The 50465-nt window shown below is 44.6% G+C and overlaps 1 protein-coding gene across 4 annotated transcripts; it reads right to left on the bottom strand.

Annotated features, from left to right (window-relative positions):
- Positions 1 to 28082: 28082 nt before the first annotated feature.
- LOC106562531 (E3 ubiquitin-protein ligase TRIM47) lies at positions 28083 to 45113 on the bottom strand. Of its 4 annotated transcripts, none has more exons than XM_082957886.1 (8): positions 44987 to 45113; positions 44401 to 44470; positions 42436 to 42530; positions 42077 to 42136; positions 41453 to 41939; positions 40923 to 41313; positions 33340 to 34940; positions 28083 to 30553 (listed from the first exon to the last, which is right to left on the bottom strand). In XM_082957886.1, exons 3-6 carry the CDS (start codon positions 42471 to 42473, stop codon positions 41110 to 41112), a joined length of 789 nt encoding a protein of 262 aa, XP_082814012.1. In that variant the 5' UTR covers positions 42474 to 42530; positions 44401 to 44470; positions 44987 to 45113; the 3' UTR covers positions 28083 to 30553; positions 33340 to 34940; positions 40923 to 41109. The 4 variants fall into 4 exon arrangements, with proteins under 4 accessions (XP_082814012.1, XP_082814013.1, XP_082814011.1 ...); XM_082957887.1 differs by having other exon boundaries at positions 28083 to 30188; XM_014127465.3 differs by having other exon boundaries at positions 29996 to 30188; positions 34585 to 34940.
- Positions 45114 to 50465: the final 5352 nt, after the last annotated feature.

The raw sequence follows: 50465 nt of genomic DNA, 5'->3' as shown, positions 1-50465 counted from the left end.
AGGTGGACTGGGGACAGCAAGGAGTCATCATACCAGGTAGTCCTGAGGCATGGTCCTAGGGCTCAGGTCCTCCGAGAGAAAGACAGAAAGAGAGAAAGAGAGAATTAGAGAGAGCATATTTAAATACACACAGGACACCGGATAAGACAAGAGAAATACTCCAGATGTAACAGACTGACCCTAGCCCCCCGACACATAAACTACTGCAGCATAAATACTGGAGGCTGAGACAGGAGGGATCAGAAGACACTGTGGCCCCATCCGATGATACCCCCGGACAGGGCCAAACAGGCAGGATATAACCCCACCCACTTTGCCAAAGCACAGCCTCCACACCACTAGAGGGATGTCTCCAACCACCAACTTACCGTCCTAAGACAAGGCCGAGTATAGCCCACAACGATCTCCGCCATGGCACAACCCAAGGGGGGGGCGCCAACCCAGACAGGAAGACCACGTCAGTGACTCAACCCACTCAAGTGACGCACCCCTCCCATGGACGGCATGGAAGAACACCAGTAGGCCAGTGACTCAGCCCCTGTAAAAGGGTTAGAGGCAGAGAATCCCAGTGGAAAGAGGGGAACCGGCAAGGCAGAGACAGCAAGGGCGGTTCGTTGCTCCAGCCTTTCCGTTCACCTTCACACTCCTGGGCCAGACTATACTTAATCATAGGACCTACTGAAGAGATAAGTCTTCAGTAAAGACTTAAAGGTTGAGACTGAGTCTGCGTCTCTCACATTGGTAGGCAGACCATTCCATAAAAATGGAGCTCAATAGGAGAAAGCCCTACCTCCAGCCGTTTGCTTAGAAATTCTAGGGACAATTAGGAGGCCTGCGTCTTGTGACCGTAGCGTACGTGTAGGTATGTACGGCAGGACCAAATCGGAAAGACAGGTAGGAGCAAGCCCATGTAATGCTTTGTAGGTTAGCAGTAAAACCTTGAAATCAGCCCTTGCCTTAACAGGAAGCCAGTGTAGGGAGGCTAGCACTGAAGTAATATGATCAAATTTTTTGGTTCTAGTCAGTATTTAGCACTAACTGAAGTTTATTTAGTGCTTTATCCGGGTAGCCGGAAAGTAGAGCAAAGTCTTGGCCCATTGATGTGTCACTGTTCTTAGGCAGACAGCCGGGAGCCAGAGACTCTGCTCTCTCCTGTTTTACACTACACATTAAATCAAATATAAAATAAGTCATTACATTACATATTTTTGGTACGTCTTCTTATCATGTTTATCCCTCAGACTCCCCCACTCTCTGACTCATCTCCTGCTCATGACTTCAGGGTCTCCCTCAGGCTCCATACAGTCTAATGTCTGATTTAGACTCTGGACTGCTCAGACAGATCTCACTGAGAAAACCTAGCCAGTAAACATAAACAGTTATGTCTATATATACAGTACAATATAAAGCTCTATCTATAAGTAGTTTCATACAGCATTGTATCTTAGTAATCATGCATTATGTCACCCTTTATAAAGCACAGTTGTATTTTATCGACAAAATGTTATGTCACGTTTGGTAATGGATCCTATAGTGAGCTGTTATTTCACCCTTTATAGAGTATGACATAATCAATCAATCAATCAAATTGATTTATAAAGCCCTTTTTACATCAGCTGATATCTCAAAGTGCTGTACAGAAACCCAGCCTAAATCCTCAAACAGCAAGAAATGCAGATCCTAAGCACGGTGGCTAGGAAAAACTCCCTAGAAAGGCCAGAACCTAGGAAGAAACCTAGAGAGGAACCAGGTTGTGAGGGGTGGCCAGTCCTCTTCTGGCTGTGCCGGGTGGAGATTATAACAGTACATGGCCAAGATGTTCAAACGTTCATAGATGACCAGCAGGGTCAAATAATAATAATCACAGTGGTTGTAGAGGGTGCTACAGAGGGTGCAACAGGTCAACACCTCAGGAGTAAATGTCAGTTGGCTTTTCATAGCCGAGCATTCAGAGTTCGAGACAGCAGGTGCGGTAGAGAGAGAGAGAGTCGAAAACAGCTTAAGATGACTTGTGAATCATCTATGTAGTGCTTAAATACTTTATGTATGTTATATAAAGCCTTTATAAGTTGTAGTTAGTTTAAAGAGGAACCCTGCCTTCTTACCTGATCACACAAATCATCTGTTGTAGCGATGTGAACAACTGTAGGCCTTGTGTTAATTTTTCCAACCTCTCTGCAAAAGAGAACCCAATGTCAAACAGGAAGAGGATGTATGCGGAAGCTGGCTAGTTGCTTAAAGTAAAACATTTAATTAAAACTTTCAAGAATTATATTTTTTATATTTCTTTACTTCTACAGATATATCATTGCCATTTTGAACTATTTGTAAGTGGTGTTACATGTAACCCCCTTAGAAATATGTGTTTCCCCATACAATGCAGGCCTAGTGAGAGACCTATACCGAAACCTCCTTACTCTCCTGAAAACTACAGAATACAGCCAAAATGAAAACTTACTTGCCCCGGTCTGCTAACTGCTAGCTTGCCTGCCCCGGTCTGCTAACTGCTAGCCCCGGTCTGCTAACTGATTGCTTGCTAACCCGGTCTGCTAACTGCTAGCTTGCCAGCCCCGGTCTGCTAACTGCTAGCTTGTTTAGCCCCGGCCTACTAACTGTTAGCTTGTTAGCATCGGCCTGCTAACTGTCTGTCCCCAGTCAGCCCAACCACTCACTGGATCCATATGTTCACCTGGCTACGCATGCCTCTCTGTAATATCAATATGCCTCATCCATTACTGTCCTGGTTAGTGATTACTGTCTTATTACACTGTAGAGCCTCTAGCCCTGCTCAATATGCCTTAACCAACCATGTTGTTCCACCTCCTACATATGCGATGACATCACCTGGTTTAAAGGTCTCTCGAGACTATATCTCTCTCATCATTACTCAATGCCTAGGTTTACCTCCATTGTACTCACATCCTACCTTACCTTTGTCTGTACACTATGCCTTGAATCGATGCTATCGTACCCAGAAACCTGCTCCTTTTACTCTCTGTTCCGAACGTGCTAGACGGCCAGTTCGTATAGCCTTTAGCCGTACCCTTATCCTACTTCTCCTCTGTTCCTCTGGTGATGTAGAGGTTAATCCAGGTCCTGCAGAGCCTACCTCCACTCCCACTCCCCAGGTGCTCTCATTTGTTGACTTCTGTAACCATAAAAGCCTTGGTTTCATGCATGTTAACATTAGAAGCCTACTCCTTGAATTTGTTTTACTCACTGCTTTAGCACACTCTGCCAACCCGGATGTCTTAGCCGTGTCTGAATCCTGGCTTAGGAAAACCACCAAAAACCCTGAAATCTCCATCGCTAACTATGACATAGAACTGCCAAAGGGGGCGGTGTTGCAATCTACTGCAAAGATAGCCTGCAGAGTTCTGTATTACTATCCAAGTCTGTACCCAAACAATTTGAGCTTCTACTTCTAAAAATTCACCTTTCCAGAAACAAGTCTCTCACTGTTGCAGCTTGCTATAGACCTCCCTCTGCCCCTAGCTGTGCCCTCGATACCATATGTGAATTGATTGCCCCCCACTAGGTGACCTAAACTGGGACATGCTTAACACCCCGGCCATCCTACAATCTAAGCTTGATGCCCTCAATCTCACACAAATTATCAATGAACCTACCAGGTACAACCCCAAATCCGTAAACACGGGCACCCTCATAGATGTCATCCTAACTAACTCGCCCTCCAAATACACCTCTGCTGTTTTCAATCAAGATCTCAGCGATCACTGCCTCATTGACTGCATTCGTAATGGGTCTGCGACCAAACAACCACCCCTCATCACTGTCAAACACTCCCTAAAACACTTCTGTGAGCAGGCCTTTCTAATCGACCCGGCCGGGGTATCCTGGAATGACATTGACCTCATCCCGTCAGTAGATGATGCCTGGCTATTCTTTAAAAGTGCCTTCCTCACCATCTTAAATAAGCATGCCCCATTCAAAAAATGAAGAACTAGGAACAGATATAGTCCTTGGTTCACTCCAGACCTGTCTGCCCTTGACCAGCACAAAACATCCTGTGGCGTTCTGCATTAGCATCGAATAGCCCCTGTGATATGCAACTTTTCAGGGAAGTTAGGAACAAATATACACAAGCAGTTAGGAAAGCTAAGGCTAGCTTTTTCAAACAGAAATTTGCATCCTGTAGTACTAACTCAAAAAAGTTCTGGGACACTGTAAATTCCATGGAGAACAAGAGCACCCCCTCCCAGCTGCCCAATGCTCTGAGGCTAGGAAACACTGTTACCACCGATAAATCCACTATAATTGAGAATTTCAATAAGCATTTCTCTGCGGCTGGCCATGCTTTCCACCTAGCTAACCCTACCCCGGTCAACTGCCCGGCACCCTCTACAGCAACCCGCCAAAGCCCCCACCATTTCTCCTTCACCCAAATCCAGATAGCTGATGTTCTGAAAGAGCTGCAAAATCTGGACCCCTACAAATCAGCCGGGCTAGACAATCTGGACCCTCTCTTTCTAAAATTATCTGCCAAAATTGTTGCAACCCCTATTACCAGCCTGTTCAACCTCTCTTTCGTATCATCTGAGATTCCCAAAGATTGGAAAGCTGCCGCGGTCATCCCCCTCTTCAAAGGGGGTGACACTCTAGACCCAAACTGCTACAGACCTATATCTATCCTACTCTGTCTTTCTAAGGTCTTCGAAAGCCAAGTTAACTTGTTATGGATAGGGGGCAGTATTTTCACAGCCGGATAAAACATTTACCCGATTTAATCTGATTATTACTCCTGCCCAGAAACTAGAATATGCATATAATTATTAGCTTTGGATAGAAAACACTCCAAAGTTTCTAAAACTGTTTGAATTGTGTCTGTGAGTATAACAGAACTCATTTGGCAGGCCAAAACCTGAGAAGATTCCAAATAGGAAGCGCCCTCTCTGACCATTTCTTGGCCTTCTTGATCATCTCTATCCAAAACAGGGGATCTCTGCTGTAACGTGACATTTTCTAACGCTCCCATAGGCTCTCAGAATGCGCCAGAATGTTGAATGATGACTTTGCAGGCCATGGCTGAAAAACAGTAGCGCATTTGGTAAGCGGTCAATCTGAGAACAATGAGACTGGCGCACGCGTGCACGAGACGACTCCATGTTTTCATTTTCAGTCTTTGAACGAAAACAACGACTCCTGGTCGGAATATTATCGCCTTTTTACGAGAAAAATCGCATAAAAATAGATTTTAAACAGCGTTTGACATGCTTCGAATTTAATTTCACGAAACGCGCCGGGCGCGTCACCCTTCGTTACCCTTCGCATAGTGTCTTGAACGCACAACAAAACGCCGCTATTTGGATATAACTATGGATTATTTTGAACCAAACCAACATTTGTTATTGAAGTAGAAGTCCTGGGAGTGCATTCTGACGAAGAACACCAAAGGTAATCCAATTTTTCTTATAGTAAATCTGAGTTTGGTGAGTACCAAACTTGGTGGGTGTCAAAATAGCTAGCCCGTGATGGCGAGCTATCTACTCAGAATATTGCAAAATGTGCTTTCACCGAAAAGCTATTTTAAAATCGGACACCGCGATTGCATAAAGTAGTTCTGTATCTATAATTCTTAAAATAATAGTTTTGTTTTTTGTGAACGTTTATCGTGAGTAATTTAGTAAATTCACGGAAGTGTTCGGTGGGAATGCTAGTTCTGAACGTCACATGCTAATGTAAAAAGCTGGTTTTTGATATAAATATGAACTTGATTGAACAAAACATGCATCTATTGTATAACATAATGTCCTAGGAGTGTCATCTGATGAAGATCAGCAAAGGTTAGTGCTGCATTTAGCTGTGGTTTTGTTTTTTGTGACATTATATGCTAGCTTGAAAAATGGGTGTCTGATTATTTCTGGCTGGGTACTCTGCTGACATAATCTAATGTTTTGCTTTCGCTGTAAAGCCTTTTTGAAATCAGACAGTGTGGTTAGATAAATGAGAGTCTTGTCTTTAACATGGTGTAAAATAGTCATATGTTTGAAAAATGGAAGTTTACGGATTTTCGAGGAGTTTGCATTTCGCGCCACGCCTATCATTGGATATTGGAGCAGGTGTTCCGCTAGCGGAACGTCTAGATGTAAGAGGTTTTAACAAACAGATTACCAACCATTTCGAATCCCACCGTACCTTCTCCGCTATGCAATCTGGTTTCAGAGCTGGTCATTGTAGTACATTGTAGTACAATGCCTCAGCCACGCTCAAGGTCCTAAACGACATCATAACCGCCATCGATAAGAGACATTATTGTGCAGCCTTATTCATCGACCTGGCCAAGGCTTTCGACTCTGTCAATCACCACATTCTTATTGGCAAACTCGACAGCCTTGGTTTCTCAAATGATTGCCTCGCCTGGTTTACCAACTACTTCTCTGATAGAGTTCAGTGTGTCAGATCAGAGGGCCTGTTGTCCGGACCTCTGGCAGTCTCTATGGGGTTGCCACAGGGTTCAATTCTCGGGCCGACTCTCTTCTCTGTATACATCAATGATGTTGCTCTTGCTGCTGGTGATTCTCTGATCCACCTCTATGCAGACGACACCATTCTGTATACTTCTGGCCCTTCTTTGGACACTGTGTTAACAAACCTCCAGACGAGCTTCAATGCCATACAACTCTCCTTCCGTGGCCTCCAACTGCTCTTAAACGCAAGTAAAACTAAATGCATGCTATTCAATCGATCACTGCCCGCACCTGCTCGCCCGTCCAGCATCACTATTCTGGACGGCTCTGACTTAGAATACATGGACAACTACAAATAGCTAGGTGTCTGGTTAGACTGTAAACTCTCCTTCCAGACTCACTTTAAGCATCTCCAATCCAAAATTAAATCTAGAATCGGCTTCCTATTTCGCAACAAAGCATCCTTCACTCATGCTGCCAAACATACCCTCGTAAAACTGACCATCCTACCGATCCTCGACTTCAGTGATGTCATTTAGAAAATAGCCTCAAACACTCTACTCAACAAATTGGATGCAGTCTATCACAGTGCCATCCGTTTTGTCACCAAAGCCCCATACACTACCCACCATTGTGACCTGTACGCTCTCGTTGGTTGGCCCTCGCTTCATACTTGTCGCCAAACCCACTGGCTACAGGTTATCTACAAGTCTCTGCTAGGAAAAGCCCCGCCTTATCTCAGCTCACTGGTCACCATAGCAGCACCCACTTGTAGCACGCGCTCCAGCAGATATATCTCACTGGTCACCCCCAAAGCCAATTCCTCCTTTGGTCGTCTTTCCTTCCAGTTCTCTGCTGCCAATGACTGAAACGAACTGCTAAAATCTCTGAAGCTGGAAACCCATATCTCCCTCACTAGCTTTAAGCACCAGCTGTCAGAGCAGCTCACAGATCACTGCACCTGTACATAGCCCATCTGTAAACAGCCCATCTATCTACCTACCTCATCCCCATACTGTATTTATTTATTTATCTTGCTCCTTTGCACCCCAGTATCCCTACTTGCACATTCATCTTCTGCACATCTACCATTCCAGTGTTTAATTGCTATATTGTAATTACTCCGCCACTATGGCCTATTTATTGCCTTAACTCCCTTATCCTAACTCATTTGCACTCACTGTTTATAGACTTTTTGTTCTACTGTATTATTGACTGTATGTTTTGTTTATTCCATGTGTAACTGTGTTGTTGTATGTGTCGAATTGCTATGCTTTATCTTGGCCAGGTTGCAGTTGCAAATGAGAACTTGTTGTCAACTAGCCAACCTGGTTAAATAAAGGTGAAATAAAAAATACAAAAATGAAATGCGATTATTGCATCTGACTTGCCAATCTTTGCAAACAATTGGAACTGGAGTATCGAACTGTGCGTCCTCTAAAATTGTGTGTTTAGTAACTTTTACTTTCAGTTTCAGTTTGACAGCTAAAGAGATGTCAGGTTTGAGGACCAAACTGCATTCTGAAAACTGCTCTACTGCTGTGTAGACCTATTGTAGTACAATGCCACCATCTAGTGGCTAAACGCTGAACCATATTTACAAGTTTGAGATGTTAGTTTTGAGAAGAAATTACATGAAGCATTGACAAACCATTTGATTATTATAAATGACATAATATTGAGGTATTGAAATATAAATTATTATATTACATTTTACGCATATCTCAAATTCCCACAAAGCTTCAGTCCGCACACTTGACTTTTCTGATAAAAACGGCTGTCTTCTACAGACCAGCAGGTGACACTAATATACAGTGTTGAACACTTTAACTCTGCTCTGTGTCTGATCTGGTACTGTGTATCTCTCTCCAGACCTGATATCACACAGACTTCTCCATTATCTCTGGTCTCCATGATTCTCCACTCCTCCTCATGGAGAAAGGTCTGACAGGTCTGTCCTCCACTCTGAACCTGTCAGTCTGTCCGGTCTTTGACGGAGGAAAGCTCAGTCACGCTGCAATGTAAACTTTATTTAACTAGGCAAGTCACAGCAATGCTGTGTGTCTGTTACCTGAACAGGGTCAGGTTTTGACACAGGTTCATAGTCAGAGTCCACTGACCTGCCTCCCTGGTAGAGATGGATGGAGGCTCCAGGAGTGGAATCCTCTAGAATGGAGGCTGCTATGAACTTGAATTTGTTGTTGGCCTTCATAAAATCCTGAAAATATTTAGTTATGTTTGGGACACTCCTTTTGTTTATAGACGTGAACCAGAGCTGAGGGTGCTGGTAGGGTTGGTCAGGCCTGGTCTGTGTGTCTGTCTGGAGGGAGGGAGTAAAGATAGTCCAGGGAGGAGACATACAGGTCTCACCTAGAGAGGTGAGAGTGAAACACATCACAGTGTCTGTCTCTGGATCACTGACTTCATCCAGCTGGTCTGTAGACACAATAATATGTCTGAATTTAGAGTCAAAAGTTTTAAGGAACTTCAGCTCCCCCTGTTTGTCATCCAGCCATTGCTCGGTTGCTACCGCTCTGAACAGATCATGGCCTTTCAGAACCTTCTCCGTTTCTCCTCCTCCTTCTCTCTTGACCTCACAGACACCAGAACTCTACCCAGAGTTGATTGGTAATGCTGGAGAAGATCCCTGAACTGGAATAATTTATCCTTCAGATTAGCTTCAGCTTTATCCTCCATCTCCTCACACCTTCTCTCTCTATCCTCGACTGCGGGTCTTCACTGATCTCTCTCACACAGGCTGCTGCAGGGTGCAGGTTCTTTAGAGGACAGAGCCAAACTGTCAGAGGAACAGCCTTCTCTCCACTGTGCCCCAGCAGCTTAGAGAAGGTTTTATTGAGATCTGTGATCTCTCTGTCAAATCTGACATCTCGCTTTTTGTCAAGATCTTCATAATATGTGCAAAGGAGACCAGGGAGATAGTATCCCCAAGGATCAAGCAGTTTAGTGCTCCATCTTCAGCTGTGCAGAGTGGGATCATTTTCATCACTGAGCTAAAGATTTTGCTCTTGTTCGAAGCAAATTTATCTTAAAGACTAGGAAGGTCTGAGTTCCATATGTCACAGCCATGACCATGTGTGTAGCTGTTTGCTGTTGAATCACTTCAGTACGAGTCACCTTCTCTAACAGGGAGGGAGTCAACTGATCCTGATCTGTAGGTCCTCCTAACTCCACCAGTCAAGACAGAAAGCTGGCTCTGATCGGCTGATCCAGTCCCAGAACTCTGAACCTCTCCTGCAGGGAGTCTGTCTCTATTATCTTAGTCTCAGTAGACGGGATCATCAGGGATATTTTACCTTTTATCATAGAGCCATAAGGAGTCTGAAGGGAAGAGGACATGTAATATTTTAATGGCACTTCAACCACCTTTCAATGGCATATACATTATCTCCAGCACGATAACAGTGTCTATGTGAAAACTGTGATTTTACACATATCAGTTCCAATGATAAGTCAGAAAAGTCCTAAGAAAATGATCACTATCTGTGGTCATTTTGTAAGAAATGCAGTAATTAAAAAAATGTATATGAGCTTCACTGTGATGCGGAGAGGCTCCAAACTCCCTTCCTCTCCTTTTAATGTTTTTTAGAAAATGAACTGTTTTTAAAACAAAATGTTACATTTCTTATATTTTTGAGGACAGAACAGATATTTTCATTTTCACATAATTATGTATTCACTGTATGATATTATGTAGACACTGGTACGGCGCTGGAGATACTGAATATCATGCATTCAAACATGTCAGATCTGCTCCCACTATGCCCTCTGGTGTCCATCCGGTGTTGTCCTAACCTGCAGTTCTCCCCCTGTATACACTCCCACTACGCCCTCTGGTGTCCATCCGGTGTTGTCCTAACCTGCAGTTCTCCCCCTGTATACACTCTCTCTCACTCTCTCTCTCTCTCTCTTGGTGTGATTGTGTGGTTGGAGACAGGTGTGCTGGAGTCAGAGCAGATCCCTACCAGCTGCAAATCGTCCCATAAATCAAGGCCTCTACATATACTCATTCCTGCCACCTCCACTCTGCCAGATTGTAATCTCTGCTCAGTCAGTTGTTATCCTAGCCTTTTGTCAGTTCTCAAGATCCTGTTGCCCTGCTGTGCTTGTTTCCCTGCCTTACACTGTTTTGTCCTCTTGTTGCTATACCTCTCTGGCTCATGTCTCCAATACCACATCTCACCACCAACCACCTTGCTCTGGACTTCACTCACCACCACCACCTTGGATTCCCCTCAGGACCTGTTTAACCTGTTCAACTCAGTCATCTACAACCTCACTCTACACTTCGGGTTTTTCTGCAACTCATCTGAGCCACTCCGGTTCTGCACTCCATATCTCTCTGTGTACAATAAACATTTTGGTTCATTCATCACTGCTTCTGCATCTGAGTCCGTTCTTGGGTACCCCTGTATTCGCTCTGCGTAACAAAACACACTTAAATGGACTTAAATGTGCAAATATCAAATAAATGCTGAGCTACCTAGTGTGAAGGACTCTGAGACAGTCATACAGCATTCCAGGGTGAATGGGCTGACCCAGAGCTGGCACCTCAACCCAGCCTGAGCATAGAACGCCGTTTGGGTCTTTGCATGTCAAAAAGATACACATCAAATAACACTATTTGACGCGTCAAATAACAATATGTAAACTATATGCAAATGTTGGCCAATCACAAATAAGGCCCATGTGAAGCCAGCTATATAAAAATATCTCATTCATCATCACCAACAAACGACTAAGTCATGTCGAACCTTGAAAACATGAGACCGCTTTTTAAGTTTTGCCAGCCAAGTGCAACCACCTTTACAACCACCCCAGGAGGATCGTGTGGTTTAAAGGTAGGATTAATTCTGGTAGGTTAGGTAATACCTGGCAAAAGTCATCCTTAACCGGCACAACTACCCTAGTAACGTATTTGGGTCCATTTGGGTCTTTGCGTGTCAAAAACATACACGTCAAATAACATTTGATGCGTCAAATAACACTGTCAAATAAGCTTCTTGACCAATCAGGACGTGAATATGACTCCACGTCACATTAACACGTTCATAATTTTTTTACGTCATTATTACACATTAATAACACTCTCACTCGTATTTCATATGTCACAACGATTCACCGATACGTATGCTATGAGTCATAGATTTTGTCACTGATGATCCACATTTGCATAAAGGTCGTTTGGACTCCTCCCAATTCTCAGGTACTGATGAAAGACGTTCACTCAACTTTCTGTTCTTCTGAGGTAAAATTAGCTAGCTAGTTAACAATGGCTGCCCAGTTTCTCGAAAATTGTAAATCTACCTACCTCTGATTGAACCAGACTGCTGCTCACGAACAGAAGAGATGGACTTCAACCATCAATAGCCAGGTAACGTTAACTTAATGTTAGCTAACTATCAAATGTAAGTGTTGAGAAGGAGTGGTGTAAAAGCTGCAAAAACAAGAAGCTAGATAATAAACTCAGCAAAAAAAGAAACGTCCTCTCAATGTCATGTGTAAATATTTGTATGAACATAACAAGATTCAACAACTGAGACATAAATTGAACAAGTTCCACAGACATGTGACTAACATAAATGGATTAATGTGTCCCTGAACAAAGGGGGGGTCAAAATCAAAAGTAACAGTCAGTATCTGGTGTGGCCATCAGCTGCATTAAGTACTGCAGTGCATCTCCTCCTCATGGACTGCACCAGATGTGCCAGTTCTTCCTGTGAGATGTTACCCCACTCTTCCACCAGGGCACCTACAAGTTCCTGGACATTTCTGAGGGGAATGGCCCTAGCCCTCACCCTCCGATCCAACAGGTCCCAGACGTGCTCAATGGGATTGAGATCCGGGCTCTTCGCTGGCCATGGCAGAACACCGACATTCCTGTCTTGCAGGAAATCACGCACAGAACGAGCAGTATGGCTGGTGGCATTGTCATGCTGGAGGGTCATGTCAGGATGAGCCTGCAGGAAGGGTACCACATGAGGGAGGAGGATGTCTTCCCTGTAACGCAGAGCGTTGAGATTGCCTGCAATGACAACAAGCTCAGTCCGATGATGCTGTGACACACCGCCCCAGACCATGACGGACCCTCCACCTCCAAATCGACCCCGCTCCAGAGTACAGGCCTCGATGTAACGCTCATTCCTTCAACAATCTACGCGAATTCGACTATCACCCCTGGTGAGACAAAACCGCGACTAGTCAGTGAAGAGCACTTTTTGCCAGTCTTGTCTGGTCCAGCGATGGTGGGTTTGTACCCATAGGGGACGCTGTTGCCGGTGATGTCTGGTGAGGACCTGCCTTACAACAGGCCTACAAGCCCTCAGTCCAGCCTCTCTCAGCCTATTGGGGACAGTCTGAGCACTGATGGAGGGATTGTGCGTTTCTGGTGTAACTCTGGCAGTTGTTGTTGCCATCCTGTACCTGTCCCGCAGGTGTGATGTTCGGATGTACTGATCCTGTGCAGGTGTTGTTACACGTGGTCTGCCACTGCGAGGACGATCAGCTGTCCGTCCTGTCTCCCTGTAGCGCTGTCTTAGGCATCTCACAGTACAGACATTGCAATTTATTGCCCTGGCCACATCTGCAGTTCTCATGCCTCCTTGCAGCATGCCTAAGGCACGTTCACACAGATGAGCAGGGACCCTGGGCATCTTTCTTTTGGTGTTTTTCAGAGTCAGTAGAAAGGCCTCTTTAGTGTCCTAAGTTTTCATAACTGTGATCTTATTTGTCTACCGTCTGTAAGCTGTTAGTGTCTTAACGACCGTTCCACAGGTGCATGTTCATTAATTGTTTATGGTTCATTGAACAAGCATGGGAAACAGTGTTTAAACCAGTGACGCCAACTTAGCAATTTTGTTGCTAGATTTAGCAACTTTTCAGACTACCCTGGCAACTTTTTTTTCAAACAGCACCTAGCAACAAATTTAGCTACTTTTAAAAATGTATTTAGAACTTTTAGCAACTTTTGAAAAGTGACTCAAACGCTAAAATGCAAGCATTTTCCCTCTAAATGACACAAAACGATTTTCTCTGTCACACTCAGTCACAACATACGTGCCTGGCTGCAAAAGTGCATTGTGAGTGACGTCAGCAGCAGGCGCTCGGCTCGTGCACAGGCCGCAGCAGGCCAGCAGCAATTTCGGTAAATTGCAAATCATTGTTGGCTGACTGCAGCAGCAGTAGTACGGGTTCGATGAGCCAAACCCAATGAATATAGTTGGTCACATCAATCAACATCTCTCAATCAAAAATGTACAGCCAGAAGTACAGAAAATAGTTGGAGTCTGTACCTGAAAAAATGTCAAATCTTATTTTTTTGCGAAATGGCCAGTCAATTTGAGTAACGTTATTGCGTATTCTACGTAGTGAAGCAGTTTTACGTTATCACGAAATGACATCACAACGTCAATTAGCAACTTTTAGCAATTAATCAACCTGCCTTTTTTATTTATTTATTTCACCTTTATTTTACCAGGTAGGCAAGTTGAGAACAAGTTCTCATTTACAATTGCGACTTGGCCAAGATAAAGCAAAGCAGTTCGACACATACAACAACACAGAGTTACACATGGAGTAAAACAAATATACAGTCAATAATACAGTAGAAAAATAAGTCTATGTACGATGTGAGCAAATGAGGTGAGATAAGGGAGGTAAAGGCAAAAAAGGCCATGGTGACAAAGTAAATACAATATAGCAAGTAAAACACTGGAATGGTAGATTTGTAGTGGAAGAAAGTGCAAAGTAGAAATAGAAATAATGGGGTGCAAAGGAGCAAAATAAATAAATAAATACAGTAGGGGAAGAGGTAGTTGTTTGGGCTAAATTATAGATGGGCTATGTACAGGTGCAGTGATCTGTGAGCTGCTCTGACAGCTGGTGCTTAAAGCTAGTGAGGGAGATGAGTGTTTCCAGTTTCAGAGATGTTTGTAGTTCGTTCCAGTCATTGGCAGCAGAGAACTGGAAGGAGAGACGGCCAAAGGAGGAATTGGCTTTAGCAATTTACCCTGAAAATCAGTTGGCAACACTGGTTTAAACCCTTTCCAATGAAGATCTGATAAGTTATTTGGATTTTTACGAATTATCTTTGAAAGATAGGGTCCTGAAAAAGGGATGTTTCTTTTTTTGTTGAGTTTATAACGCTACCAACGTTGTTAGCTAGCTAGATCTGCCATTGACAGTAAACTGAACTCAAGATAGCTAGCTAACGTTAATCGTCCATAATCTAGTTATGGAATCTATAAAACCTTAACTAGTTAACAGCAGTAACGCTAGCTAGCTATGTCTGTAGCTATTTTGTATCTAACGTTAGTTAAAGCTGCATCGCTTGTCAATGCACGATTGTCATCATATTTCGCAGGCTCTGGGAGTTGGCACAGTTTAGACAAGAGACCATGTAGGGGTTGTTAGTTACATAAAAATAAAATGTTACTGGACCAATCGGGTCTGCTTTTCAGGCTACAACAGACAAAGGACATCCAACAACGGGAACTTTACCAAGATGGCAAGTTGTTACATTTGTATAATTTTCTTGTACGGTATGGTGGCAAAGGCTGAGATTGTATCATTTTACTTGGCCTGTGGCCTATCTAATGCTGTTCCTAAATTCTGTATGGTGCTCTTATAGTATTTTAACCTAAAGGTTTATAGGAGTGTATGTTGTAATTAATGATCTATTGTATATTTTATTTTAGTATCCTATCAAGCCCCTTTGGAGGGAAGGCAGTATCATATCACCAAGGAGCAGCTTGAGTTCCTCATAGATTGTCATATGACCATCATTTGTGTTCTTTTTGTATTTAGTAATTTTCAGCTTTTCAGGTCCTACTTACTCACTGTTGTCAGACGCTCAGCTGGATGAGAGGATCAAAGAGCTGATAGGGCAGAATGAAGAACTTGGTGCAGAGTCTGTGAGGGCACACTTAAGAGAAGGTGTTTGAGTCCAGCGGGAGAGGGTCAGACAGAGTCTGATCCATGTCAACCCCAGGGAGCTGCGAGGAGAGCCTTGCAGCAGCGGCTACACCGGAGGCAGTACAGAGTTACACCCTGATACTCCCCTTCTGGGACGAGGGATTGGATGCTATATCTTCAGCGCCACTTGTTCCTTTGAATCAGTTAATAACATATATTTTTTTAAATAACTCTTATATATATTTTATAATACTAACTAAACTGTTCCAGAGGTAACATTCCCCCTCTAGAGATCCTGCGTGCCGCAGCAGTCTAAGGTACTGCTTCACTGTATCACAACTGATTGGGAGTCCCAAAGGGCGGCGCACAATTTGCCCAGCATCGTCCGGGTTAGTGGAGGGTTTGGCTGGAGTCATTGTAAATAAGAATTTGTTTTTAACTGACTTGCCTAGTTTAATAAAAAACACTGTATGATTTGGTCTCTAGAAAGGTACAACAGACATATTCAACCCTTAACAGAGAGTGTCAAGGTGTATGGCCCCTCGGTGGGTTCAGAGATATATCTATGTGTTGAGGGAACTAGACAACTTGTGCTGTAGCTGAACTGGAGCGGACCTTGACCAGAGTTGAAGCGATAAGAGGAGACCTTCCCAAAAGTTAAGGACTTCTCCATTCAACATATTCACCACCTATCCATTTACATTTGATTTTGAATGACCTTATCACGCTTTGTTGATTTCCCTGTTGAGTGGTGGATTTATATACTATTCATAATGTTTTGTTGTTGCCATTACTGTATTCCTCCTTTTGGAAACCCCTTCCACCCTCCTTCACACCCTGTTTGATTTGGTCTCTAGAAAGGTATGACAGATCTTCAACTCTAAACGGATGGGGCCCAGAGTTTAGACACAGGTGACCTTAACAAACGTTAAGTACTTCTCCATTTTTAAGATATACGGCCTATGGTTGAGGTCAATTGTATTTTGCTCTATTTTTGCTTTAGCACAACAGTCCCATCTGCTGACACAATATTTGTCTTCCACTCAGTACAACACAACCCTGGAGAGGCCTACTGCAAGCACTGGATTAGAGCCTTCAGAGCGTGCCTGCCGTGGGAGGACAACAGAGCATTCTGAATAGACATTATTAAAACAAAACTTTACCTTTTGTAATGCCCAATCGTGACTTTTATAAATTGTTAAAACAATTGAATTGTGTGTAACTTCCTATAGTTACATTTTTTTTTATGAAGATAAGAATTCTGCTGGGCCGGTGGTTCGGCCCGTTTCACTTTATATCATTGTGATTAACAGCAACCTACTGGATTACAGTTAGTAACAACATTGTTGACACATTGTGACAGCTCAAATTATGTGGTTGAAGATGGACTAGTGCAGGGCTCTCAACCCTGTTCCTGGAGAGCTACCATCTTGTAGGTTCCCAGAAGTGGAGCTGTCACTTATCATTGCATGTAGTTCTAATTAAATGATAATGGCTGAAGTTAATTTGTTCTTAAATGTAGGACATCAAATTATCAGATTTGGATGAGTTGGCTGCAATATGGCAGTAGTACTTCAGTCAATATCAGCAAAGGATTTTGGTTATTAGTGAAGTGTTTCTAAAAAACTAAACCATAAAACACAAAGACAAACAATATGGACTGTATCATTTAATATTAAGTGAACAATAACATCCAATATGGAAATACAGTGCATTTGGAAAGTATTCAGACCCCTTGACTTTTTCCACATTTTGTTAGAGCCTTATTCTAAAATGTATTAAATTAATAAAAATGTTGCCTCATACCCAATAAGACTCGATGGTGTAAGCGCTGCCAATGGTGCTTCAGCAAAGTACTGAGTAAAGTGTCTGAATACTTATGTAATATTTCCTCTTTTTTATACATTTGCAAAAATGTCAACCTGTTTTTGCTTTGTCATTATGGGGTATTGTGTGTAGATTGAGGGGGGGAAATTATTGTATCCATTTTAGAATAAGGCTAATGTAATAAAATGTGGAAAGAGTCAAGGTGTCTGAATAAACTGTACTAACAATACATAGATGTAAGTAGATAAATGCTTAAATGTTGATGTGCAGTTACATTTTCAAACACTCAATTGTAGTTTAGTGCTACTAGATACAATTATGTATCGTAAAAATATGTTTTTATGCAACACTGAAATGTGGGGAATTCCCTAAAGGCATTGTAGGTGCTATGAAGATGGAGCCTTAGTGCCACAGCACACGTGTTTGCCTCTGGGTACTTTTTCTTCTGCTGCCCAGCGAGACTCCCTCACCCTGTGTGGAGGAATTCGATGGTCGGGGTGTCCTCAAACTCCAGGGGTGGCACCACTGTTGCCCCAGTGGCAAACTCCAACACCATCGCCACTGTTAGAGGACATTCTCCATCTGAGGAGTATACAGTAAAACATTTAAAAATACACATTTAAATCACAAAATTTAATAATATGCAGTTACCGATAAACAAAAATGGAACTACTATCTACTTTGTACCCCGGCCAGCCAGTTGAACCAGTGGCAGATGGTGTCGTTCTCCAAACACCGCCAGGTATGGAATAGGTTACATTAAACAGGTCTCTCAGGTCCCTGGCAGTGGGAGGCTTTATGGAGTCTACAAAAAGTGATCGGAAGCTGTCCGGGTGGTTCCCCAATGCCTCGAGCAGCCCAAGAGAGTTGAGACCATATTTGAACCTGTTATGGTTTAGAGACAGTATGTATATTTAAAATAAGTGTTAAGGACAATATAGTGATGTGTATTGATTTAGGGGGGTGGACTGATTAAAAATACTTATGTTAGAGGAGGTAATGACAAGTACTTCACAGATTTATGACAGGGTTGACATACTGCTCCAAGGCCACCTGCATTTTTTATATTTTATTTCACCTTTATTTAACCAGGTAGGCCGGTTGAGAACAAGTTCTCATTTACAATTGCGACCTGGCCAAGATAAAGCAAAGCAGTGTGACAAAAACAACAGAGTTACACGTAGGATAAACAAAAGTACAGTCAATAACACAATAGAAAAATCTATATACAGTGTGTGCAAATGGAATAAGGAGGTACGGCAATAAATGGGCCATAGTAGCGAAGCAATTACAATTTTGCAAATGAACACCGAAGTAATATATGTGCAGATGAAGATGTGCAAGTAGAAATACTGGTGTGGAAAAGAGCAAAAAAGTAAATAAAAACAATATGGGGATGAGGTAGGAAGTTGGGTGGGCTCTTTACAGATGGGCTATGTACAGCTGCAGCGATTGGTAAGCTGATGCTTAAAGTTAGTGAGGGAGATTTAAGTCTCCAACTTCATCAATTTTTGCAATTCGTTCCAGTCATTGGCAGCAGAGAACTGGAAGGAGAGGCGGCCAAGGTAGGTGTTGGCTTTGGGGACGACCAGTGAGATATACCTGCTGGAGCGCGTGCTACGGGTGGGTGTTGTTATGGTGACCAGTGAGCTGAGACAAGGCGGAGCTTTACCTATCAAAGACTTATAGATTATAGGCGATGAATGTGTAGCGAGGGACAGCCGATGTGAGCATACAGGTTGCAGTGGTGTGTGGTATATGGGGCTTTGGTAACAAAACTGATGGCACTGTGATAGACTGCATCCAGTTTGCTGAGTAGAGTGTTGGAGGCTATTTTGTAAATTACATCGCCGAAGTCGAGGATCGGTAGGATAGTCAGTTTTACGAGGGTATGTTTGGCAGCGTGAGTGAAGGAGGCTTTGCTGTGAGATAGGGAAGCCGATTCTAGATTTAATTTTGGATTGGAGATGCTTAATATGAGTCTGGAAGGAGAGTTTACAGTCTAGCCAGACACCTAGGTATTTGCAGTTGTCCACATATTCTAAGTCAGAACTATCCAGAGTAGTGATGCTAAGCAGGCAGGAGTGGGCAGCGATCGGTTGAAGAGCATGTATTTAGCTTTACTAGCGTTTAAGAGCAGTTGGAGGCCACGGAAGGAATGTTGTATGGCATTGAAGCTCGTTTGGAGGTTTGTTAACACAGTGTCCAAATAAGTGCCAGATGTATACAGAATTGTGTCATATGCGTAGAGGTGGATCAAGGAATCACCAGTAGCAAGAGCGACATTATTGATATATATACAGAGAAAAGAGTCGGCCCGAGAATTGAACCCTGTGGTACCCCCATAGAGACTGCCAGAGGTCCGGACAAGAGGCCCTCCAATTTGACACACTGAACTCTATCTGAGAAGTAGTTGGTGAACCAGGCGAGGCAGTCATTTGAGAAACCAACGCTGTTGAGTCTGCCGATAAGAATACGGTGATTGACAGAGTCGAAAGCCTTGGCCAGGTCGATGAAGACGGCTGCACAGTACTGTCTTTTATCGACGGCGGTTATGATATTGTTTAGTACCTTGAGCGTGGCTGAGGTGCACCCATGACCAGCTCGGAATCCGGATTGCACAGCGGAGAATGTACGGTGGGATTCGAAATGGTCAGTGATCTGTTTGTTAACTTGGCTTTCGAAGACTTTAGAAAGGCAGGGCAGGATGGATATAGGTCTGTAACAGTTTTGGTCTAGAGTGTCTCCCACTTTGAAGAGGGGGATGACTGCGGCAGCCTTCCAATCTTTAGGAATATCGGACGATACGAAAGAGAGGTTGAACAGACTCGTAATAGGGGTTGCAACAATGGCGGTGGATCATTTTAGAAAGAGAGGGTCCAGATTGAATGGGCAGAGAGGGTCAGTTAACCACACACAGGGCCTGAGTTCGAGGCTGGGGCTGACAGATAAACAAAACAAACAAAATGGAGTACCGTGATTAATGAACAGTGCCAGCAGGCATCAGCTATGTAGCCAGGTGATCATAGGGTCCAGTGAACAGCAATAGATGAAACAGGGAAGTCGTTACTATGCTAGCAAGCGGGAGACACGGCGTTCATAAAGTTAGCAGGCCGGGGCTAGCAGAAGCGTCTTCATCGACGTCTGACAAAGGCCGGTTGAGGGCACATCGGATGGAATTACGTCGGCAGACCAGTCGTGATGGATCTGCGGAGCTCCGTGTCGACAAAGGGTCCAGGCCATTTGGCAAAAGAGGTAATGTAGCTGGAGTAATATCGTTTGCTAGCCGGGAGATGCGCCTGGCTCAATGCTAACTGGTGCTTGCTTCGGGACAAGGGTGTTAGCCACTATAGCCACTCGTTAGCAGCTAGCATGTTGTGATGATCCGATGCAAAGGTCCAGAGCTTACGGCAGGAATCCGGCGATGTAGTAGCTTCTAGTCGTGTTAGTGAAGAGTCCGGGAGGCATCAGCTGTGTAGCCGAGTGATCATAGGGTCCACTGAGCAGGCCGGGAGATGGGCCTGGTTCAAAGGCTAGCGTCGGGGCTGGGACACTTGGTAGCAGCTAGCTAGCTGCGAGGATCTGGAATAATGGTCCAGTAATCTGGAGTAATGGTGGAGAAAAGCAGTCCTGATATGCTCAGGGTTGATATCGCGCTGTGCAGACTGGCGTTGTGCAGACTGGCGGGTATTGTCCAGGGTAAAAGCGGCTGGTGTCTGAGCTAGATGTAAAAGCCGCTAGCAGTGGCTAACAATGACTAAATAGCTAGTAGCTAATTAGCTGGTTAGCATCTGATGGCTAGCTTCTGATGGCGGTTCTAGCTATAAGGTCTAGAAATAGCGGATCCGTATCACATTGGGTGAGACGGGTTGCCGGAAGGTATATTTAATTTAAAACTGGAAAAAGAGATTTCAATATTTACAAAAAAAGACTAAAAAAAGACTACATTTACATGGGACAACGACAAACACGTCTGCACTGCTACGCCATCTTGGATCGCCATCATGCTCCCTTGGACAAATTGTTGAGCCACCAATTCAACCACACCATCCCTGTCCTCCATTGTCTTGACAATGATCCTTTTCAGCCCCAGTAGGCTCAGCCAGTCTACCGATTCCTCCAATTTGTTCTTCACCTCTGATAGGTCCTCTGCTTTATTGATCTAGAATAAAAAAATATTTATGACAGGCAATCACACATTTTATACACAGCAAAAAAAGGATCCATCATTTCCTGTTGCTGTTAGGGAGGACATCAAACTTACATTTTCCAAATGTGCTCTCAGAGTAGTGTGGCTCACCTCTTCCAGACTGGGTGGAGGAGCAGGCTTCCCACACACTGCTGCGAAGAATCGCTCAGAGAAGAAGTGTGGGCCAACCCCTTCATGGACCACACACACATGGATATTTTCCTAATGGTTCCATACAGGCCCTCATGTGATGCTAAAATGACAATTTCAAATGTGTGCCAGCTTTATTATCCCTATGATATATCGCCCTGGACAAAGCACCTGAAAAAGCCTCTTCACTAATTGTTTTGGCTTAAATTTTGTATTTTACATGAAAATCAGACCTTAATATGGGTAAAAAGAAGGCTTACCATGAACATCAAGAGACAGCCGTTTCGCTCCTTCCGGACCCTGGAAGATGGCCGAGTCCCTGATGTCCCTCATGAGGGGCCTCTAGTACTCCCTGGAGGGACCCCATTGGTCAACTGCCCCCTCCGCCTTGGACTCAACGTCCACAAAGGCAAAGTCCATCTTAGCCCCTGCATTAAAGTTGTTGAAATGCATACAGGCTACTGTTCAGGACGTTGCCCGGTGGACATTTATCATGTTGGCGATGGGGCAGTTGTCCTGGTCCACTCGGCTCCAGAGCGTACGTAAAATGGCACTTATGTCCGTTCTAGAGCGGGGAGGGGGGAAAGCTCATTCAAAATATATGACAAATCGAATAAGGATTGATCCTAAGGGAAAATACTCTGACATTAAGGTTTTAAATACTACATTTTGTTTATAAACAAAAACTCACTTAGTCTCTGGATCCGATGATGGACATGAAAGAGGTGAAGGTGAGGGAGAAGGAGAAAGTCAGTTAGAAGGTGGGGGGTGAAAAGAAGAAAAGAGTGAGGACATTAAGGGTGAGGGGTGATGAGAAGGAAAGTTTGGTGATGAAGAAGGTGAATGGAGAGGAGGCTGGCGAGAGGTGAGGAGGGGACAGGCGAGAGGTGAGGAGAGAGCACAGGTGAGAGGTGAGGAGAGAGCACAGGCGATAGGATTGCCTATAAATGGACAGAAACAACCACACACAAAGGTTATAACTATCAAGTAGTTCAAATGTAGTCCGATACAAACATAAAATATATTATTATTATGTATTGTCATGCTAGTCACCTGCACATCCTCCACTGACAACCACAACACATACAATGCTGTGGACTCCCTAATGTCATGGTCCTCCAATGACCCGTTAATCGTGCTCTTCAGGGTTGTGAAGCCTGCTGCTGCCTGGAGGATAAAAACCTCACTCGAGGCATCATCCTGTCCCACAAAATCAAACAACATCTATATAACAAAAGACAAACATTAACAATTGTAATTCAGCCTGAAATGTACATTTATTGTACTGAGTTTATCAACAAGTAAATTAATGACTTACCTGAATGGATTCAGAGAGCCGGAATCTCCTAATCCGCTCCCTCCCATCGGGTATTTGATCTTAAAGGGCACTCCATCAGGCTGCTCTGGATGAGAGACCACCCTCTGTCTTCTCTCCTCTATTGACTACAATATTCATTACTGTCAGTGTTAAGTTATAAATATATGTATACCACAGCATTGTTGAATTCTAGAAATACGTTTAACCATTTATTTAGCAATGAATAATGCAAGCCGTGGCGATATACAGTAGGCTCTGCTCATTCAGGGTACCTCAATGCCCAAGCAAAGCGTCAATATAAAATAGCCTACAGGCAGTGAGTGCGGTAAGCTATACCAATGCCCCCGGCAGGAACACAGAACCTAACAGGTGGAGGCTGGGGTGGTGGTGGGAGCAAGAAGCCAGTGCATAGTAGCAATAGCAGCAAGCAGCAGCAGGATTTCTGCTGATAAATGTGTGCTTTAGTATTATTTTCTTTGGTAACTGTAGTATAAGCAGAATAAACACCTCCTTTCTGTACATTACCTTGGAAAAATGAACTCCGCAAAGGGACTCGGCTCCGCCTTGTCCCGCTGCGTCGTCCATTATTTCCAAGGTAATGTACAGAACGTCTGCATTTTTCCCTTACATAATATACAGATGATATCAACTTGGTGAAATCCCTTACCTTCCTCTGCCTGCTCTCCCACTCCTCAAAAGATGACATTTTATGTCCTGTTGCAAAAATAAGTATTGATTGAATCTGTTTTGTGTATGAAAAAGTAAGTGTTTCCTGTTGGAATGCCGATATGTGATTTACTAAGCTATATTATATACATACTTTCTCCTGGTCTGCAGCCAGAGAGAGATGGTAGGCCTCGTATTGGAGACGCCGTATCTCCCACATTTCCACTAGAGACTGAAATCAATACAGGTACAGTAATAAATAAAGCCATTCTGATTGTTAAGTTACAATGACAATCCTATAACTAATATTATACTTTATCATTTGATGCTAAAAGTGGAAAAGGTAATTTAATGTTCCAAACCTCTAGTGTCACTGAAGCTTGTGGTGAGGCCACAGGGAGGCCTATCTCCATAGGCGGAGTTTCTGTCGCCGAGGTTCTGTCTTCCCTTAGTTTCCTTTAACATAAAAATACAAGAAATCACTAGTTGCACAATTACTTTATAACTTTTGTATACAGAGGGAAATCCAGTTTATTTTAAAATTAATTCATTCCAGTTTCTTTTTAAATTAATTCATTACCTCTGGCATTTATCACATGACATAATAAAGCTCAATCTACCTTCCCCTTCCTAACACATAAGATATCAAATACCTTCAATCTTAAATAAAGGGCAGACCTCCCTAGCCCAGCTGATTTGATTGCAGCTGGACAGTAGGGGAACTGTTTTGTCCTCCTGTCTGTCTTAAAGGCCTCTACATTTGGATTCATCTGGGGGAATGTTTCCCCCAAAACCTTCAAGAACCTGCTCTCCTCCTGACCATAGGGCACTTTGATCTGCCTCACAGGATACGGAGATATGGAAACATTATTTAAATCTAACAAAAAGTATCCTAATATAAAACAGGGAAACAGTCCATGATCTTTAAATCAGTAAAATAACCTTTAATAAGTCTATGTTTAATCACAAGATGGATTCACACCTAGCTTACTTACAAAGCAAGCATTGTGCACCCCACTGTGTCCTCATGTACTGCATGGATATAGGGAAAATGTACATATCCTGTTCAGCTGCTGGATGGTTGGGTCAGCGATCAGACAAACCCTCATAGTTATCAGCCTGCTTCTCCCGGGTTGTCGCCTTTGGATTCCAGAATTATTCCGTCTCCTGAACGATTGAAATCTGACATGGGCAAACGTTATAAAAGTTACAATAATGACGCCGCCCATACTCGTACACCCCACGGTAGCTGCTGCTATCGTTAGCTAACTGACGTTAGTTTGTTCAGTCCAATGACGCTTCATGTTCAAGCGATATTTGAAGAAAAAGTCAACGAAATCATAACATAATAGCAATAGAAAGACCTAGTTTACTCGAATGGACATACTGTAAAATAACAAACGATAACATAGCTAAGTTAGCTAGATAGGCTAATAATAGAAAAGGGAGCGTTACGTGTTAACGGTACTAGGGTAGTTGTGCCGGTTAATGATGACTTTTGCCAGGTATTACCTAACCTACCAGAATTAATCCTACCTTTAAACCACACGATCCTCCTGGGGTGGTTGTAAAGGTGGTTGCACTTGGCTGGCAAAACTTAAAAAGCGGTCTCATGTTTTCAAGGTTCGACATGACTTAGTCGTTTGTTGGTGATGATGAATGAGATATTTTCATATAGCTGGCTTCACATGGGCCTTATTTGTGATTGGCCAACATTTGCATATAGTTTACATATTGTTATTTGACACGTCAAATAGTGTTATTTGATGTGTATCTTTTTGACACGCAAAGACCCAAACGGCGTTCCATATGGCAGAGAACAGTTAGATATTGTAATGAAACAGGCAGGGAGCAGGTCTCGAACCCTCGACTTTCTAGCCCGAGGTCCGGCGCACTATCAACTGTGCCGCAAAAGCATGCTCGAGCGGCAGAGTCGATTTCCGCGCTTATAAACCCAGGGTCGTTACACTATGTTAGAGAGAGTAGTTAGTTAGTTAGACATGAGAGAATAGTGACAAAATGTTTCCTCTTATAGTCTCTATGCTGCGTGCTGCTGAAAGATCTGAGTTTTATGGGGATCTCTTTCAGGTCTGCATGTTTCATATGAAGAGGCAGGTAAATGCTGCCTCTTGTTTCAGTACAGTTTTGTTATTACCCAGGTCATATTTGAGTCATGTTTGAGTTTGGAGTACCCCTCCTTTAACTGGATGTTCTTCAGCTCAGAGTTATTTTCCTCAGTATTACTCCCGCTCGCCATAGCCCCCTCCTGAAGAGAAAACATAAAACACACAGTTCAGATATACTGTCATTGTAATCAAAATAAATCAAGTGGTTGTAGTCATATCAAATAGTGTATTTCTAATGATATTACCTCTTTGTTGCCAGTGTTGCCATGGTGTTCTTTGTGTCCCTAACATTGTTGATTTTAGCATGTAAATCATGGTGGGGCAACAAAAAAATAAATGTGGGATGCATGTCAGCAAGGCCACTAAACAATACATCAATTGCACTATGACGGTGACATCCTGTGCCCACAAACTGTTAGGGACTACATAATGCTGTCCCAACAGCAGAGTCCCAAAACCTTACCACTGGCATTCAGCGGAGCCTTGTCTGGCAGAGAAAGAGTTCATTCAGCCTCATTTACTGCCTTTAAAAAAAACATAGCTGACTTGCTTTATCAAATGTGGTTTCTACTGACAATTGAGATGTACAAACTATGGCATAAGGGGACGACGAGCGGATAAGAGGCAATCCGTAATTTCCATTAAGGCATTAATGAGCGAACTAGGACGGACGTAGTCAATATAACTATTTGTTTAGCACTTTTGAAATGTATAGCAACAGAAATCAGAACATGGGCCGTTCTTACAGTCTTCTCCCTGTTCACCAAGTCAGAACTGTAGGATAAATACAGGGGGGCATTTAAGCAGACAATGATTACATTTTCAAAAACAGGTTATAGGCTACATGTGCACCACCAAGTCAGAACAGTAGGCAAAATTAAGAGGTGAAAGTAGACCAAATTATTAGGGTGAGGCACATGGACTACTAACAGCTTACTACACAACATACACTTAGTATTACTTTCTTAGCTGCAGTATACACATCTCCCTGGCATATTACATCATTTATGCAGCAGCATACAATACATTTTTGGACTCACCTTGTTGTGCTGTCCTCACTTGAACAGGAAGGTGGCACGGTGGTCCTTAGTGGGCAAATTTTGTCATCAAACTTTGTCATCAAAGTCTGCCATTCTCTGAATTTATGGTGCTTTCAAGACAACTGGCAACTCCCAAAAAAGAAAAAGGTAGAATCATGATGACGTCAGTGATCTTCAGGTCGTAGCGCTAGAAAGAGGCCCGAGTTCCGGATTTACAATTCCCAGTTGGATGAAAGTTCAAAATGTATTTTCCCAGTCGTAGCTCGTTTTTCCCGATTTCCCAGTTGTCTTGAACTCAATAAAGTCAGATTTTTTTGTTCCGAGTTAACAGTTGTTTTGAGCGCGGCACAAATCATGCTTCATTGACAGCATGGAAAATGTTGAACGTTTTTCATTTTAAACTAGGAAAAGAGACCCTTAATCTTAGACTTGGAACCACACAACCACTCCACTGAATAGCAGGCTAATGATTGCTTTGTAATGCTTGCAGTTAGCCACTGATTCCATTCAAACCACTCATTGTTGAATTTGTGATTTCCAACTTGTTGTGTAATGTTTAATGTCCAATGGCCGATGAGCACCGATACATGTTATTTATAATTTCTCTTCATTATTTCACTTCATATGACAAGGATTAAAAAGGATTTGCTAGTAGATTGTCGACTTGATTCATGATGATGACTGCTAGCTAAGATTTTTTAAAGTATGATGGTGACATGATCAGCCCAATCAAAGCTACTGTAGATATAACGTGATTTGACATCAGTTTATCTGTGGCCAATGACCTTGAGCCTTCTTGGATAGGCATTTCTAATGTAACTCTATGGCAGCACCCAAGGGGCTTGAATTTTTTAGCTCTACCCTTAGACTTGCCGGTGACGTAGTGTCCCCATGAGTGACAGAACACTGAGCCAATCACGGAGCAACACTCCGTATTTTCTGCTAGCTTGCCCCACCACCACAGAAAGCACTGAGCTAGGTTGAAACACCTGCATTTTGGAGCTGCCTTACTCAAGAAAACAAAAAAGAGAGCATGTTTGTATGCGGATTTGTTAACTCAATGATATATTTTTTACATTGTTTGCAAACTGATATGTGACACGTATTAATTAATGGAAAAATAACATGCAAAACAGGCATTTTATTGGAGACACACATAGTCTCCTGCAGGACCAGGCCCAATACGTGCTGCAGTAACTGTGTCCACAGGGAATGGAGACCGGGTCCCTTAGCACCTCTGAACACTTAGTAATCATGCATTAGGTCACCCTTTAGAAAGCACAGTTGTTTTTTATCAACAACAATTTATAAAACGCTTGCTTATGTGCCCTTCCCAACAACGCTGATAAATAATAATAATATACAAATACTAAAATTGTAACACAAGAGGAATAAAATACACAAGAATGAAGTACAATGAAATTATTTATTGCAAATTCTCCTTCTAGTTCAACAGCCCAAAAAAGTATTCAACTAAAATATAGTAAGAAACATAATCATGCAGGACAGTATTTAATTATTATAGTAAGTCATGTAATAATCTAATTTCAGGGGTTTACTGAACATATGACAGTGCATACAGACCTGGGCTTCCTGTTGTATTTATTGGACTGTTTTCTATTCTTCCCAATGTCATGTTATATCAGGAAGAAGAATATGGATCTCATCCACTAAGATGATATGGTCCACAGAGATAGATGGACAGGTAGGTCTTATTGGATTACATTATGAGACTGTGATTTACTATGTTAAATGAAATAATAACCTTATTCACAAAGCTAGTGATTACAAAAGTGTTTCTAACTGAGAGTTTAGACCTAGAAAAAAACATGACATTTGTTTTCTTAGCGTTTAAAAAAAGTTTAAGCTGTAAAAGAGACCCCTGTAGTATCCTAAAATCAGACTCCAACTGCATTAAAGCTTGGTCCGCTGTTGGAGCAATAGAGTACATCACTGTGTCATCTGCATATAAATGGAATTTACAATATCTGACATCATCACCAATGTTGTTTATATAAAGTGAGAACAATAGTGGGTCAATTATTGAACCCTGAGGGACCCCTTTAAGTAACTGTAAGGAGTCAGACTTGACCCCGTCGACCATGACGGCCTGAGTTCTATCTTTAAGATAGTCATAAAACCATCGGCAGGCATCAGTGCCCACTCCTATAGATGACAGCTTACTCAAAAGGATAGCATGGTCTACAGTGTCAAAAGCTTTTGACAAATCTACAAACAACGCAGCACAGTGCTTTCTATCATCTATGGCATTTGCAATATCATTTACAACAAGCATAGTGGCCGATGTGGTACTGTGTTTAGATCTAAAACCAGATTGATTGGTGCTAAGAATACTGTTAGCAGAAAGAAAAGACTAACTGTTTGTTGACTATAGATTCTAGGATCTTTGCCAGACAAGGGAGCCTAGAGATGGGTCGATAGTTATCCAAATCACTACTGTCACCTCCCTTATGTAATGGCAGAACAAAAGCTGCTTTCCACACCTTAGGGATAATTCCTGTGCTTAATGTTAGATTAAAAATATGTGTCACTGAACCAGCAATGATAGGTGCAGCACACTTAAGTAAGAACGGGTCTAAATTGTCAGCGCCTAAGGATTTCTTAATAACTGCAATTGAATGATTACATTATCAGGAAAAGTTATTGCATTATGAATGTAAAATGTTAATACATTATCTGCTGATTTATGTAATCTGTATTACATTACAATTAATTATTACATTATCTGGTCGCTATTACATTATCAGTTAAGTTAACAGAATTTCAATGTTTAGTATAAACCAGTCAGTGACATCTACTGTAACGCTTGGACGTCGTGGGTGTGGAGTCAGGCGCAGGAGGCAGAAAAATGTTTGGTACAATATATATTTAATAAGTACCACAAAAGAGAAAAAATGCCCAAACACAACAGGGCGTAACAAACCCAAAGTCCAACAACACGATTCACAACACAAACACAGTGAAAACACGTAACAAGCCCGCACACAGAACAGGTGGAGAGGCGGGCTTAAATAACACCACTAATTACCTAAATGAACACAGGTGCAACTAATAAAGACATGACTAACAGAAAAACGAAAAGGGGATCGATGGCAGCTAGTAGGCCGGTGACGACGACCGCCGAGCGCCACCCGAACAGGGAGAGGAACCACCCTCGGCAGTAGTCGTGACAGTCCGCCCCCCCGACGCGCGGCTCCCGCAGCGCGCCGACACCGGCCTCGGGGTCGACCCGGAGGACGAGGCGCGGGGCGATCCGGATGGAGACGATGGAAATCCTCTAATAGTGATGGATCCAGTATGTCCCCCACCGGCACCCAGCACCTCTCCTCCGGACCGTACCCCTCCCAGTCCACGAGGTACTGTAGGCCCCCCAACCGGCGTCTTGAGTCCAGAATGGTGCGTACTGTATACGCCGGGGACCCCTTGATGTCTAGAGGGGGCGGAGGGACCTCCGGCACCTCACCTTCTTGAAGGGGACCAGCTACCACCGGCCTGAGGAGAGACACATGAAACGAGGGGTTAATATGATAATAAGAAGGGAGTTTTAATCTATAACACACCTCGTTTATTCTCCTCAGGACTTTGAAGGGCCCAACACGCTGCGGACCCAGCTTCCGGCAGGGCAAGCGGAGGGGCAGGTTTCGGGTCGAGAGCCAGACCCTGTCTCCTGGTGCGAATATGGGAGCCTCACTGCGGTGGCGGTCAGCGCTCCTCTTCTGCCGTCTTCCGGCTTGCTTCAGGGATTCTTCGACAGCCCTCCAGGTGTCCTTGGAGCGCTGCACCCAATCCTCCACCGCAGGAGCCTCGGTCTGACTCTGATGCCATGGTGCCAGGACCGGCTGGTAGCCTAACACACACTGGAAAGGCGATATGTTAGTGGATGAGTGGCGGAGTGAGTTTTGCGCCAACTCAGCCCATGGTAAGTACCTCGACCACTTACCTGGCCGGTCCTGGCAGTACGACTGCAGAAACCTAACCATCTCCTGGTTCACTCTCTCCACCTGCCCATTGCTCTCGGGGTGATAACCGGAGGTCAAGCTGACCGAGACCCCCAGACGCTCCATATACACCCTCCATACACGGGATGTGAACTGGGGACCCCGATCAGAGACGATGTCCTCCGGCACCCCGTAATGCCGGAAGACATGGGTGAATAGAGCCTCCGCAGTCTGTAGGGCCGTAGGGAGACCGGGCAACGGGAGGAGACGACAGGACTTAGAAAACCGATCCACAACTACCAGAACCGTGGTATTCCCCTGAGATGGTGGAAGATCGGTAAGAAAGTCCACCGACAGGTGAGACCACGGCCTTTGTGGAACGGGGAGGGGTTGTAACTTCCCTCTAGGAAGGTGCCTAGGAGCCTTGCTCTGGGCGCATACCGAACAGGAAGAGACATAAAACCTCACGTCCTTAGCCAAGGTGGGCCACCAGTACCTCCCCCTAAGGCCTTGCACTGTCCTCGCCACCCCAGGATGACCAGACGAGGGTAGCGTATGAGCCCATCGAATCAATTGATCACGGACACCAAGCGGAACATACTTACGACCTGTAGGACAATTAGAAGGCGCAGGCTCTATCTGCAACGCCCGCTCAATGTCCGTGTCCACCTGCCATACCACTGGTGCTACCAGCTTAGAAGCTGGAAGGATGAGAGTAGGATCGATGGGTCTATCCTCAGTGTCATAGAGGCGGGACAGTGCGTCAGCCTTGGTGTTCATGGAGCCTGGTCTATATGAAATCCTGAACTGAAATCGGGTGAAAAACATGGCCCACCGTGCCTGACGCGGATTCAGTCTCCGGGCTGCCCGGATATACCCCAGGTTCCGGTGGTCAGTCCAGATGAGAAAAGGGTGTCTAGCCCCCTCAAGCCAATGTCTCCACACGGTCAGAGCCTTGACCACAGCTAACAACTCACGGTCCCCCACATCATAGTTCCGCTCCGCCAGACTGAGCTTCCTAGAGAAGAAAGCGCAGGGGCGGAGTTTCGGTGGCGCACCCGAGCGCTGTGATAGAACAGCACCCACCCCAGCCTCGGATGCGTCCACCTCCACTATGAACGGCAAAGAGGGGTCCGGGTGCGCCAACACGGGCGCATCAGTGAACAGCGCCTTCAACTGGTTGAAGGCTCTGTCCGCCTCTGTTGACCACTGTAAACGCACCGGTCCCCCCTTCAATATTGAGGTAATGGGAGCCGCCACCTGGCCAAAACCCCGGATAAACCTCCGGTAGTAATTGGCAAAACCCAAAAACCGCTGCACTTCCTTCACCGTGGTTGGAGTCGGCCAATTACGCACGGCATTAACGCGGTCACACTCCATCACCATCCCTGAGGTGGAAATGCGATAACCCAGGAAGGAGACGGCTCTTTTGAAGAACTCACACTTCTCAGCCTTGACGTGTAGATCATGCTCCAGCAGTCTACCAAGCACCTTGCGTACTAGAGACACATGCTCAGCGCGTGTGGAGGAGTAAATCAAGATATCGTCGATATACACAATCACTCCCTGCCTGTGCAGGTCCCTGAGAATCTCATCGACAAAAGATTGAAAGATGGCTGGAGCATTCTTCAACCCATACGGCATGACGAGGTACTCATAGTGGCCCGATGTGGTACTAAATGCGGTTTTCCACTCGTCTCCCTTCCGAATACGCACCAGATTATACGCGTTCCTGAGATCCAGTTTCGTGAAAAAACGTGCTCCGTGAAATGATTCCACCGCCGTAGCAATGAGAGGTAGCGGATAACTGAACCCCACTGTAATGGAATTGAGACCTCTATAATCAATGCACGGACGCAAACCTCCCCCCTTTTTCTTCATGAAAAAGAAACTCGAGGAGACGGGTGAAATGGAGGGCCGAATGTACCCCTGTCTCAGAGATTCCGTGACATATGTCTCCATAGCCAACGTCTCCTCCTGGGACAATGGGTACACGTGACTCTTCAGAAGCACAGCGTTACCCTGGAGATCTATCGCACAATCCCCCTGTCGATGAGGTGGTAATTTAGTCGCCTTCTTCTTACAGAAGGCGAGAGCCAAATCGGCATACTCAGGGGGAATGCGCACAGTGGAAACCTGGTCTGGACTCTCCACCGACGTGGCACCGATGGAAACACCCAGACACCTACCTGAACACTCCTCTGACCATCCCTGGAGAATCCCCTGTTTCCACAAAATCTTGGGATTGTGACTGGCTAGCCAAGGCACCCCCAGCACCACTGGAAATGCAGGTGAATCGATAAGAAAGAAACTAATTTGTTCCTTATGATTCCCCTGCGTTACCATGTCCAGTGGCACTGTGGCCTCCCTGACCATCCCTGACCCTAATGGTCGGCTATCTAAGGAGTGCACGGGGAAAGGGGAATCTAACGGTACCAGCGGAATTCCCAACTTAAGGGCGAGTCCGCTATCCATAAAGTTCCCAGCTGCACCTGAATCGACTAGCGCCTTATGCTGGGAAAAGGGAGCAAAATCAAGAAAAAGAATTAAGACAAACACGTGACCAACAGAGGATTACATTTACATTTACATTTGAGTCATTTAGCAGACGCTCTTATCCAGAGCGACTTACAGTAGTGAATGCATACATTTCATACATTTCATTTCATGCATTTTTGTACTGGCCCCCCGTGGTGCTGACTCACCTGGGATGAACGAGGAGTGTTCTGCCTGCCTTCTCGACTCCCAGAGGGACCCCCCCAGCACCGGTCGGCCATGTGTCCTCCTCGACCACAATTGGTGCAGGAGGGGCACCCTCCTCCGGTTCCCCTTGACGCGGTTCCCCCTAGCTCCATAGGAATGGGCACAGGCAGGCTAGGAGATGGAACTGACAGGACCCTTTCTGAACGCCCGCGGGCAGCCAGCAGATTTTCCATTCGTATAGACATGTCGATGAGTTCATCCAGGGAGAGTGTAGTATCCCGACACGCTAGCTCCCTGCGGACGTCCTCCTGGAGGCTACACCTGTAGTGGTCCATTAGGGCCCTGTCGTTCCACCCAGCCCCAGCAGCCAAGGTCCGGAACTCTAGGGCAAAGTCTTGCGTGCTCCTCATCTCCTGTCTGAGGTGAAACAGTCGTTCACCCACCGCTCGTCCTTCTGGGGGGGTGATCGAATACGGCCCTGAAACGGCGGGTGAACTCAGAGTAGTTATTCCTCAGTGAGTCTGGTCCATTCCAAACAGCGTTGGCCCACTCCAATGCTCGACCCGTCAGGCAGGAGATGAGGAGGCTCACACTCTCCTCCCCCGAGGGAGTCGGCCTCGCGGTCGCCAGGTATAACTCTAGTTGTAATAGAAATCCCTGGCACCCTGCCGCTGCTCCATCATACTCCCTCGGAGGCGTAAGACGCAGTGCCCCAGATCCAGACGGGGAAGGGAGTGAAGGAGGTGGACTCGTCGGGTGAGCCGGAGGTGAAGGGAGGAGACCACTCCTTCCCATCGATCCATCCTCTCCATCATCACAAACCCAAAGTCCAACAACACGATTCACAACACGAACACAGTGAAAACACATAACAAGCCCGCACACAGAACAGGTGGAGAGGCGGGCTTAAATAACACCACTAATTACCTAAATGAACACAGGTGCAACTAATAAAGACATGACTAACAGAAAAACGAAAAGGGGATCGATGGCAGCTAGTAGGCCGGTGACGACGACCGCCGAGCGCCACCTGAACAGGGAGAGGAACCACCCTCGGCAGTAGTCGTGACATCTACAGGAGTGATGACCAGTGGGGATGAGTTTCTACCAGTGTAATTATTACCAGGGCTGAAGAATGGATAGAGTTTCTCAGTGAAGGTGTAGCCAGTGAAAGAGTAGATATGAGACCTGGCCTCCACATTGTAGAAGGAGACCTTACCCTCCTTATAATCCACAAACACCCCCACCTTTTGGAGCTCCTCTCTAAGGAAGATGGGGACAGTGGGGACAGCGCCAGCCCAGTACTGTCCATTCCTCAGCATCACAGTCCAGTATCCATCCTCAGGATTCAGGTAAATCGTCCCCTTCATGTTGATGGACTTCGTGGCCACTCCTAAAGACCAGCCAGTCTTCCCCTTCACCTGCACCTCATAGTAGAATCTCCCTGAGGAGAAACCCTCCTTTCCCATGACACAGACAGAGATATCAAACCTCTCTGGGTTGTCAGGGAGATCCTGCCATACATCTCCAAATATAACTTGTTTCCTGTCTTCAGACAGGATTAGTTGGGGATGTGCTGTATCAGGATCTAGAGTCACATCCACTGTGGAGAGAAACACACACTTCATTAGAATTAGAAAATATCAGTGGATATATAACAAATCTGGGAAAATGCATTTGACTGTATAATACATTATTCTCTGACATATGGCTATTTTGTGAATAGTCTGACATCTAAACTATTGTTATAGTGTATTCATGTAGCGCTCTAGATGGAGTTAACATACAGGACTGTTGAGTCTAACTGAAGAGTAACATACAGGACTGTTGAGTCTAACTGAAGAGTAACATACAGGACTGTTGAGTCTAACTGAGGAGTAACATACAGGACTGTTGAGTCTAACTGAAGAGTAACATACAGGACTGTTGAGTCTAACTGAGGAGTAACATACAGGACTGTTGAGTCTAACTGAAGAGTAACATACAGGACTGTTGAGTCTAACTCCAGAATAACATACAGAACTGTTGAAACTAACTGAGGAGTAACATACAGGACTGTTGAGTCTAACTGAGGAGTAACATACAGGACTGTTGAGTCTAACTCCAGAATAACATACAGAACTGTTGAAACTAACTGAGGAGTAACATACATGACTGTTGAGTCTGAGGAGTAACATACAGGACTGTTGAGTCTAACTGAGGAGTAACATTCAGGACTGTTGAGTCTAACTGAAGAGTAACATACAGGACTGCTGAGTCTAACTGAGGAGTAACATACAGGACTGTTGAGTCTAACTGAGGACTAACATACAGGACTGTTGAGTCTAACTGAAGAGTAACATACAGGACTGTTGAGTCTAACTGAGGAGTAACATACAGGACTGTTGAGTCTAACTGCAGAATAACATACAGAACTGTTGAGTCCAACTGAGGAGTAACATACAGAACTGTTGAGTCTAACTGAGGAGTAACATACAGGACTGTTGAGTCTTAACTGAGGAGTAACATACAGGACTGTTGAGTCTAACTGAAGAGTAACATACAGGACTGTTGAGTCTAACTGGCAAAATTATTTTCTGATTGTTTCAAGATCTAAAATATAATGATGGACGGGTTTGGAGCGAGTAGTCGTGCTGCACTTCGCTCCGCAGGTAATATTACATCTCATTACATTACAACGGTTTGATTTGTTTGATCTGAGCAATTTTTTTTAGCTAGCTACTTAGCTGTCTTTGTATCAAAGATAATTGTGTAGTTTAGAGTAATTATCGAGGTTAGCTAGCCAGCTATTTTCGTCCGCCGCGCCACCGTTCTCCTACTTAGTCAACACTGCTAGCTAGCCAACTTCTACCGACTAGCAGCACTGTAGAAACTAATACATTACAACGGAACGATTTGATTAGTGTAGTGTTAGCTAGCTACATAGTTGTCTTTGCTGTCTTTGTATCTAAGATAATTGTGTAGTTTAGAGTAATTATCAAGGTTAGCTAGCCAGGTTAGCTAGTATTAGCTAGCTACATAGTTGCCTTTGTATCATGATAAGGTGTAGCACTGAAACTATCGAGGTTACCTAGCCAGCTACACTTTCAAACAAAGTCAACAACGCAGCCACTGCTAGCTAGCCTACTTCACCTGCCAGCAGTACTGTATCATTTTAGTCATTTTAGTCAATAAGTTGTCTTTGTCATAGTTTGATAATTGTGTAGTTTAGAGTAATTATCGAGGATAGCTAGCCAGCTATTTTCATCCCCCGCGATGCCATTTCCAAACCTAGCCAACTATTACCGACGAGCAGCATTATAGAAACTAAATACATTACAAAGGAACGTCTTGATTAGTGTTATGTTAGCTAGCTACATAGTTGGCTTTGTATCATGATAAGGTGTAGTACTGAAACTATCGAGGTTACCTAGCCAGCTACACTTTCAAACAAAGTCAACAACGCAGCCACTGCTAGCTAGCCTATTTCACCAGCCAGCAGTACTGTATCATTTTAATCATTTTAGTCAATAAGATTTTTGCAACGTAAGCTTAACTTTCTGAACATTCGAGACGTGTAGTCCACTTGTCATTCCAATCTCCTTTGCATTAGCGTAGCCTCTTCTGCAGCCTGTCAACTATGTGTCTGTCTATCCCTGTTCTCTCCCCTCTGCACAGGCCATACAAACACTTCACATCGCGTGGCCGCTGCCACTCTAACCTGGTGGTCCCAGCGCGCACGATCCACGTGGAGTTCCAGGTCTCCGGCAGCCTCTGGAACTGCCGGTCTAAGGCCAACAAGGCAGAGTTCATCTCAGCCTATGCTACCCTCCAGTCCCTCGACTTCTTGGCGCTGACGGAAACATGGATTACCACAGATAACACTGCTACTCCTACTGCTCTCTCCTCGTCTGCCCACGTGTTCTCGCATACCCCGAGAGCATCTGGCCAGTGGGGTGGTGGCACTGGAATCCTCATCTCTCCCAAGTGGACATTCTCTCTTTCTCCCCTGACCCATCTGTCTATCGCCTCCTTTCAATTCCATGCTGTCACAGTTACCAGCCCTTTCAAGCTTAACCTGTTGGGGGTAGGGGGCAGTATTGACACGGCCGGATAAAAAACGTACCCGATTTAATCTGGTTACTACTTCTGCCCAGTAACTAGAATATGCATATAATTATTGGCTTTGGATAGAAAACACCCTAAAGTTTGTAAAACTGTTTGAATGGTGTCTGTGAGTATAACAGAACTCATATGGCAGGCAAAAACCTGAGAGGATTCTGAACAGGGAGTGGCCTGTCTGACAAGTTGTTGTTCATCTTGGCTCTTTTTATTGAAGACTGAGGATCTTTGCTGTAACGTGACACTTCCTACGGCTCCCATAGGCTCTCAGAGCCCGGGAAAAAGCTGAATGATATCGAGGCAGCCCCAGGCTGAAACACATTATCGCTTTTGGCAAGTGGCCGATCAGAGGACAATAGGCTTAGGCGCGTGCCCGAGTCGACCCCATGCTTTATTTTCTTTCGTCTGTTTACCTAAATGCAGATTCCCGGTCGGAATATTATCGCTTTTTTACGAGAAAAATGCCATAAAAATGGATTTTAAACAGCGGTTGACATGCTTCGAAGTACGGTAATGGAATATTTAGAATTTTTTTGTCACGAAATGCGCCATTCTCGTCACCCTTCTTTACCCTTTCGTATAGTGTCTTGAACGCACGAACAAAACGCCGCTATTTGGATATAACAATGGATTATTTGGGACCAAACCAACATTTGTTATTGAAGTAGAAGTCCTGGGAGTGCATTCTGACGAAGAACACCAAAGGTAATAACATTTTTCTTATAGTAAATCTGACTTTGGTGAGTGCTAAACTTGCTGGGTGTCTAAATAACTAGCCCTGTGATGCCGGGCTATCTACTTAGAATATTGCAAAATGTGCTTTCACCGAAAAGCTATTTTAAAATCGGACATATTGAGTGCATAGAGGAGTTCTGTATCTATAATTCTTAAAATAATTGTTATGCTTTTTGTGAACGTTTATCGTGAGTAATTTAGTAAATTCACCGGAAGTTTGCGGGGGGTATGCTAGTTCTGAACGTCACATGCTAATGTAAAAAGCTGGTTTTTGATATAAATATGAACTTGATTGAACAAAACATGCATGTATTGTATAACATAATGTCCTAGGTGTGTCATCGGATGAAGATCATCAAAGGTTAGTGCTGCATTTAGCTGTCTTCTGGGTTTTTGTGACATTATATGCTAGCTTGAAAAATGGGTGTCTGATTATTTCTGGCTGGGTACTCTGCTGACATAATCGAATGTTTTGCTTTCGTTGTAAAGCCTTTTTGAAATCGGACAGTGTGGTTAGATTAACGAGAGTCTTGTCTTTAAAATGGTGTAAAATAGTAATATGTTTGAGAAATTGAAGTAATAGCATTTCTAAGGTATTTGAATAACGCGCCACAGGATTCCACTGGCTGTTACGTAGGTGGGACGATTTCGTCCCGCCGGCCCTAGAGAAGTTAACACTTATCATTTATCGCCCTCCAGGTTCCCTTGGAGAGTTCATCAATGAGCTTGACGTTTGAAAAGAATTTTGAAAAGAAGGTCGACGACATCCGATCCTCATTTGCTAAGTCAAATGATACCGCTGGTCCTGCTCACACTGCCCTACCCTGTGCTTTGACCTCTTTCTCCCCTCTCTCTCCAGATGAAATCTCGCGTCTTGTGACGGCCGGCCGCCCAACAACCTGCCCGCTTGACCCTATCCCCTCCTCTCTTCTCCAGACCATTTCTGGAGACCTTCTCCCTTACCTCACCTCGCTCATCAACTCATCCTTAACCGCTGGCTACGTCCCTTCCGTCTTCAAGAGCGCGAGAGTTGCACCCCTTCTGAAAAACCTACACTCGATCCCGCCGATGTCAACAACTACAGACCAGTATCCCTTCTTTCTTTTCTCTCCAAAACTCTTGAACGTGCCGTCCTTGGCCAGCTCTCCTGCTATCTCTCTCAGAATGACCTTCTTGATCCAAATCAGTCAGGTTTCAAGACTGGTCATTCAACTGAGACTGCTCTTCTCTGTGTCACGGAGGCTCTCCGCACTGCTAAAGCTAACTCTCTCTCCTCTACTCTCATCCTTCTAGACCTATCTGCTGCCTTTGATACTGTGAACCATCAGATCCTCCTCTCCACCCTCTCCGAGTTGGGCATCTCCGGCGCGGCCCATGCTTGGACTGGATTGCGTCCTACCTGACAGGTCGCTCCTACCAGGTGGCGTGGCGAGAATCTGTCTCCGCACCACGTGCTCTCACCACTGGTGTCCCCCAGGGCTCTGTCCTAGGCCCTCTCCTATTCTCGCTATACACCAAGTCACTTGGCTCTGTCATATCCTCACATGGTCTCTCCTATTATTGCTATGCAGACAACACACAATTAATCTTCTCCTTTCCCCCTTCTGACAACCAGGTGTCGAATCGCATCTCTGCATGTCTGGCAGACATATCAGTGTGGATGACGGATCACCACCTCAAGCTGAACCTCGGCAAGACGGAGCTGCTCTTCCTCCCGGGGAAGGACTGCCCGTTCCATGATCTCGCCATCACGGTTGACAACTCCATTGTGTCCTCCTCCCAGAGTGCTAAGAACCTTGGCGTGACCCTGGACAACACCCTGTCGTTCTCCACTAACATCAAGGCGGTGACCCGATCCTGTAGGTTCATGCTCTACAACATTCGTAGAGTACGACCCTGCCTCACACAGGAAGCGGCGCAGGTCCTAATCCAGGCACTTGTCATCTCCCGTCTGGATTACTGCAACTCGCTGTTGGCTGGCTCCCTGCCTGTGCCATTAAACCCCTACAACTCGTGCAGAACGCCGCAGCCCGTCTGGTGTTCAACCTTCCCAAGTTCTCTCACGTCACCCCGCTCCTCCGCTCTCTCCACTGGCTTCCAGTTGAAGCTCGCATCCGCTACAAGACCATGGTGCTTGCCTACGGAATTGTGAGGGGAACGGCACCTCCGTACCTTCAGGCTCTGATCAGGCCCTACACCCAAACAAGGGCACTGCGTTCATCCACCTCTGGCCTGCTCGCCTCCCTACCTCTGAGGAAGCACAGTTCCCGCTCAGCCCAGTCAAAACTGTTCGCTGCTCTGGCACCCCTATGGTGGAACAAGCTCCCTCACGACGCCAGGACAGCGGAGTCAATCACCACCTTCCGGAGACACCTGAAACCCCACCTCTTTAAGGAATACCTAGGATAGGATAAAGTAATCCTTCTAACCCCCCCCCTAAAAGATTTAGATGCACTATTGTAAAGTGGTTGTTCCACTGGATATCATAAGGTGAATGCACCAATTTGTAAGTCGCTCTGGATAAGAGCGTCTGCTAAATGACTTAAATATAAATGTAAATGTAAAAGGTAACACTTTACTTGAATGGGGTATACTTAAGACATTTATAAAATCATTATGAAACCAGTCATAACACCATGAGTGTTGAACGATCATTCATATGAACCTGTTAACAATACTATCTAATAACCTAGTACTACCTTAAAGAATCTAAACTGTCACTTTAAGGAGTCATTATTGTCATACTAACCATAGTCCATGGTCATATTCTTCAGGTTTCTTCTCACATACTCAGCCTCTCTCTGTTGCTGTGGGTCTGAGGTGAGAGTAGCTATGATCTTATTCATGTCAGCACTTCTGATGTCCATCAGTTCTTTCTCAAATGTTGCCGCTTGTTTTAACGCAGCATTCTCCTTACTGAGTTCACGAACATCATGTTAAAGATTAGAGTTCTCCTGCTCCAAGTCAGAGTTTAACTTAGAGATGTTCTTCAGTTCAGAGATCAGATTTTTAGTTTTAGGGTTCTTCTTCAGATCAGAAAGTCCCTCATCAGAATCTTCTTCCTCCTCTTTAACTTCCATCACCTTTTTAGAGACACTCTCCCTCTCCTTCTCCTCCTCCTCAGTCCCCATAGTCTCCTCCTTAAGAGAAAACATGAAACACACAGTTCGGGTAATATAACACATTCACAGTTCAGTTCATCTCATTCTAATAATGTTATAAGTGCTTGTAGATAAGTGTTTGTAGTCATTTCACATAGTGTATTGCTAATGACAGCACCTCTTTGATGCTCTCTGTCTGTCCAGCATTGCCTTGGTGGCCTTTGTGTCCCCCGTCCCCAGTGATCTCAACCAGGGTGTGTCTCTGCAGTGCTGGGACAGTGTAGTGCTGCCTGACGTGGCTCTCACAGTAGGAGACAGTGCAGGTCAGACAGGACTTCACCGCTCTGAGCTTCTGTCCAGAGCAGATATCACAGGCCACGTCCCCAGGCCCAGCGTAGCCCAGAGCAGGGAGGGCAGGACTGAAGCCTGCCTGCTGGAGCCCCTGGAGCAACCTGGCCAAGGCTGTGTTAGTGCAGAGTACAGGCCGGACTCTGGATCTCTTACTGCACTGGAGACACACATAGTCTCCTGCAGGGCCGGGCTGGACCCAGTATGTGCTGATGCACTGCATGCAGTAACTGTGTCCACAGGGAATGGAGACCGGGTCCCTCAGCACCTCTGAACACACAGAGCATCTGAACAGATCCTCAGTCAGCAGACTGGCACTGAGAAAGAGAAAGAGAGAGAGAGAGAGAGAGAGTGGGGTGTTTAAAAAAATTATAATTAAGCTACTCATTTCAACACTCACCTCAGATCAGGGGTCAAGGTTTATTTTTTAAAGTCAAAGGGTGGCTCCATTGACCTGGCACTATTCATAGAGAGACAGCTGGGAGCAGGAGACTCCATTCTCTCCCGCTTGGCTCTGCAATTCATACAAATGATAGTTATCTGTAATGATATCATCACATTATCTTCTGTGTTGTCTTAAAGTGAAAGCAGATGAAACTAAACACATTCATCAAACGTGAAATACAGTAAACCGCCAAAATAAAGGAAACACTTGAGTAAATGAGGGCTATGGCGGCTCTGTTATGGTGTAGGGTGCATTTTCCTGGCATGTGATAAGGTCCACTCAACCCCTTAGAAGGCAAGGTAAACGCCAATAAATACACAGCCATTCTGATCACCTTCAACATCAGACTCCCCCTCTCTCTGACTCACCTCCTGCTCATGACTTCAGGGTCTCCCTCAGGCTCCATACAGTCTAATGTCTGATTTAGACTCAGGACTGCTCAGACAGATCTCACTCAGAAAACCTAGCCAGTAAACATAAACAGTTATGTCTATATATACAGTCGTGGCCAAAGGTTTTGAGAATTACACAAATTTTAATTTCCACAAAGTTTGCTGCTTCAGTGCGTTTAGATATTTTTGTCAGATGTTACTATGGAATACTGAAGTATAATTACAAGCATTTCATAAGTGTCAAAGGCTTTTATTGACAATTACATGAAGTTGATGCAAAGAGGCAATATTTGCAGTGTTGACCCTTCTTTTTCAAGACCTCTGCAATTCGCCCTGGCATGCTGTCAATTAACTTCTGGGCCACATCCTGACTGATGGCAGCCCATTCTTGCATAATCAATGCTTGGAGTTTGTCAGAATTTGTGGGTTTTTGTTTGTCCACCTGCCTCTGAGGATTGACCACAAGTTCTCAATGGGATTAAGGTCTGGCGAGTTTCCTGGCCATGGACCCAAAATATGGATATTTTGTTCTCCGAGCCACTTAGTTATCACTTTTGCCTTATGGCAAGGTGCTCCATCATGCTGGAAAAGGCATTGTTCGTCACCAAACTGGGAGAAGTTGCTCTCGGAGGATGTGTTAGTACCATTCTTTATTCATGGCTGTGTTCTTAGGCAAAATTGTGAGTGAGCCCACTCCCTTGGCTGAGAAGCAACCCCACACATGAATGGTCTCAGGATGCTTTACTGTTGGCATGACACAGGACTGATGGTAGCGCTCACCTTGTCTTCTCCGGACAAGCTTTTTTCCGGATGCCCCAAACAATCTGAAAGGGGAATCATCAGAGAAAATGATTTTACCCCAATCCTCAGCAGTCCAATCCCTGTACCTTTTGCAGAATATCAGTCTGTCCCTGATGTTTTTCCTGGAGAGAAGTGGCTTCTTTGCTGCCCTTCTTGACACCAGGCCATCCTCCAAAAGTCTTCGCCTCACTGTTCGTGCAGATGCACTCACACTAGCCTGCTGCCATTCCTGAGCAAGCTCGGTACTGGTGGTGCCCCGATCCCGCAGCTGAATCAACTTTAGGAGACGGTCCTGGCGCTGGCTGGACTTTCTTGGGCGCCCTTGAAGCCTTCCTCAAAACAATTGAACCGCTCTCCTTGAAGTTCTTGATGATCCGATAAATGGTTGATTTAGGTGCAATCTTACTGGCAGCAATATCCTTGCCTGTGAAGCCCTTTTTGTGCAAAGCAATGATGACGGCACGTGTTTCCTTGCAGGTAACCATGGTTGACAGAGGAAGAGCAATGATTCCAAGCACCACCCTCCTTTTGATGCTTCCAGTCTGTTATTCGAACTCAATCAGCATGACAGAGTGATCTCCAGCCTTGTCCTCGTCAACACTCACACCTGTGTTAACGAGAGAATAACTGACATGATGTCAGCTGGTCCTTTTGTGGCAGGGCTGAAATGCAGTGGAAATGTTTTTTGGGGATTCAGTTCATTTGCATGGCAAAGCGGGACTTTGCAATTAATTGCAATTCATCTGATCACTCTTCATAAAATTCTGGAGTATATGCACATTGCCATCATACAAACTGAGGCAGCAGATTTTGTGAAAATAATATTTCTGTCATTCTCAAAACTTTTGGCCATGACTGTACAGTACAATATAAGACTATCTATAAGTAGTTTCATACAGCATTGTATCTTAGTAATCATGCATTATGTCACCCTTTATAAAGCACAGTTGTTTTTTATCAACAACATGTTATGTCACTTTGGTAATGGATCCTATTAGCTGTTATTTCACCCTTTATAGAGTATGACATAAGCTCATAGATGACTTGTGAATCATCTATGTAGTGCTTAAAGACTTTATGTATGTTATATAAAGCCTTTATAAGTTGTAGTTTGTTTAAAGAGGAACCCTGCCTTCTTACCTGATCACATAAATCATCTGTTGTAGTGATGTGAACAACTGCAGGCCCTGTGTTCATTTTTTCAACCTCCCTGCAAAAGAGAACCCAATGTCAAACAGGAAGAGGATGTATGCGGAAGCTGGCTAGTTGCTTAAAGTAAAACATTTAATTAAAACGTTCAAGAATGGTATTTTTTTTATTTCTTTACTTCTACAGATATATCATTGCCATTTTGAACTATTTGTAAGTGGTGTTACATGTAACCTCCTTAGAAATATGTGTTTCCCCATACAATTCAGGCCTAGTGAGAGACCTATACTGAAACCTCCTTACTCTCCCGAAAACTACAGAATACAGCCAAAATGTACTGTGTGTCATTCATAGTCACTTTACACAGTACATCAGGTAAACTAATTCAACATTTCAGGGGTATTTTTAACCAGAACTTTATTAGAACAATCAAATATGTAACATGTTACATAACCTAGGCCAACACTGTAGTCTAACAGTGGTTACACTGTTTCATGGAATAAAGTAATAATAAGTGTTTCTATAACACTTTAAATTATGAACAAAACATGAAATGCGATTATTGCATCTGACTTACCAATCTTTGCAAACAATTGGAACAGGAGTATCGAACTGTGCGTCCTCTAAAATGGTGTGTGATGTAACTTTTACTTTTAGTTTCAGTATGACAGCTAAAGAGACCAAACTGCATTCTGAAAACTGCTCTACTGCTGGGTTGACCTATTGTAGTACAATGCCTTTATCTAGTGGCTAAACGCTGAATCATTTTTGAAAATGTGTGATTTTAGATAGTTTTAAGAAAACTTTTAAATTAATAATTGACAGTCAGATTGCTTATTATAAATGACTTAATATTTATGTATTGAAATATATATTATTATATTATATTTGACACATTTCTCACAAAGCTTCAGTCCACACAGTTGACTGGTGTGATAAAGACTGCTGTGTCTTCTACTGACCAGCAGGCAGCACTAACATACAGTGTTGAGCACTGACTCAGTAAGGCATTTCACATACACACACATATGCACACAACACACGCACACAACACACTCACACAACACACACACAAACAATCATCGCAACCCAGTAACCTGTTGAGAAGGCACCGGTATGAGGTGCTAGGGGAGGGGTCGGTGTGTGTGTGTGTGTGTGTGTGTGTGTGTGTGTGGTGTGTGTGTGTGTGGTGGTGGGTGTGGGTGTGTGTGTGTGTGTGTGTGTGTGTGTGTCAGGCCCTTGATCCCACCACTTAAATGACACTTCAGGAATTTTCTCTCTCCAGCCGTTTGTGATGTGCTGTGATTTAGAAATCAAAAACTGGTTATCCTGTAACAGCTTCTCCAGATTCTCTGCAGACACACAGACCTGTGTGAGTATACGTGAGTGTAAGCTGAGTAGGAGCAGAGAGAACAAGAGTGTGTGTGTGTGTGTGTGTGTGCCTGTGTGTGTACATGTGTGCGTGTGCGTGTAAGTGCGTGAGTGGAATGGCACATGCACAGAGAGCAGAGGAGTGATGAACAGAGACTATATGATGAATCATAAAATGGTCTGTATCAACTGAAGCCCCACTGACTGGCCTATAATAGAACAACCACCATGTGTGGGCCTACGGAGCCTGTCACCCTGCTCAACGTAGAACAATAGGAATGTTAAATATAAACTGTTTAAACTCTATGAAATGTATTTTCATATCATTATTATTAGTGTATATATTGGTGTATACAGTATATAATTGTGTAATATAATACATAGTAGTATATCATAGTGTGTTGGTGAATGTGCAGAGTCATGATGTGAAGTATGTATAGTTTTGACTGTCTGACTGGAATCAAGGTTTGGGAATCACTTCCTTTTAGGTGGTTGTAGAATTGAACGGCTCTTTTCTGGATTTTGATAATTAGCGGGTATCGGCCTAATTCTGCTCTGCATGCATTATTTGGTGTTTTACGTTATACATGGAGGATATTGTTGCAGAATTCTGCATGCAGAGTCTCAATTTGGTGTTTGTCCCATTTTGTGAATTTTTGGTTGGTGAGCGGACCCCAGACCTCACAACCATAAAGGGCAATGTGTTCTATAACTGATTAAAGTATTTTTACCCAGATCCTAATCAGTATGTCGTATTTTATGTTCCTTTTGATGGCATAGAATGCCCTTCTTGCCTTGTCTCTCAGATCGTTCATAGCTTTGTAGAAGTTTCCTGTGGTGCTGATGTTTAGGCCAAGGTTTGTATAGTTTTTGTGTGCTCTAGGGCAACGGTGTCTAGATGGAATTTATATTTGTTGTCCTGGCAACTGGACCTTTTTTGGAACACCATTAATTTGGTCTTACTGAGATTTACTGTCAGGGCCCAGGTCTGACAAAATCTGTGTAGAAGATCTAGGTGCTGCTGTAGGCCCTCCTTGGTTGGTGACAGAAGCACCAGATCATCAGCAAACAGTAGACATTTGACTTCAGATTCTAGTAGGGTGAGGCCGGGTACTGCAGACTGTTCTAGTGCCCTCGCCAATTCGTTGATATATATGTTGAAGAGGGTGGGGCTTAAGCTGCATCCCTGTCTCACCCCACGGCCCTGTAGAAAGAAATATGTGTTTTTTTGCCAATTTTAACTGCACACTTTTTGTTTGTGTACATGGATTTTATGTCGTATATTTTTCCCCCAACACCAGTTTCCATCAATTTGTATAGCAGACCCTCATGCCAAATTGAGTCAAAAGCTTTCTTTAAATCAAATTTCTCTCTCTCTCTGTCTCTCTCTCTCTCTCTCACTCTCTCTCTCTCTCTCTCTCTCTCTCTCTCGCTCACTCTCACTCTCTATCGCTCACTCTCTCCCTCTCACATTCACTGCACACACACAAAACAGACACACACCCACTTGCACATTGAGAGCCTCCTGCACTTCCTAACTGGGGCACGCTGGCTGGTCACATGACTTGGAGCCGCCGGCTGGCCTGCTCCTCACATCTGCTCACAGGGAAGGAGGATGGACACACACACACACACACACACACACACACACACACACACACACACACACACACACACACACACACACACACACACACACACACACACACACACACACACACACACACATCGGAGTGGATTGGTTGAATGCACTTTCTCTGTCTGATCCCAAACCAATCTCACACTACCTATCATTAGGTCCTCGATGCCAATTGTAGCGCTGAAAGAGGATAAAGTCACAGCTGGGCTTGAATCAGTGACTCTGATGTTAAGCACACTATCTCCTGTGCCATAAAGGTCAGGACCTCTTTTCTGCGGACATAGAACACTTCCATTCAGGGAAGCTGCACCACCACTTCTCCTTCTGGTTCTGAGTGGATAGCTACTATGGTCTCCAGGCTCCATTCAGCTCTGTTGGGGTGTGTTGACTTTCCACCATATTGTTTATACCCATTCGGCCCTCTCAGATCTGCAGATGGAAGTAAACAAGGACATAAGGGTAGAAGTGAAGAGTTGGTTTGGACCTGGGCCTCGGAGTGTGTCCTAGTGTGTTGTGGTGCAGGTGATCTCCCTCAGGCAGAGAGAGAGAAAGAGTACTTAGCACCTCTGCACAGTGTGCCGGACATAATTTCCAAACCCAGTGCAGACCAATTCTACATGTAGAAACTGGCAAAATTGACGTCCCTATAACTCAATGCGCCAACAGCAAGAGAACGGCGAACGATTGGCCCCCTACTGTACAGGCAGACAATCTGTCTGTTGAGTTTTCTACTTGAGACCAGGAGTGAGCAAACATTTTAGGATTTGTGGGATTTTTTTAACTGATTTGTTCGTAAAAAATCTATTTGCAGGCCATAAAACACACACACCTTCCATCTAAGTAGCCTCTGTCTGTCTCTCCAGCCCCGGTATCTCTCAGAGAGTAGCTTTGTCTTTCTCTCCAGCCCTGGTATCTCTCAGAGAGTAGCCCTGTCTGTCTCTCCAGCCCCGGTATCTCTCAGAGAGTAGCTTTGTCTTTCACTCCAGCCCTGGTATCTCTCAGAGAGTAGCCTCTGTCTGTCTCCCCAGCCATGGTATCTCTCAGAGAGTAGCTCTGTCTGTCTCCCCAGCCCTGGTATCTCTCAGAGAGTAGCTCTGTCTGTCTCCCCAGCCATGGTATCTCTCAGAGAGTAGCCTCTGTCTGTCTCCTCACCCCTGGTATCTCTGAGAGAGTAGCCCTGTCTGTCTCTCCAGCCCCGGTATCTCTCAGAGAGTAGCCTCTGTCTGTCTCTCCAGCCCTGGTATCTCTCAGAGAGTAGCCTCTGTCTGTCTCCCCAGCCATGGTATCTCTCAGAGAATAGCCCTGTCTGTCTCCCCAGCCATGGTATCTCTCAGAGAGTAGCTCTGTCTGTCTCCCCAGCCCTGGTATCTCTCAGAGAGTAGCTCTGTCTGTCTCCCCAGCCATGGTATCTCTCAGAGAGTAGCTCTGTCTGTCTCCCCAGCCCTGGTATCTCTGAGAGAGTAGCCCTGTCTGTCTCCCCAGCCCTGGTATCTCTCAGAGAGTAGCTCTGTCTGTCTCCCCAGCCCTGGTATCTCTCAGAGAGTAGCCTCTGTCTGTCTCCCCAGCCATGGTATCTCTCAGAGAGTAGCTCTGTCTGTCTCCCCAGCCATGGTATCTCTCAGAGAGTAGCTCTGTCTGTCTCTCCAGCCCTGGTATCTCTCAGAGAATAGCCCTGTCTGTCTCCCCAGCCATGGTATCTCTCAGAGAATAGCCCTGTCTGTCTCCCCAGCCATGGTATCTCTCAGAGAGTAGCCTCTGTCTGTCTCCCCAGCCATGGTATCTCTCAGAGAGTAGCTCTGTCTGTCTCCCCAGCCCTGGTATCTCTCAGAGAGTAGCTCTGTCTGTCTCCCCAGCCCTGGTATCTCTCAGAGAGTAGCTCTGTCTGTCTCCCCAGCCCTGGTATCTCTCAGAGAGTAGCTCTGTCTGTCTCCCCAGCCCTGGTATCTCTCAGAGAGTAGCTCTGTCTGTCTCCCCAGCCATGGTATCTCTCAGAGAGTAGCCTCTGTCTGTCTCCCCAGCCATGGTATCTCTCAGAGAGTAGCCTCTGTCTGTCTCCCCAGCCCTGGTATCTCTCAGAGAGTAGCTCTGTCTGTCTCCCCAGCCCTGGTATCTCTCAGAGAGTAGCTCTGTCTGTCTCCCCAGCCCTGGTATCTCTCAGAGAGTAGCTCTGTCTGTCTCCCCAGCCATGGTATCTCTCAGAGAACAGCCTATAGGAAGCAACAATGCCATCACTTTTGGCCAGATGTACTCTCGGTCTGTGATGAAGCCAAGGACTGTGTCTCAATAATCTGAAGCGGTTTCCTCGTCGTCTCCTCTCATTTATCTACACCATTCTGAAAACACAGGCTAGATAAAAAGCAGGGAGGTGCAGATGCAAGAATTTTACGTTAGACTATTGAGACACACCCCTTGGAGAGGTTGGTGTGTGTGTGTGTGTGTGTGTGTGTGTGTGTGTGTGTGTGTGTGTGTGTGTGTGTGTGTGTGTGTGTGTGTGTGTGTGTGTGTAATTAGTGAGAGTTGTCCTCTGGCTCATGCTGTATCCAAGAGGCCATCTGCAAACAGATATTCTTAGAGTCTGAGGGTATCATAACAGGATATGATATGGAGAATAATCACGACCAAGTAAGGAATCTTGTAGGGTTTGACCCCGTCTGTGTCACATTGTGTTAGTGTGCGCTCCATTATGTTGGCAAGACAACAAACCACAGGAAAGACGGTTGTTTAATGTTAAGCCATGTTAGGATTTTGAAAGTCATGTACAGCTGACATTAGGATGGTAATTCAAAATATAGGGATAACTTCTAGACAGTAAGGAGTCCTACACTTTACAATAGTAACACATCAGTCTGGTCCTATGGAAGATTCACTGCACATGATGCGTACAGTAAGTAATGCCATCGATTTTGGTAGTGTTTACTTGTGTGTGAACGTGCATGTGTGTGTGTGTGGTGTGTGTGTGTGTGTGTGTGTGTGTGTGTGTGTGTGTGTGTCATGCTCTCTCAGGACAAAAGCAATACTGTGTCATCAGCCATCAGCAGCACACACA

This window comes from Salmo salar, chromosome 11 (assembly GCF_965601325.2).
Source record: "Salmo salar chromosome 11, fSalSal1, whole genome shotgun sequence".
In the NCBI taxonomy this organism is placed as follows: Eukaryota; Metazoa; Chordata; class Actinopteri; order Salmoniformes; family Salmonidae; genus Salmo; species Salmo salar.
Note: the sequence above shows the minus strand (reverse complement) of the source record. Positions and strands in the feature narration are given on the sequence as shown.

Excerpts from the sequence above, each read along its gene's own strand:
- LOC106562531 (XM_082957885.1), bottom strand. The coding sequence starts at position 33,747 with ATGAGGAGCACGCAAGACTTTGCCCTAGAGTTCCGGACCTTGGCTGCT. Across the intron at positions 30,554-33,339 it reads ACACTCCTCGTTCATCCCAG|TGTGTGTTAGGCTACCAGCC; the intron begins GTGAGTCAGCAC and ends TCGCCTTTCCAG.